The sequence below is a fragment of the Mytilus galloprovincialis genome, chromosome 7, assembly GCF_965363235.1.
Source record: "Mytilus galloprovincialis chromosome 7, xbMytGall1.hap1.1, whole genome shotgun sequence".
Lineage (NCBI taxonomy): Eukaryota > Metazoa > Mollusca > Bivalvia > Mytilida > Mytilidae > Mytilus > Mytilus galloprovincialis.
Genome location: NC_134844.1, coordinates 52,189,285 through 52,261,373, shown reverse-complemented (window position 1 = coordinate 52,261,373; position 72,089 = coordinate 52,189,285). Strand labels below are relative to the sequence as shown.

Sequence of the window (72,089 nt, the reverse complement as noted above, 5' to 3'; positions counted from 1 at the left end):
TAGCACCAGGGAGGCGGCGTTACAATATTGCTACTATGTTGTTTTTGTTCAATTTTTCAAAATGAGCTAGAAATATAACCATTGTTCATTAGTTATCAGCTTGCAAGTTAATAATTTAACCGCATCTGTATTTATGCGTTCTATAAGCATGTAATGTTAATGAAAGGTTAAGAATGTCACAATTGAGAGGGGAAACGAGAGGATGTCCATAGAAATACCATTTCGTTGACCGATTCGACAAAAAGCAAATCAACATTATAAACTGTAATGTTCAGGAGTATATCAGTTGTTTTCCATGATTTTGCTCGGTTGATGTAGTTAAAAGTAAAATCACAAAAATACTGAACTCCAATGAAAATTCAAAACGGAAAGTCCCTAATCATGCTTATCAAATCGCAAAATCAGAAGATCAAACACAAAAATCAAGCGTTTGATTTTGTCAAGATCTAGGAACTTCCTACTTTTTGATATTATCTTAATAGTTTGGTATCTTTGTTGATAATGTTTGACATACATTTTCTATATCTATGTCACCAAATAAGGACAAACCTAAAAAATTGTAATTTTACGATTGCACGTTCTTGTCTGTGCATCTATACTTATATATAATTAATTATGTATATATTGGTCCATCTTTGGAGATGATTATTATAATTTGGTTAATTTAATAAACACAATATGCAGATTCAGTATAAATTTGATAATCGGTTAAAATTAAACCAAGGAAATATAACTCGTTATCAGAAAAGATTTAAAAAAAGCAAGTTAGTGTTTTGTCAGTTGTTTATCACACCTGTTTCTGTGGGCTTGACAAGTTTAATGTAGGTGCATAATTAAGGATTTTGTGCATCTTATATACGTGTTTGAACTTAAATCAAAGCATCAACACATTGTACTTTGAGATATTTGTACACTTAAAGACACATCTTCACAATACAGTTGATTGTGGTAGGTGCAAATACACATGGATCTTTATTGTGCATAAGCATTAACTCAAGTGATACAATTCCACAAATAGATACAAAAAAATCTATCGTTATAAATCATTATTTACCTCTCTGTCCCCGTCTATAGTTTTTGATGAAACAATCCTAAAAATTGGAAATAGTTTCATCGAAAAGAGAATGTTCAGTACACCATTTTTATGTAACGGTTTCAGTTGACTTTTTTGTCTTGAAAACGTTAAAGCAAAAGTTTTTGATACATCCTTATGCTTCAGATTCTATTATTTTCTGTGTATTTAGGCTACAGGCTACAGGCTGTGAAATTACCTTAAAAAACTCTAAACAACGTTAACCGACCAGACACAAGATTTAGACTGTCAAAAGGCATAAGATTACATTAAGGGATGATTACAGCAAGTCGATACATGAGGCTTTGACAATATAACTCTCTGTATAGGATCGGTATGATACTATATGTATGTGGATAAATGTATTGGGTTAAGAGCTAAATTGACAGCGCGTCATTTAAAAAAAAACAAAAAAGAGTCTATAGGTGAACATGAAATTGACAAAAAAGCCTGTTTTAAATAAATCAATGTCATAAACACGGAAGTGACACCAATCAAAAGCTGAGTTTACAATCGAGGTTAATGTATTTATCAGATATATTGGCGTCATTGTGGTTGGCACTATGCATGACAATATTAAAATATATTTTTTTCCGTTCGTAAATTCATTAACGACTACTTGGCTTGCTAATATTTATTAGAATTTAATTTAACGAATATGTCATGCAATAACACATCATTATTTTAACCAGCCGCTTAACATTGAAAGAGGTCCTAAACGCACGATTGACATACAGCAAAACCAAAGGTTTGGATGCAATAACAACGAGTAAACATGATGTATTGTTACTACCCAAAATCGTTTTATTTTTAGTTGATTGCTTAACTGACAGTTTAATCATAATACGATATTCAAACACGAAAAAGTTCCAAACAATCTGTGGAGCCAACGATTTGAGAACACTATGTATAGCATGTCGTTTTAAAATGAAATTAAACTAAAGAAAGAGAATTATTCAAAGTAGAATTTACTTTAAAATGACTTTTCATTAGATTTTGTTTAATCATGTTTGATAATGTACTCAGATATTTGATTATTCCATGAAAAACTACATATTTCAGGTCGATTCTAATCATGCTAATGCAAGTCTCTATGAGTAACGGGGTACCGTGAAAAGGTACACATATACCATGTTATGTTCCATTTTATAATGCCCTCAACTGAACATATAGCTATAGCTTACTTATCTTATTTCTCAAAATAAAAACTAGAATCCCCCTCCCCCCGAAAAAAACAACTATAACCATGAGAACATTTAAATAAAAGAAATATCATGAAAAATTGAATTGACAGAGTATTTCTAAATATAGCATCTGCGATTGATATTTATAATCAACATGTCTTCCCGATGCTATAGCATTTTGTTTTATCATCATGGTATATAAATAAATAAATCTTCGATATTATTGCTTAATAACTGATTGTCTTGATCTCTATGCCTATTTGCTTCTGAAATTAATCATGAATAGTTCATTAGTCCAACCCTTCCAGACTCATTAACATTGAGTCAAGAAATAAAATTCAGAATTCTTCTGATTAATCACATAACTAAAACGGTAAATCAAATATAAGGTTTTAATATTTCTAAATTGATCAAAATACGAATCAAGACACTACCGTACGGTTAAGACAAGTTTGATGTTAAATGCCTAAATGTTAGCATTTGCCGGTTGAATAAACTCCAAAGGCGTTGATACTTTGTAAGAAAGACAAAAAGAATCATCCGACATACACAACTTATTATTGATAATTAATTTGGACTGTTGACGTCAATGGAATATTGGTTTTTAAAGCTCTATGACTTAATATTTCTTTGGTCTTCCAACTCCTATTCCAAGCTTTATCATACAAATTAGAAGCATGAGTTTATATTGTGTGACAAGCAAATATCAACATATCTGAAAGCGACCTTTAAAATAACTTTGCGAAATGTGTTTTTTTATGTCTTGGAAAAGGTTCTGCTCTATATGAGTACAAAACCAAAACAAATATAAAAAAGAACACCAAGCAGAAAAATGCAGATTAAAGAACACAAAACCCCAGCAGAAACATATGTACATCGAAGGGATAGACAGTTTTTGCACGCCTGAGGCAGCAGACTTGTTGATCATTTCAAATATTTCTGCATATTTGAGATACTTTTCACAACATTTTCGGGTTTAAGAAATTGCAGCTGCTATAAACACTTTATGAAACGTCAACAGTGTTTGATCAGAAAGTGGTTGAACTATGTTTATGTTACGGATCGTTTCGTCCATTTTCTAAAATAGTTCATGTTATTTAGTGATTTTTAAATTTATTGGTCTTATATGTTTCGTAATATTATTTTGGCATGGCTCGATACATTTTCTGATTGTGCTATGGTCATTTTTGTCTTGTATTTATGTGGTCTTTCATTTCTGCTGACGTATTACCAATGGTATTTCAACTGATCGGGCGGAGAGTACGTTTTAATTTGCATGAGGACGGTTTATTTGAAGATGTGTGTGATACGGATGATTGCCGTTATAATTATTACTGATTTTTAATCACCTATCAGTGTCATCAAAGGAATTTACAAAAGAATGACTGGACACTTCATTAATGAGTTTATCCTAAAACACCTTTCTATAGATGCACTGGTTTATTATGAGCGAACCGGTTAAACTCCGCCAAGTCAAGTGAAATAAATCGAGTAATATTTTGTCTATATGCTATTTTGTTTTTCTTTGTTTGTGGTTTCGTTTGTTTTTATAGTGATAAGATTAAAACACAATGTTGCAGTGACTTTGGTATCCAATTTTTTATTTACGTTTATACCTATTATGTCTGTCTGTTTTGTTCACGCATCGTTGTAAATATAATAGAATTTTATGCGACTGTGATCCAGGGGGAGATTTGGCTACTTATAAAACAAATCTGCCATTTTCTACACAAGGAAATGTGTGTATGAAATCAGGAATACGACAGTCGTTTAACGTTCGGTAATTTGGTGTCGTTGAGCTTTTGACTTTGACATCAACTAAGAGACTTTTCGATTTGAATTTTCCTTGGGATTCGGTACTATTTTGTAATTTTACGTTTGTCTTTACGATCTTGTGTGGATTGACTTTCAACTTATTGCCTTTGAATGGTAACTTTTCTGCTAGTTGTTAATCAATATATTTGTACCGTATAAGCTAATCTTTTTTTTATTTTTTTTTTTTTAATTTTAATTTTTCTATTGAAATCTGTACATTTGTAAGTAATGAAAACATCGAATACCGGTACCTTATCCCAGCCTCGTTAATGTTAGCAATAGATCATGTAAATATATATGTGTCAGTATTTGTTAGTTCATTTAACAAAACATTATATCAGCTTTAGTTACTATAATATAATACCACATTTGTCATTTGCATTTAAAAAATATCATAATAAATGTTCAAAGAAAAGGATCAAAAATAAATGTATGATAATATTAGAATAATTATTTTAACAAACATCCAGATATTCTAAGTTTTAATATTTTTTTAAGAATGGAAATATTGAGGGAAAATAAGTGAAATTAACAAAACTTTAAAAAATTAAAAAAATTAAAAAATTAATACATATAAAAAGAAAATGAAAATTAATATAATGTTCTGATGAATATTTTTGATGTTTGTACACAAATTACACATTCTATCATGTTTTTTCACATATGAATTATAATAGGACTTAAATTACAATCGAACAAATGAGTAAAATGAATCCGCAATTTGTTGAAACTCTCAAGTTTATTGTTTCTTACTGCTATACACTTCTCTAAATTATAAAGATCTTTTAGTATTTTCTTCACCGCATGAATTGATTAAACTTTCTGGAAATATCTTGTATTAGCTTATCTCTGCGTTTCGAAACATTTAAACATTTTATGAACAACAAATCATTTATATTTCATGTCAACATAGCATGAACCTGACATAGAAAGTAACACTTTACTATGGAGGGTAATGGTTATTAAATTCATAAAACGAAAGAAAGTAAACAATTAAAAGGTTAATGGTCGTAACTATCATAGTTAAGTGAAAATTAGTAGTTGAGATAAAGGCACTTTGAAATATGCTAGATTTTGCAAGATCAATTTTAGCAGGAAGTATGTATCGTTGATTCTCAAACTCTAAAAATATCCTGAAAATATGATTAATTAAAAAGATGAATGTCATACATTCCTATCATATTAAGCAAACATGAAGCCAATGAAGGATTTTTCCGAAAAGTTATTAAATTACAAAATAAAATATGACGAAATGTCGAAAAAGAAGAGCAGAAAAATTGAGCAAGCAATCATTAGGTTATATGAAACGTTTCAATAACAGATATTTTGTTCGTTCGATTTATATGCTAAATGTATAGCGATAAAGCTGTTCAACTAAGGTGTTGGCGTTTATTAATCAAAACGCAAACGTAATGTGTCTGTAATTTAAATGAATACACTCTAAATGGATGAATACATTAACAGATTAATGAATAATAAAAGAATGAATGAAAAATATGATGCATAAATGAATAAAGAAACAAACGTTTTATGTTCATATACAGTCATGTAAGTCCCAAATAGTTATTTCACCTACGTGTAGTTTTCCGAAGAGATTATACTTTGGTGGTGACTCATTATTGATTACTTAAAATATCTAAATATAATTGCAGTTACAAAAAATAAAGAATTATTGTTATATCTTTACTAAAGTAATAAAACAATGAGAATGTTATTTGATCATGTTATTACTTAAAATGTTTTGTATATACTTCAAATGCTTTCAAAACAGTAACTGATATTTCGGAAGTTTATTCAAACATTTTGTGGTCTTACATATTCGTGTATTTAAGTAAAAATCATTAACTGATTTCTGAATAATTCAACAAACAAATTCTTTACACATTAAAGTGGTTCTTATATGCCAGCTTTAGCTGGCACTTATGGTAGAAGCATCGTTTTGGAATAAAGAACGATAACTCTCTCTCTACACGACCCATCTAAAAAGTTTCGTCACTCCAGTTAAATCTCGTACGATTATTTTTTTTTAATTGCTGCCGAATCTAACGTTTCAACGCAAACTTGAAAAAACGAAACAGATTGAAGTAATTTCTATGTTAAATACGATATGAACTATATTTGTTTACAAAAACAATGCGGCATGCGGAGTAAATAAGGAACAGCTAGTGATAATGATGTTGGTTATACTGTTGAATGTGATCACGGTTATTCATGTAGCATACAGACTAATTCAAAACATGTTCCTTGGAAGTATGTGGGCTACATCCTTTAAAATTCAAGCTGCAGTAGTCGCCTGTATATTTTATGCGCCAGTTTAAACGGTAAACATGGTAAATCATTGAACCTGATCAAAACATTTTCCTTCTACCGAGTACTTTATCACTATATCAGGTTCACATTTCAAAATATTTAGGAATACACAAGCATCCCTTTCCTAAAAAATAATATTTGAAGCATGGAATAATTCCAAGTTATTCGAAATATTTGAAGAAATAAAACAAAACATCTATTTATATTCCAGCTTTAAATATTTGAAATTAAACATGTAATGATGTATGGACTTTGGGTACTGACCTCATTACAGAATCAATTACACTTCAAACCCATTTTTCTATGACTCTACAGGTACTCAAAATTAAATTGGTGTAACAATATTGTAAACAAGGATAGTCTACAAAATAAGCATAGAATGGGCTCTTGCCTGGTTCATAAAAAAAGTTGGTGAAACAAATGTCAATATAGGTGCAATTTGGGTACTCTCATGTAAGCAACTTCACAACTACAAATTTATTTTCAAGTACAAACCTAAAGGCTTTACCATGCACAGCCTGATACGACCACAGATGTATATTTAGCATATAAAAATGAAAAGTTGAAATCAAACATATTTTAATTTTGGACCCTTCAAACTTCAATACGGGTTAATTTGATAACAGGTATCAGGTGAACCCAAACATTTCTATTCAGCAGCAGTCTCTAACATCACATCCCCTTAATTTTATATGATAGTCCTACAAAAATATTGAAAATGTGTACATTTAATTTTTTTCTAGCTTCTCTCATGTGAAAGCGGTACCTTTTTGGTCACTATTTATGTGTTGCGTCTAAATAAGAATTGTAACTCTTTATAGTGACTGAACAGGTTAAACAAATACTACTGAAGAAACATAAAAAGAAGAGAACGTGGAACAGCACCAGCCATGCCAGTATATGAATAAAAACTCAGATCAGAATTGCATTGACGGTATGTTAGTTATATGTCCTTGTGAATATATAGTGAGAAAAGTTATCAATAATTCTGCAGATAATGCAATTTTATCAAGTCTTTTGTACATTTTCTTTGAAAATTTTCACACAATCAGTGAAACATTCAAAAAGGCTAAACGAATTTTTTATTACTGAAAGTTTCAAACAATAACAAGTGTTTTATTTACCAAATAACTCATGTGTTTCTGTGAGAAAAAAAATCATGTGCAATTTTGGGAATTATAGAGAAAGAAGATCCTTTTTGCGGCGCACTGGCTCATGTCAATTGTGAATATACTTACCAAAAATATCTTCTTTACCATGATACTGACGTCAACATTATAAAGGAGTACACATCATAGGAAAAATGCACAAATTACAGACAACATAATTAAACCACCCTATTTTGTGCGCATCTCCTGCCATATCAGTATTTGTTGCATCTATATATACTAGATGAGTAATAATTAATGTACATATGGTACATTTTTGAAGAAAAACCGAACATTTTGTATTAAAAAAAACACCCCTAAAAATGTTGTACCATAACCCCTAAATCAATTCTAATCTTCCTTTTGTGTATTGAACCTTCTAGTACAATTTCAAAGAGATCCATTTACTTATACTAAAATTATTGTCTGGAAACAAAATGTGTTTTCTTGAATACAACTACGACATGATTAAGCATAATTTACTCGAAAGCAAATTTTTGACATGCTTATATTTCCATTTCCATTCTTTACTTTATTTTGCTGTTGTATAAAAACTTGAAAAGTAAGCTTACAAAAAATATATATGCAAGAAATGACATAAATCTGACTCTGAATTAGTACATGAAATTGATGTAAAACCCACACACTGACGATGATCAGGAATACGAATGTGTTTAGTATTTAGTCAAAATTTAACACTAATATTAAGGTTAATCATAATAAATTGGCAAATACGGCCGTATTTTCACCAAAAAAAAAAACTGCTGTGTACAGACTTACCAGTGAGGTTCAGGAAGTTTTAAATGTTTTTAGATATATAAAAGACTAAAAGTTAAATTTAGTTTGCATATCTGAAAGATAAAATCGTTTTTGGTGAAGATCTGGACTCAAAATATTTTTTTTTGTCCTCTAGATCTGCTTGAACAGATATATTTTTTTTCATCAATTTGGGAGAAATCTATAAAAAAGAAAAATACCATACCCCCTCCTGCTTTTGAATGCTCGTTCACTAAACATTTTCCATCTGAACTTATTTTTTATTTTAGACAAAAACTATATGTTAATGTTGACTAGGACGTTCGTCCTGAACATACATGAAATATTTGGCACTGGACGTTAAGCAACCAACAACCAATCAATACATTTTCCTTGTATAAAGCTGTCATTTAAGGTAGCGCCTTCCTCATATTATACAAATATGTTAATATTTGTAGTAATAATGATATATTTACTTATTTGTTGGACAGGAACAGATAAAATAGACCGAAGATACCAAACGATGCCGTATATAACATGTTTTAAGCGACAATTTTAAATTGGATGTTTAACTATAATAACGATCGTATTTGAACAGTTACTTTAAACATTTAAATCAATTTTGTGTTTATATAATTGATGTCAAAAATGCTTAAATTGAAACGTGTAAACAAGTACAAGAGTACAAACCATATTTTTTTTATCAGGTGTAGCATTTCCTGAAAAAGTATACGATTTACGCCCTTAGTTATGGTAATAAGAACATAAACGTACCATACTATATTGAATTAACGAGACGAAATGAAACAACAATTTGAATGTTATTAATTAAGATATCAGTAAATGGACTTTGGCGAAGGTTTAGACAAAAGTTTAAAATACTAATCTTTTGTTTCAAGTTAAAGTCAAAGCGGAAATTTGAAAACATATTTGTTAAAGGCAGTCATTTTGGGCCAAATGTGTCAAAACAATATCAAAAACATTGCTGATGTATTATAAATGTCATTTTAATTGTCAAAGTTTACCACTGACAACTTATATACACATCAACACAGAATCATGAAGCACGCAGAAAATACGTGAGCTGGTAAAAAATTATGGTCAAACCATCGAGATTTCATAAATATGAGTGTAAATAGGAGGTACTGATTAAATATCAATTTACAATAATGAGTAAAATTAGTTAAGAAGCAGTCGTATACGGGAAAGTCCCCATAAGAAACACAAGTCTTAGAGTATCAGTTGAATGAAGTACTTACTACTCAGTTCACTAATTTACTATGTTCTTCTGATGCAATGGGTCTTAGTGGACGAGTGGTCCAAGTGGTTCATCTACGGAAGTGCTAGTCGTCTGTCAACATTGAAGGTACCTGTTCCCCTATAATGTCAATTGACCAGTTCACTTCAATAGTCACAAAAAAGGACTGCCAAATATAGTCAATAGTTACTAAAGTTGCTTTAAACACCAAAATCAGCCAATCAATCTTTTGATTCATTTGAATGTATAGTGTGGGTTTTTTTTCTATAATAAAAGCGATGTGAGATACACCTTAATGAAACATGTACAGCACACATATTGACATATGAACAGGAAATGTTTTGTTTCATTTAGATATACTTCAATGAGACAGAACACCTAAAAACATATAATGTTTGTTTCATTTTTTGCCTGTAATGATTTCCAAATATTCAATATTGATTTCGAGATTAAAATGGGATTTCAGCTTGATCAAAAGTCATCCACAAAAAGTCTGCACAGTCTTTCTGCAATATCATTAATATATATTATAAAAAGTAATGGTCGAAGGACTGACCCTTGAAGAGCTACAGCTGAAATGCTGCAAAGCCTTTAAAACTATGAAGTATTTCAGCTGGAGTTCATCAAGGGTCAGTCCTTTGGCAGTTACTTTTTATGCCCCACCTACGATAGTAGAGGGGCATTATGTTTTCTGGTCTGTGCCTCCGTTCGTGCGTCCGTTCGTCTGTGCGTCCGTTCATCAGTGCGTCCGTTCGTCCGTTCGTCCGTGCGTCCGTGCGTCCGTTCAGGTTAAAGTTTTTGGTCAAGGTGGTTTTTGATGAAGTTGAAGTCACATCAACTTGAAACTTAGCACACATGTTCCCTATAATATGATCTTTCTAATTTTAATTTCAAATTAAAGTTGTGACCCCAATTTAACGGTCCACTGAACATGGAAAATTATAGTGCGAGTGGGGCATTCGTGTACTATGGACACATTCTTGTTATAATATATATTAATGATATTGCAGAAAGACTTATTTCTCTGTGCTAACTTTTTGCGGATGACACGTCGTTCAGTTGTGCGGATCGTGATGCATTCCAGATAGAAATTGTGATAAACCATGATCTTGAAAAGCTAAACGAATGGTCACAAAAATGGTAATGCCTTTTAGTCCAGACAAAACAGAAATTAAGTTATTTTCTAACGATAAAAACATACCTATTACAAACATTCATAAACATTAAGAGGGTTACATTTAGCAATGATTCTAAATGGAATGCCCACGTTTATAATATTGTCTTAAGGGGGCTCGCGGGTCTAAATCTATTTTTTTATTTAATATAAGATTTCTTTTTCTATAAAATTTAATAAACTTTGTCTTATACTTAATAGAAAAATGAAATTAAAAAAATGGGGTCACCGTGCATTCTGCCTTCGAAAGAAGCATACATTTTTGTTAATGTCCTTTTCTTCTGTTGAACTAATAGGAGAAATAGCGGTAATATCGAAATAAAAAAAAAAAAAACTAAATTACAGAAATCGCTTAAATTTAACAATTATTTAGTTTGTGTACTTCTAATTCGAAAACAACAATAACAAATATAAGTCACCGATGAGTTAAAAAAGATATTTCATCAAAGGGAGATAATTGGGAGATTTTTCAATGATATCCACATTTTAAAAGTCAGCTGGGGCCAACACGAATTGATTTTTTGGGATGATTTTTGTGCCATGTGATAAAGTAACAACTACTTAAGGTACTTAATAAAATTCGTAATGAAAAATAAATGTTTATTTTTTTTCCTGAAATTCTTATACCCGCGAGCCTTCTTAAACACATCTAAACATATAAATATGCTAAGGAAGTTGAAATATAAACTGAGCAGAAACAAATTAGAAAAGCTCTATTTAGTTTTTATAAGACCTGTATTTGAGTATGTCAGTGAAGTTTGAGATGATATTGGTGTATGTACCGAATCAGTATGAATTTGGAATTCGAAAACTGAATATTATTTTAAACCAACTTCGATGTTTTGCATCATCCTTAACTATGATCTACATGGGGTCAATATTATTTCTTACCCTTCTTGCCACTGGGGTGTTAATCGTGAAGATTCCTATTATTTCTTTTTTTAAATTAATATTATATTCAAACATACGAAATGAAATGTTTGAAAGTCTGCGCTGGCTTTCAAATGATTATAAAATTAATATCGAACTACTAACCTCGGGTCGTTGTCTTCTTTCTCTAGAGCAAAACCAAACCATTTTCAAAAATGTCTTCCAGTTTATTAAAAGTTCGGAACGATTTCAGATTGTCGTGAAAGTAAACCATGATCGCACACACATCAACATTTTAGTAAAAATCTATCATTTTTATTATTTTTTTTTTCGTTTGTTTATCTTGTATTTAAATTTTTATTTTTCTGTCTTCTAAATATTCATTTTTTTATATATAAATTTGTTTTTTTTTCTGTATTATTATTTTATTTCTTTCTTCTTTCATTTCTCTGTCTTTTGACATAAATCCATATAATATATAGATATAGATATACCATTATATACATTCATGCTCATAAATATATTTTGTATTATATTGCTTGAAAATGTTAAATGAAGAAGACTTCACAAGTGTTTGACTTGTGTCTTCTCCAATTTGTAATTGATCAAATAAAATATGTTTAAGTTAATCAAAACTGATGACGTTTTGTATATAGTATTTATATTAAAACAACACGTTTGATAGATATAATCGAACTTGATTGTTTTAGTCGTATGCATTAAGTGCTGTACCGAATAGAATTATACTTGAAAAAGAAGAAACATACAATTTACAATAGACATTGATATTTATATTAATCAGATTTCGGAGGTAATGTATCAAATAGAATTATAAATGAACTTGGCTATTCCTAAATAAAAAATATTTCACTAACAAAAGATATGTGTCTAATAAGCCAATCTTACGGCTGGGTGCTGATTGTTTTAATGTATAATTTTTATTATGTCATTGTATAATGCTCAATCAGTATGTGACACAATAATAAAATGATATTATTATATAAAATGTCAAATATAAAAACATCAGATTTAAGAGTTGAAAGATTCATCATTGACGTTTTGTCATGAAGATGTAGCATTTTGAATGTGTAAAAATAAAATCATGTGCTAATAGAATTAGCAATTTGATAAATATGCATACCTTTAAAAACTTTATTCATTTATTAAAATGTCAGATCTAATAAAATATAATTGAAAAATGACACTCTGAACATTACTTGGTTTTTAGATTGCAGGAAGGAGTTGTGTGAGAGGATTAACAAATATGGAATGATTTAAAATCTTTAACAGTGAAAAATGTTCAATTCCTTTATTTTTAGGAAGCATTTTCAGTCTCTAAAATGCTATCATATACTTACACAAACGTCTGTCTATGGCCAATATGTTACATTAGCAATATTATAATTAACAGTTGAGGCGATCTTCACACTTTTCTGCAACAAACTACATGTATACTGTGTTTTCTAAAACAGTATTTATTAATTCGATTGAGGTAAAAAAAGTGTGTAATAAACATAAAGAACTATATATTCAAAACTGATCTAGATTTTCGTGTTTGCTGACGTCTATAGTTGATGTACAATTGACCTGCAATTAAAACTTGCTTTCCTTTTAGCTCACCTGACTTGAAAGAGCAAGTGAGCTTTTCTCATCATTTGGCGTCCATCGTTTGTCGTCTGTTAATTTTAACAAAAATCTTCTCCTCTGAAAATACTGGGCCAAATTTAACCAGACTTGGCCACAATCATCACTAGGGTATCTAGGTTAAAAACATGGCCAACAAGGCTACAAATAGAGCATATGGGTAAAATGCAGTTTTTGTCTTAAATCTCTAACACTAAAGCCTTTAAAACAAATCTGACATGGAGTCAAAATGTTCACCAGGTTAAGATCTAGCCGCCATGAAATTTTCAGACAAATCTAATAACCCGTTGTTAGGTTGCTGTTCTTGAATTGGTGATTTTTAGGAAATTTTGCATTTTTTGGTTATTATATAGTTATCAAAGGTACCAGGATTATAATTAGTACGCCAGACGCGCATTTCGTCTTCATAAGACTCATCAGTGACGCTCATACCAAAATATTTATAAAGCCAAACAAGTATAAAGTTGAAGAGCATTGAGGATCCAAAATTTCAAAAAGGTGTACCAATTACGGCTAAGGTAATCTATGACTGGGATAAGAAAATCATTAGTTTTTCGAAAAATTCAAAGTTTTGTAACAGGAAAATTATTAAAATGACCACATTATTGATATTAATGTCAACACAGAAATATTATCTTTGATCTTATTATAGATAGAGATAAACTGTAATAGCTATAGTCAATTTTTAACAATTTTTCGTAAATTTTTGTAATCTTTTACAAAAGTCTTTTTCTCTGAAACTACTGAGACAAATTTGAACAAACTTGACCATAATCATCATTATGGTATCTAGCGTTAAAAAATGTGTCCCGATGACCCCGGTTTACAACCAACATAGCAGACATGGCTAAAAATGGAACATAGGAGTAAAATGCAGTGTTTTGTCAATATCTCTGAAACTAAGGCATTTACAGCAAATCTTACAGGGGGCAAAGATGTTCATCAGATTTTTCAGACGAGTCAGACAACCTGTTGTTGAGTTGCTGCCACTCAGTCAGTAATTTTACGGAAATTTGCATTTTCTTTGTTATTATCTCAGATATCATTATAGTATCTAATAATATCTTATATCTAATTAGGTTTTGAATCTTATACATCTAAAAATCAAATAATCAATAAGAAAGTCACATTTACAATATATTGCTTTAATTTTAATATATGGTCTTTATTTTGTTTATACTCCAAAAAAGTAACAAATGAAATGAAAGAGGTTGTCAGGCTAAAGTTCGAGTATTGGAATGAGTGTTGAGATCCCACAAACATGTTTAACCCCGCCGCAATTTTGCGCCTGTCCCAAGTCAGGTGCCGCTGGCCCTTCTTTGAGTTGTATGTCATTTAATTTTAGTTCATATATATGTTTTGGAGTTTGTTTAGTGTGACGTCCATTTTCACTGAACTAGTACACAATTTTACTTTTCGCCAGCTGGGGATTTTCTCGCTGCGATGAAGACCCATTGTTGACCTTTGGCTGTTGTCTGCTCTTTGGTCGGGCTGTTGTCTCTTTGATACATTTCTCATTTCCATTTTTTTTCCCGTCCCACAGAAAGACAAATGAGTATGCCATTTAGTAGAATATAACTAATCGGTCATTTTTGATTAAAAAGATACGACGACGTGTTTGTTATGCTCTCTAAGTGTAACAGACACCAGAAACAACTCCTATATGAATTGTATTAGTCAAAAGGGGAAAACATGATGTAGTCACTAATTTGTCCCACTGAATTAGAAAATCAAAATGTTTTATGAATCTATAAAGTTACATTTCTTTCATTAAGACTTCAAATTTCTCGATTGTCATTTATATCTAGATAAAAACAAAAACCTAAACTAACAAATCTATTGTGTACCAACTGTTGTAGACGCAGTTATCTTTCTGTAGAAGTCATTGGCATTATTGTTTCTATTGAAATAATTAAAATGGTAATTTTATGTTATATATTTCATTTTATATATTATGTTTATGACCTCAGGGTAACAGTATAACTAACATATCGTATTAAAGCCGTAAAGGTGCTATCAGATTCGTTGTTCAAAAAATTACTTTTAAAGAGTCAAAGAACTGTACTATTTTGGGAAAGTAATTGTCCAGACAAAATAATACCTCCGCTTTGCTTATTTACCGGGTTTCGAAATTGCATGCATTACAATTCATTTAATTCATTTTCAAGAATAAACCTTTTGATTTGTAATTCCTAAAGTAAATGAATATTCATAAACAATTTGAAGAAGTACGTTACGCATATAACAACCATTCAGACAATTTATTTCAAATGGTTTTTGTGCACATTGAGGATGACTTAACCGCTACAAAAAAAAAGTTAAATCAAAAATTGATTATCAGACTTAAAATTGAATAATCTCTTATGAAAATGAAAAGATGACGACTGGTGTTAAATAGATTTAGCATTGAACGAACTTGTATCTAAGTTATCAGACAGTTATTTTAAATCGTGCTATTTTGTGAATGAATTGTTGCTTTATTTCAAACTGAATTATATGTGTAGTAGGTGGCTAACCGACTCTATTAGGTGTTTGCCTTTAGTTATAGATATTTTGAATATAACAGATTTAACAGAAATAAAAAAAGACATTATTCAATCAATTTGTCTATTTTTGTATACAGTTTAATAGTAAGAATGTTGAAATGGACTGTAATTTGGAAGACTTCTCATCAATTATTTCAGATTTCTCTGTATTTTTTAGGCGATCTTGGACAAGGTCTGGTTATTCTTCTGGGTTACCTGAGATCATCCGAGATCGTCCCGATGTTTAAATTAGTGGGTTTCGTGTTGCTCATTCTGCAGTTTTCTAGGTAGTGTTTTATGGTTTTATGAACTTGTTTGTTTTATCGTCGCTTTATTTTGTTGCCCTGACGTAGGCAGTTTGTCTTCGAGGTATAGTTTTGAATGGCGATATTTTGGAGACAAAAATTTTCATTTACCTATTTAAACGAGGAACTTGTCAATCTTATTAAAATTGTTATTTTACATCTCAAATATTCAGCAAAATTTCTCAGAAGTTTAACGACTGTCTCTACACTTCGGCCGAAACAAAGCACAAAAAAATTCTAAAAATTAATGAATTATCGAAAAAGACACCTTCTTTATCGCCATATAATTTTCAAAGCGTAACAGCTGTTTAAAAGCATTTGATTCAATAGTATTTGAATTAATATTAAGACTTAAAAAAAAGACTTTTTTTTAAATAATATAAAGATATTAATGATATAACAATCCAATAAAACTTTTTATTTCCATTTCAATTTGAAAAGACAAATGCAATTGTTGAAGGATTTCATTGTAGAACATATATCAAAACTTGTGACACATAGTTTCTCCCTATCCTGTTTCAATTCACTTAAATTTCCAGACAGTCAAAGACAAAGCTTTGAAATCTGATTTTGAAAGTAGAAATTGGAATCAGTAGGAGTAATTTATTGTTGCTATATACTGACAATTTGCAGATTTTTCAGAAAGACTGCAAAGTTGATTGTCTTTGAAATCATAGGTTCTTTTATACCAATCATTTGAGAGATATCGATGTTATGTCTTAAATGAATATAAAAGACAATCTAAAATCTTATATACGCTTAAGGTGTATATGTAGGCATTTTTTTTTATTGTCAACAGTTAACATGTTTTGAAGGACAAACAGCGTATTAGAAAGTGTTTCAGCTGATCCTTTATTTTAACCAATTTTGATATAACTCTGTGACAAAATACGTGAGGCACATAACACATATAATTAAATTAATTTCCATTACAAAATTTAAACAAATTGACAATAGTATTCAATGTCAGATTTAGCAGTATGAAATGTCACTGATCTGGCACTAAAAAGGATCATAAAACAATTATTAATCCGTATCATTAACAGATATTTCACTCACATATGCAATAATTCAGAAAAAGATTATTATGTAAAAAAATTATATATATCAAGGGATGATTCATAAGTCAAACAGATACCAAAAAACATCATTGCAAAACAAAGAATGGTAAGAAAAACAACTGACTACAAAAACCACTACATCCAACATGTCCAAACTTAGTACAGGAAAGAATATTTTTGAATGATGGCATTGTTTATACAGTATCTATGAATTTTATCTCCCCTTCAACATGCTGGACTTCGATTCGACTAGGACATTCATAGTTTATACTGCGGTCGACAGCTGTTCTCTATCATTGACTGTATTATCTGGTTCACAATGATTGTACAAGGAACTCACCAGACTGATTGAGGTATCTGAATCGTATGCTGAGCTCAAATCAGAACGCCATCGTCTTTGACAAATATGTCACCAGGGAATAAATGGTGACTTAAAGGATTTTAAAACAAAAGTTTGACTGAATGGCTGCTTGTTACTGATACAGTGTTATGCTCCTGACCACTTGATAAATGAATACTCTGAAAAACAATAACAAGCTAATTGTCTGACCCGGTCGGGTGTATGGGACTCGGGTTCAGAATATCTGGTTAAAATAAACACTTGAGTCATAAGGACACGCGATGAATAATTCAATAATTCAGCATGAAATACTTTTATTTTGGATGAAATTTGTTTTGCGTAATGTTCAATCTGATTCAACATAATTATATCTACGACATTAATACAGCATTAAACGGACAAGAATAAATAGCAAATAACTATAAACCTGAATGGTATTACTTGCCTTGAAAAACTACTGAAAGGGTAAATGTGAATTGATAATCTTATTATAAGATTAAGAACACAACAACCCGACCAAAGAGTAGAAAAGGCAATCAGTGGATCTTCTACACAGCGATAAAATTCAACCCCCAGAGGCGTGTTTCAGCTGGCCCTAAAACAAAAATGTGTACTAGTTAATTGATAATGGACGTCATACTAAACTTCGAAAAATATAAATGAACTAAAATTTTAAATCATACAAGACCAACAAAGGCCAGAGACTCCTGACTTAATACAAGGACAAAAATGTGGCGAGGTTAAATATGTTTTGTGAGATCTCAAATTCTCGTATACTTATATCCAATGTAGTCAAAACAAGCATACAGCAATACGCCTAGTAAAAAAAAATAACATAGATTTACTAGCAGTTAAGAAATGCCATTTTCGGACCTCAATTCAACCCTTCCTTAAGGGTGTATTATCATACATCATAAAATATATGAAAAGAACAGAACCCGTATCATGCCAAAAACTAGTTTCAGTATAAATGTGTATATTTCCGATGCAAAGACCCTATATTTCGTATGACATTACAACAGTTTTGCCTCAACTGTAATGAGAGATGCATTTTTTGAATTGGAAGAAACAGACGAATTTGTTTGATTGTACACATAGAACAAAGTATGGTTGCATTTGGGTAAATTTACCAATAGATTTTAGAGAGTAACAAATGTATATTATTTTTAAGTACAAATTACGTTAAAGGCGTCAAATAGTAACAAACTAAAAGGAATCACGTAATCAAATGCAATAAATTCATATGTACACAAACCTAAACTATAATAAACATTTATTTGAGTCTTAAATGAATTAATTTTAAATTAATAAATTTCTTTATTTACCAGTTGTTTTCGATATTTTTTACCTATCATGTTTGTTTATTTTGTTCACACATTGGTGTCAATATAACGTAATTCTATGCGACTACCATAAAGGTGAGGTTAAGCTAGCTATAAAACCAGGTTTGATCTACATTTTTCTACAGAAAGAAATGCCTATACCAAGCCAGTTATATAATTGTGTTTGACATTTATTTTACCCATTTTTAAGTTACTCTACAATTTGAATCTCCGTTTGAATTTTATTTTTATTTTACTTTGGCTAATTATAGATAAATATTTTGTTGTTCTCAGATGCATTATATGTCAAATATGCCGCAGTTAAAAGATACAGATGACACATGGTTTTTCACTTTCAATTTTATTTAATTTCCAGACAATAACAAAGCTTTTGAAAGTAGGAAATGGAATCAGTAGGGCTTATGATCATTAATATACTGCCACCTTTTTTCAGAGACTGCAATGTTGTTAGTAATTAAATTCATGGGTTCTTTAATGTCAATGATTAGGAAAACATCGATACTATTTATAAAAAAATTAAAGGCAATTTTAAATAATTAATAGATAAGTTTAGACAAATCTTTCCTGGCGATCAAAAAATTCGTTACAGTCACTTTACATTGGTATATTTTGGTATGCTTCTGTGAAAAAATTGCAAATTTAGTACGATCCTGTAGATCGCAGTAAGGTCGTATCAAGGTCGTAATGAGGTCTTCGAGATCGCGATGAACATGTTTAAAACAATCTTGGTGCGGTTGTGGCGAAATCAGGTCGTAGTAGAAGCGTAGTGAGAGCGTACTAAGATCGCAGTAAGATCGCAAAGGTCGCTGTACCATCGTAACGAAAGCGTAGCGAAAGGGTGAATCTATTCGGAGAGACTACGCTACGATTTCCAAGCGACGTTATTACGACCTCACTACGACCATCACGTTCTCACCACGACCCTACTACGCTTCCATTACGACTATACCACGCTGTTTACGACCATAGTACAATTCTAGCACGCACTTGCCGTCCTCTTCACGCTCTTTTTACGACCTGACTACGTTCATACTACGATCATCATTCTCAATGTCTTTTTTACAAAAAATATATAAAAAAACTCCCTAAATTTTGTTAGTCTGTATGTAATTATCCATTTTCTCTAACGGCTCAACCATGCTTCTCGTTTTTATATAGATTAGACCGTTGGTTTTCCCGTTTAGATGGTTTTAAACTAGTAATTATATGGGCCCTTTATAGCTTGCTCTTTGATGTGAGCCAAAGGTTCTGTGTTGAAGGCCGTAACTGGCCTGTAATGGTTTACTCTTATAAATTGTTACTTGGATGGAGAGTTGTCTAATTGGCAATCATACCACATCTTCCTATATCTATTGACACATCTGTGTCATCTCTCCTATCTATCACTAATATATCGTCATTTGAGCTTAATGGACTAGCAATAGGTTGTTATTTAGGTTGAATTGATCAGGATTGTTTAGGTTTAGCTAGCTATAAAACCAGGTTCAATCCACCATTTTCTACATTTGAAAATGCCTGTACCAAGTCAGGAATATGACAGTTCTTGTCCATTCGTTTTTGATGCGTTTTGTTATTTGATTTTGCCTTGTGATTATGGACTTTCCGAATTGATTTTCCTCTGAGTTCAGTATTTTTGTGATTTTACTTTTTACTTTGCTGCCTCTGCTATGAATCAACCTCTAGCACCACGCCCTCGTGTTCTAGTAGAATTTGGTGGCATGACTATATTGTTTCCGAGAAATCTACGTATTAATCAGAAATGAAGAAATTGAACTACGCGGTGAGAACGTGGTATAATCGTAACGGGATCGTTATGTAAACGTAATGAGGACGTCGTAGCATCGTGAAATCAACGAACATTTACATTTTCATGCCGCTCATACCGCGACCTAACCACGGTCTGAATTTATTTTAGATCGAGGTGAGCGTGGTGCGATCGTCGTCTAGTGGGACTGGGACTTAACATAGATGTTTACGTCAAATTCTTATATACACAAGAACCAACATAACAAACAAGGCTGACAGAAACAGCAGCATGAAATGCCTATGACCTTCCACTAATATGATGATAAAAAGGTTCATTAAGACGAATCGTAAGCTGTTATTTAAGGCATACATATAATGAACCACATTATGAGTATTACGTTCAAAAGCGGGAAGATACGTACATCAAACTCGCTAGGTAGCCGAATTGCATGTATCTTGACAAAAAAACGACAAACAAAGAAAAGACAAACAACAGTTTAACCCTTTATACAAAACTAAAGACTGATCACCACGTCATCATTAGGGTAATTAATATCAGGTGTGCTTGAAGGTTAGGCAGTAAATATTTGATTTGTGGTACCCTATAAAATTCCGATTAAAAAAGAAATGCTATAGACATGATAGAGATCATGTACAGTATAAATACCATTGTTTAAAGGAAATAACTACAAAAAAAGTAACACAATGATTGAAACCAATTTTGTTTAGCACGACATCTGAGTATACTTCAACCTTCGTGCTCACATTTTGCTCAGCTCTCTGCCGTGGTCAGAAACGTTTCAAAAGAGGGACGAAAGATACCAAAAGGGACAGTCAAACTCGTAAATCTAAAACAAGCTGACAACGCCATGGCTCAAAATGAAAAAGACAAACAAAAAACAGCACACATGACACAACATAGAAAACTAAAGAATAAACAATACGAATCCCAAAAAGAACTAGGGGTGATCTCAGGTGCTTCGGAAGGGTAAGCAGATCCTTCGCCACATGTGGCACCCGTCGTGTTGCTGATGTGATAACAAATCCGGTAAATAGTCTAAGTCGGTAGGTCACATTCATGAAAGGGAGTGGGATTGTAGTTACGACGTAAGGAACATATCCGATATCATTTATGAAACGGTTATTCCATAACGGTCAACCAACTCGTGATGGCGTCCGTAAAATTTACGATGGGATGATTTCAACTTCACCATTTGGAACTCTTGGTTTAATAGCTTCCTTGTGAGCAGCAACCCTCTATCAAGAAAATCATAATAAGAAATGCAAGCACGGGAATATCGTTTCAATTGAGAGATATATACCCCGTATGCAGGTGCTGCTGGAATGTTGCTACTTAGAAATGGAAAGTTCACAATTGGAAAGCTGAAATCATCTCTTTTGTCGTAAAGTTTTGTTTTCAACCGACCCTCATTGTCAATTTCTAGATGTAAGTCAAGATATGAGGCCGACTTAATTGTATCTGTGGTATCCTTTATCTCTAGCTTGATGGGATAGATGCGTTCCACATAGTCACCAAATTTTGAATTATTTAGTGAAAACACATCTTACCCTTCCGGAGCACCTGAGATCACCCCTAGTTTTTGATGGGGTTCGTGTTGTTTATTCTTTAGTTTTCTATGTTGTGTCATGTGTACTATAGTTTTTCTGTTTGTCTTTTTCATTTTTAGCCATGGCGTTGTCAGTTTGTTTTAGATTTATGAGTTTGACTGTCCCTTTTGTATCTTTCGTCCCTCTTCTATATAGCGGAAAGTAGAGTTAATGGATATTGCTAACTTCATATCTTTCTTCCTAAGAAGTTCCTGCATGAAGTGAGCCTCATGATAATAAAGAAACAAGTCGGCAAGTAGAGGGGCACAGATTGTTCCCATTAGAATGCCGACAGTCTGTTGAAAAGCACGTCCTCCGAACGTAACAGTTATGTTGTCAATCAAGAAATCAAGCATCTTGATAATATCAGTTTCAGAGAATTTTTTGTTTGAATCAGAGTGGTCCTTTAAAAAATAGGATTTATTCCTCCCTAAGACAAGATAATTGTATCTGCGTTGGCCATTCTTTTATATAAAGCAAATCAATACCAACTCTTTCAATTTGTCTCTTAGTTTGGAATGTGGAATACTAGTGTAAAGAGTAGAAAAGACACTTAACAGGGACATCGTCGCCAATTGCCATGATATATTGTCGCTTACTATTGTTGGTATGAAACACAGAAACTTCTGAAAACAAGCTTAAGTTTTATCTTATTTGATATGATGTGTCTGTGTTATTATGAGAAGTTAGGAGCATTACTCTATCTAATTTACCGCATGGCAATTTAATATTCATTGTTTAAAAATAAATTCTTCGAAATTGTCGAGTTATTTTGGCCTGCATATTTCAAATAAAAAATACTCTGATAAAATCTCCTTCTTCACACACATACTGTCCCCTGTTGTTATTGATAATCTATATCGATCTTATAGTAATATGTCGAGTGTTTTGGTCTTGAGATTAAGAAGAAAAGGGTATGTGAAAAAAATCATATATGTTCAAATGTGCAGAATATGACATGTTCATGAAGTCATAACAAATATTATTATTCTGCATTTATCTTGATAGATTACATAGATTTCCGCGTGGAAGCAACAGCAATGCCGTAGAAAATAGAAATAGAGCTATAATGTGTCTGACCATAAGTATTTGTTACCTTCAAATATTTCACGTTTATATCATAAGTATCGTATCACTTTCACTAAAAGATAAAGATCATACAATTAAGAAAAAAAAAACGGTTATTAAACCTCCAGTTAAACAATTGCTTGTCAATGGGTAGAATATATTTGCAATCCACCTTCCATGCAAACATCTGGAAATTTATTGTCAATTCACCTGATATAATAGAATAATCTTTAGATAATAGCTTTGAAGAATAATGCTTTTATTGATGTTAGAACTGGATCTGACAAGAAGTACTACTAATTGATATACCTAAAGTCGTGCAGTACACTTAATGAAGTTATTAATCACTAGTTAGATTTGAGTGCAACAATGATGAGTTTTTAGTACAAAAGTTCTTATAACGTTACGATAGTCTTTCCTCAACAGTCACAATGGATGCAAGATTTTAATTTTTTTTCATTTTCGTGTTGGAACAAATGAGAGGAATTTAATTAATTATAAGCATAGAACAAAACCAATAATCCTGCATTTGGGTAAATTTACCAATAGTTTTGAAAGAGTATCAAATTTATATTCATTTTAAGAGGCTCAGCATATTTTCGTTAAAATGTCATGCAACAATAGACAATAAGGAATGACGTAATGAAATAAATAAGTTTCATGTATACACGAACATTAACTAAAATCTGTAATCATCATTTATTTTAGTCTTCATTAATATTAATTGTAAATCCTTTATATATTATTAATAATACTTAGTTAATTGAAGCGTTAAATGTCAAAATTCATACTTGCATTCACACAGATTAACCCAATGATGTAACATTAAACATTTACCATGAGGATATTTTATGAACAGTAACTGATTTGAAAGGTAATCAGTTTTTCGACCATTTATGTTTAATAATTTAAAACCAGAGAAGAAATTCAGCACAACATATTCATAGTCTCTATTGTTTCTTTGCTTTTCCAAGTCAGCAATCCAATGAAAATATATGAATAACATTTTTAATATTTCAACATAAGGTTTTCGCCCATTAGCAGTAAATATCATATGCTAAGTGGCTTTCATTTTAAAACAAAGTACTGTCAATTCAGCTTTTGATTTAATAGCTTGATTGTTTAACGTTGAGTGCCGCTTTTATTATCTTGGAATCTAGAATGTTGCTGTGGTCACGTGCATTTAAAAATTTCCACATATAATATCATTTGAGTATAAGTATATATGTTTTTATATATACATTAATAAGGCTATTGTTTTGGTCCATTGCGTGTGAAAATTAGTATTGATACCCATCTGTAAAAAAACATCCTTCCGTATTCTATCATATATGAGTATTCATATTCTAAAATTTAGTCTATCGTGATTATTTTCTTAAGACCTTCATTCAAGGTCAAAAACGTCGAAGTCTCATGATTTGCAATTTATATAAAAATTATCTAACTATTATTTTAGTTTTTTTTCGTAAGAAGTATGTACGTTCAATGTATAATCTATTGATTAGCAATATGTTATTAATTAGCTATTATAACAAATGTCTGTGAAGTATTGTCTGACGTTTGAAAAATCATGAATTACCTTTTGTCGATTAACAATTGAAATTTTAATTACGTACTTATGTGTGAAACTTAAAAAAAGAAAATATTAATCGGTAAAATATTGAAATATGTAGTTGACATTAAGACACATAAGCTAAAAACTGAACTATGGTTTTACATGTATCAATGTGAAACTATGGAAGAGATTTTAAAAATGAACTAAACGGCCGATGAGAAAGGATAATATGACTTGTAATTTTCCTTCATGACATTCTTTATGGGGAAAGGAAAACGTGCGTAGACATTTGAAGAAAATAACAGGGTGATATAAGAACGGATATAGTGCAGATAAATGCAGATAAAATATTCTGAGTCTGTATGAATAATATAGTAGTTAACAACCCGTATCTATGTATGCTGTTTTCATCAAGTTAAATGCAACGTTCCCTTATCATAAACTAAAATGAACCATTCGTAATGTTTTATTATTCTTTTAAGGTGGTGGTTTACTCGAATATCTATTTTCAACTACATCACAATTGATATTATTGTGCACGACAATATACACAATTATCTTAACCTTAGAAAACACATTTTCTTTTCCTATTTATATCTTAAGTAATAACATAAATTTTACAAGTTTTAATTCAACAGATGCGCATTTCGACAATAAATATGTCTACATTGTTACTAAATTATATGTTCATTAAAATGCTATAAGCAAATTGACGGGTTCATCTATTGAAACAGGACTTGCCTACTTTTTCAGAACACTTATGTTGTACCCTGGGTTTTTTATTTTTGTGGCACTAATTTTTGTAAAGTATCTTAAATTGTTATGTGTCTGTTTATAATAGTGTGTTTATTTTTTACTCTATCTTAGTAATTAAATGCCACTTTGATATGTTCTTCTTTGTATTCACACACTCTCTAGCAAACCAAATTAGATATAGAAAGTTTTGAAACAAATAGTTATTTCAGAAACTGTATTTCAGCCTTCAACAGCCACTAAAAGTACATACGCACTTTTTTATAAATACATATAAATAATTTAGTGTTATTTAAACACGGGTATTTGTTTATCTTATTAAATTATCTGTATGCATGTTACTGGAGGCATTTTTTGCGGTGTAGTGGTAAATAATTTAGTACTTTAATAGGATACAATACTCGTCTGAATCTGTTAGTCTAACATCTGGTGAATTGAGCTTAGAATTATACTGTCATCGAAATCTCTAATGATAAGGTTTAAGGATATATTTCATTCCTTCATGCTTAACGAATTAGGACAAAGATAAAATTTACCGCGATCTTTATGTTTCAAAAACGAATATAATGTTCTGTTCGTTTGAGAGAAAATGATACAGCCTTTTCTGTTGAGTAACAATAGCTTTAAATATCATGTACGTACTTAATTGTAAACCAAAAATAAAATCTAAGTTATCTGCTAAATATTAAATTATGCAGTTCATATTCTAAGCAGAAAATCGAAAACTATGATTTTACATGTAAAGATGTGAAAACATGGACGAACAAATGACAAATGAACTAAGTAGTCAAAGTAAATTGATAAACGTCGAAGTTCCATTTCGTTTTATTTGAAATCGGGATACGAAAACGTACCAAGACATTGAAATAAAAGTTAGAAGGTGGTCAAAGAAAGGATATAGTAAAGATAAATGCAGCATAGACTATTCTGTTTATACATGAATAATAAAGCAACAATCCACAAACCTGATTGTCATTTGTTGATGTGGTTTATAAGTGTTTCTCGTTTCTCATTATTACATAGATACATGTAAGACAGTTAGTTTTCCAGTTTCAATGGTCTATCAATATTCATTCGGGGGCCCTTTATAGCCTGCTGTTTAATGTGAGCCAACGCTCCGTGTTCAAGGCCTTAATTTGACCTATAATGGTTTACTCTTACAAATTGTGACTTGGAATGAGAGTTATTTAATTGGCACTTAACCACATCTTCTTATATCTAATTATTAACATTTATTAACACTTATGACGTGTTCTTCTTGTTTCATGCTCGGAATGACAATTTCCATCGTCATAAAATACAATAAACTAGTCTTCAATTTGAACGCGTACATCGGGAACATGTTTAATCATATATTTCCGTAGAGGTATTTTTTTAAGAAGGATAAACACATGACTCATCTTTAATATTGTATATCAGCAATGATCATTTGGTAAAATATTGAAACTACTGTTTTTCATATCCGGTACTTTGTCCAAAAACAAAAGTAAATTTACTTGCTTTATTTGAACATGTTATTGTTTATTGGCTTTGTCAGAATCGTTAATGTGGTTTTCTACATTTTCTTTATATTCTCCCGAAGGTCTTCTGCTAACTACATAAAAATATTCCACTCTTCACGGTTTTCTCGATCAATTTTTTTTTTCTTTTCTGGGTTTAATTTTGATTTTATTTGAATATTTGCCTTGTAGCACATACTAAGCAAGAACCAAAATACTTGATTATAAAATGCCGTAATATTATTTTTTATCAATTTAATACCAATGTGTTGGTGCGTCTTTTGAAGCAGGAATTGCTTACTACTCCCAAGCACTTGGGTTATATTGCTGTGGTTCGTAGAACTCGATCGAAGTGCTTTTTAATTATTTTTTTGTTTGTTTTCCTTTTTTCATGGTGGCCGTCGACTTGTAGTATATGATTGTCACTTTGGTATGTTCTCTACTGATTTCACATATACTCTTCCAATATAATTTCAATGTATTACATTCTAAACCAACTATGTTATTACAGAAAATCTATTGCATGCTTTTGAAATCCTATGGCATACACGCTCTATTCAATTTGTGTATAAAAATAACTTAATGTTATTATTTAAACATAAATATCTTTGTTAAGGCATTTCTGCTGTGCACCTAAGTAATTTAGTACTCGAAAAGGACATCATTCTCGTCTGAATCTGTTAGTCTACCATCTGGTGAATTGATCGTAAAATGATACTGTCATCTAGATCTCCCAGGATGAGGTTTAATGTGATATTTCATGCCAACATGCTCAGAGAATGAGGCCATAGATCAAATTAACTGTTATATTTATGATTATCAATAGTTATTTATTTATTGATTTTTTTATTCATTGATTACATCTATGAGTATATTAGTAGATATTTTATTACAACTGATCTCGTATATAAACAAGAATGTGTCCAAAGTACAATCTGCACTATCATTTTCAATGTTCAGTGGACCGTGGAAATGGGGTGAAAACTTTAAAGTGGCATTAGAATAAGAAAAATCATATCATAGGGAATATTTGTTCTAAGTTTCAAGTTGATTGGACTTCAATTTCATCAAAAACTACCTCGACCAAAAACTTTAACCTGAAGCGAGACAGACGGACGGACAAACGAACGGACGCACAGACCAGAAAACATAATGCCCATAAATGAGGATAAAAATATATTTCTCATTTGTGTAGATTATGAGCGGAAATTCTACCTGCTTTTGTTGTTATACATTGTTTTTTTTAAAGATTTGTACAAAAGTCTACTTCGTTTATTTTGAATCACCAGTACCATAATTCAAATAGTTACTCTGGTAATAAAATGCCTATGATATACTTTTCTTGCATTTTACGTTGATAAATTTAGAAATTGTAATGAAAAAAATGTAAAGTTTTAATCTGCCTCAAGCAAATCAGCCTTCCAGTCAATCCGCTTTCGATCGTTTTTTTTTGCAGGGTTCGTCTTGTTTTAGTCTTCTATCGAGTAATTGTATACTATTGATTACACTGTATATTGTCCAAGCAACTCATGCTTTTCATTGTCCATTTGGAAGCTTCTGTCTTTTTTGTGTACCAGGAATATTGGAAGTTACATACTCTTTGCATTGATTCAAATAAGGATACTGTTTTTGTCTGCTTGTTATTATCGTTATAATGGAACTGTGTGTAACTGTCATACAAGTGAGAGGTTTAGCTAGCTATACAACCAGGTTTAATCCACACTTTTCTACAAGAGAGAATACATGTACCACGTCAGGAATATGACAGTTGTTATCCATTTGTTTTATGTACTTGAGATTTATATTTTGCCATTTGATTACGGACTTTCCATTTTTGTTATTTTACTTTTTCATAGTTTCACTTACCCAACTATGAAAACAATGCTAACTGAATAAAAGGAGACATTTCAAAAGAGAGAAAAAGTTTTAATAACTCATGAGATATCATGGTGTACAACAATAACACTTTGATTCTTTATCTTTTCATATACCAAAAGGTATCAGAATTTAAAGAAAAAGTAACCGAATCTTTAACTAATGTAAAAGATAGGTCATAATATTTTCAACAATAGTAAAAATTTTACAACGTTGCAAAATACCTTTTTAAAACAAATGACATTTCTGTCTTACAAGACAGTAAAACGCGGTCAATAAAAGCTGAATGGTCTCGGAATATAAGATTGCAAATCAATCTGAATTTAAAATGATAAAAGAAAGTTTAATTTAACAATGAAAAGGGAATGTTTCAGTCTACATAAAAAATCACACTTGGAAGAAGTTAAGTGAATGTACACAATGTTTGAAAATGTACAAGGTTACCAATCGTTCACTACAACTATGCCTTTAACTCGCATTACAATGTGTTTAAAGACCTCGTGACAAAAAGGCAATATTGAATGGCACCTAGTGAAGCTGGAACTGCTCATCTTTTTGTAGCAATATTTATCAAAGGTACCAGGAGGCTTATAATGAAATACGCCAGACGCGCGTTTCGTCTACAAAAAACTAATCAGTGTCGCTCAGATCAAACAAGTATGAAGTTGAAGAGCATTGAGGACCCAAAATTCCAAAATGTTGTGCCAAGTACGGCTAAGGTAATCTATGCCTGGGTTAAGAAAGTCCTTGGTATTCCAAAAACTCATACTTTTGTTTACAGGAAATTTATAGAAAAAAATGACCATATAAATGCACTGAGATCACCTTTGATTTTTTTGTGAAGTGTTTTTGTTTTTGCTTATAATCTTTGTTTTCCTTTGTCATGTTTTGTGAACTATTGTTGCTCTTTTCGTTTGTCTCTTTTCGACTCCTGCTATTTCGCATGATATTTTGAAATTTTATGTGAAAATATTAAAACAGTACCAAGGTTGTGTTGCGTATAATAATGAAAGATAATAAAATGTTGTATAATGCCAGTAAAATAAAGTTTATTTCTATAAAAAAAATCAGTAGATTTTCAGATATTTGCTTCTACATTGTAACACGAATAATAAAATGTAAAAAAAGTTGCACTTGTTGTCTGTCATGCAACGTTAGTATATCACAAATGTTCTATTCCATGTACAGTGGGTATAATAAAAGATCAAAGTATAGCCAAACAGGAAGTGAATGTCTGGTAGAGTTGAAAATGGCTGACATTATACAACTCAGCATAATAAATTTCTATAAATAGATATAAAATCAGTACAAAATTCATTCAGAAAGTGATTTCTGGAGACCTCTTATGCACTCCGAATTTTAGTTTGCAGTGTATCATAATATTCACGTTAATAAGATTTTAAATTATATAAATGCCTGAAATGTGTATTCGAAGTCTTTCACACTGCGTGGCACTTTAAAAAATAATTATAACTGGATATCAAATTATTAAAAGTCATTGACTGTGTAATAACGAATGAAAAATTAAAATGGTAATGACAAACCGGGTATCATGTCTTATAAAAGTCTTGGTTAATTGCAATTTGTACGAAAACATTGGAAATAGTTGATCATCTTGAAAGAGATAAGGTCTATTTTTGTATGGAAATGTATATTTCTAACGATCTATGTCATAGAAGACATTTGGTATTTAAGACTTTTGGTATGGTTTACAATTGTTAAGGATGTTCGATGCTCTTGTTTTAAACTTTTTGTCAGATATTCCCCATTCTCTGGTTTTGATTTTGTGCCATGAAAGATTCTACACGCTAAACACTAATTATTTTTACATAAAGACTAAATAGATCATTTGCAAAAATCTTATCAATTTTACCAAATATGTAAAATAACCCCCAGTTGTAATTAACTTTTACTGTACAGAATATTCATTTATTATTTTGATGGAATGTAAAATAAATTTTGATTACTTAGCTCATATCGAAACTTTCAATGTTTCAAATATATAAATTATGTTCATAAAACAATTTAAGAAAGAACAAAAACCCGACAGAACAAAAATTCGACTTGTATAAAATATACAAAGTTATGGTCTTTTAGATGTTGTTTTCTTAATTACCAATTTACTTTTATCAAATAAATAAATTAATTGATTAATAAATTTAGCATTAAAGATATCATTACAAGCAATTTTAAAGATCATATAAACAGTATTGGTTTAACTAAATTGTTTTAATTCAGCCAAATTATTCAGGTTTATATATACATGTGTATAAATATCACCCAAAAAAAACATTTAACGAAGTAAAATCACTCTAACATGAGAATTAGATAGAGAAACGCAGGATTTCTTTTAGGAACTAAAATGATGTATCACAAAAATGTAAAATCACTCTAACATGAGAATTAGATAGAGAAACGCAGAATTTCTTTTAGGAACTAAAATGATGTATCACAAAAATGTAAAATCACTCTAACATGAGAATAAGATAGAGAAACGCAGGATTTCTTTTAGGAACTAAAATGATGTACCACAAAAATGTAAAATCACTCTAACATGAGAATAAGATAGAGAAAAGCAGGATTTTAAAAGAACTAAAATGGTGTATCACAACTGTTTCTAACACAGATATCAACCACAATTTTATAATATAGAAATATAAAGTAGACAAAATTTGTTTAATATCTTTTGTGGTCATAGTCACAATATACTCTTTGAGTATGTGAACGTGCAAGGCTTTCATTCTAACGTCCAGCTTTCGACATCATATTTCTCAAATTTGCAAAGGAACCGCCGACGGATAGTGCTGGTCTAAATCTGTTTTGTCGACTTGATTTCAGGTGATTTAAGATCATATCAATGTTTTCGTGGCCAGCAATTCCTAAAATATAAAACAAAAAGATGTCACAAAAATGATAATTTGGTTTGAAATTATATTACTGCGTTTCCTTTTTTTTCACAATTTTAGTTAACAGGTAACCATATTTTAGTGTTTTAATGTATTTGTTTTTAGATAGAGTAACTCTTTTCACTTATGTAGTAACACAAATAATTAATAAAACCAAATCCATTTCTTTCTGTATGTACCTTTGTATTTATTATCATGATTATGTTATTATATTTCCTTGACATATGTACCTTTGTATTATAGTGTAATGTCTATGATCTTCTGTGAACATTTGTATCTACAGCGGTTTATCAGAAAGAAGTATATATATAATGAACAAACATTAAAAACTGGAGAGTGTCGAAATTTTAATAAAAATATTAATAGATGTGTCTGAATATATTTTGGTTATGTGGATATAAAAAAGAAGATATGGTATGATTCCCACTAAAACAACTCTCCACAAGTGACAAAATGACACAGAAATTAACAACTAAAGGTCATCGTACGGCCTTCAACGATGAGCAAAGCCCATACCGCATAGTCAGCTACAAAAGTCCCAGAAATGACAAATGTAAAACAATTCAAACGAGAAAACTAACAGTTTAATTGTTCCTCGACATATGTGTCTTCCACATTAATAGAAATATAAAGAGGACGAAATTTGTTTAATATCTTTGGTTTGAAGTCTTATAGTTATATTACTTTTATCAATATCACGAGCTGATGATAATGGTGTGGTATCTCTTTCATAAATTCATATGTTGATGAAAAAATGTACGCATCTTGATTTTGCTGTTTTATATCAATTTTTGTAATGTATGTCTTTCTATTATGTAATTTTTATATTACAATGTACTGTTGATCCCATTAATCTTATCAGAAATTAAAATTTAATGAATCTGTAATTTCATATTATTAAATATCCTTTAACATGAAGCAAAATGATTGTTCTCTTAAATTTAATGTAGATTTATTACCTTTGTATGCGCAATACAATTATGAAATATGGTAAACGAGTAGAATTTCATAATTTTCCCGATAATTCGGATAAACGTTACGTTCGAACATTAAATGGTAGACCAGACCTTTCAGTATGCATATACATGTCCAAAACAGTAATTATTTGTAATATCATGAAAAAGGCTATACGATTATTCAAATGATTGAAAAAGTATTTTACTAGGTAGAAATAGGATCACAAATACTTTTCCCTACCCAACAGTAAAACCAATGATTAAGAGTTAAGTCCGTTCAACTGTTAGGGTTGTATGTATATACGCAACCACTTAGTGTCGGAAATGAAACGTGACATGCGGTGTCTAATGTTAAGAGCATGCAACGCATACATCCCCAAAAAGAAATGATGCAATAACTCATTGAGGGATCAACCGTTAGCAAAATTTGGGTTTCTATCCACAAAACACTATTCTTTTTAGTGAGTCTGCTTTTCATTCTGGTCAACCCACTTTACAAAAAAATCTGACTATTGACTTTTTTGTATAGATGCACCTTACATATCTGTCACACTAAGTTCAGCAAACAATCAGTTAATGAAAGTGTTGAGGGGGGGGGGATAAAAAAAATCATTACAATTAGTATGTATTATCATCCAAATAACGTCATGCAATGAATGTTCATCCCATTAAGAGAAGCTTTCCTTCTAGGAAACCTAGGTCAATTGTTGGGTCGCAACAACGTAAAGACACCTGGATTTTGAATAAATATCTTTGAACTACAAGACCCTTCTAGTTTCACATTTTTGAACGTATGCACTCTTTTAGACACCCACCACATTCTAAATTAGTGACCATTTCTACCTATTTTGATAAAAATACCCGCACTTGAAAAATTGATTGTTATCTATAGAGTATTTAAAATGTTTATTGGACATCTTTAACAGCAATTCGTTCGAACCTGATCTATTTTTGTTACATTATCAAGTTTTTAAACATGTCAAATCTGTCCAAACATAGTAATGGAATATAGTTGGCGTAGAAAACAGCTGTTTACATTGCTTAATATTTCAAAAACGTCTACTGGTTACGGAAATGTCAGTTTATGTTGAAACAGACATAAGTTAAAATTCTCGTTATTGAATAGAAAATTTGTTAAAGGGGAGTGTGTTGTTCTATTCTTAAAACAAGACAAAGAGGGTTCAATTTTCCAATAATGTGCCATTCGTGGAGAGAATACTAGACATATGATTTACTGGTTCTTGTCGTAGACTTATCAATCAATCAATTATTACTCTTCTGATCCTCACAATATACCAATTTATATCTCGAATTCTTTATTACATATATATATTACTAGTAAGACATTACGCTTCTTACAATATATCAATATATGAATCGAACTCTTATTCATATACATAGGAAACATTTCTCTTGGATAGATGATAAGTTAAACAATACGTACTTAATGAATTTATAGCTGCCAGCTATGTCAGTTTCATACTGAGTGCTTAGCTTGCAAAATGACCCACAATAAAACAACTGTTGTATGTTATATTCTGAAACGGTAATTTGTTGCCAGATGTTTTCTATAGTTCTCGGCCTAACTTAATGGAACACATTTGTCAGTCAAATACGAAAAGAAATTAAATATGCGCGTACTCTAACGCTGAATTGAATAGTTTGCAGACTAGCTATATCGACCTCTAATCAAGATCATTAATTATCTATGGCACTTTTAAACATGTTATGATAACTTACCTAGTCGTTTTATTCTGTGTCTTCGGACTTCTGGGCGGACCTGTGATATATACGGTACTATATTCTCTGAAAATAAATAAAAAAACAAACATTAAAACATTATAATCTATTGTTGCAATATAAACTATGAATTAATGGGCCCTTTAGATCAACTAACAAAGAACATTTTTTTTTCAATTTCTGTCCATGAGCGGTACCATAATTATGTTAAAACTGGTCGAAGGAGTCATACTTACCACTTACAAACGTTGTCTATCGTATCTACAATATCAAACATGTAATCCTTCTGAACTAAAGCTGATCGTAAATTTGTCAATGTTCAGTATTTGAACATCATTTTACTTTTCTTTACTTATAAATAGATTTTTTAGATGCCTAGTAAATGCCTAGTAGATTGGAAATGCATTGTTTTACATGAAATTCAATCTTGCTACTTAGAAGCTTACACAAAGGCTGAACCTGCTGTCCAATCATGTTGATAGTATCAATCAAATGTCTTAAATTGAGCACAGTCACGTTAAATTATAATTATATTACGTATATAAGTACACAAGTACAGTAAGATTCGCCTGTATTCACATTATTTGGAACACAGTTCATGCTGCCTATATATAGAGACTCAATATGTGTGTGGGTTTTTTTCTTTCATTTTTTCAAATGGAGGTTCATTTTGAAAACACAAAATTCAATATAATCAGGATCATAGATCTAAGGAATTTTCTTTTCGCAGTTTTGAAATTTTATTATAAAAACTCTCATAAACAATATCCTTCACTTGACTGCACTTAAACATAAAGAACATTTCGATGACCAATTTACATTCAAACATACCGGCTTATAGACCAATCAAATCTTTGGTCAGATAATGTTAAAAGTTATACTGTGGATTCATTTATTTTCGTGGGTACCAATTTTCGTGTATTAAGAAAAACTTGCATATTCGTGGATATTTAATTTCGTGGTTTTGCTAAAGTCTTCATACAAACCTATAGAAAAATTATCATTCGTTAAATATTTAATTTCGTGGTTTTAATGTGCCCAAGAAATCCACGAAAATTGGTATCCAACGAATAATAATGAATCCACAGTATTCGAATTGTTCTCTTTTGAAACTAGGCTGGATGCCATCAAGTGATCACTGCTAGGAAACATTTGGCCAGAATTGTGAATACATGAACACAGAAGCCTTGTTACATTTGCTGAGTAACCAAAGCACCAAATTGGTAACTACCCACAACAGATGACAAATTATAATCATTTTAAAATATCTATTTTCAGTAAACAAGACATTCCCTTATGCTAATGTATTTATATTTGTCAAAATGTTTTGCCATTGTGCTTAAATGACTTGACAGCAATTCCTCGGTCAATTAAGATAATGATGTTATGATCTGTTATGTCATGAATAAATCTAATGTTGCTTCATTGATAGTCATATAAATAATAGATGAAGCTAACATAGAAGGGATGAACGCATGCTCTATGAATTTTGCCTGTTCTAATGAGAATTATATAAATATATACATTGACTATCCTAGAACGTATTTACAATATTGAATTAATTTTATTTTATTAAAGAAGACACGTTTCAAAACTATTAACTTGATATTAGCTTATGCTTATTTGGCAAATTAAATTCTTATATAAGATAATCGGCACAGCCTTATTTACGAACTTTTCCGGTGAAAATGGTCTGTTTAGATGCATTGTAATGGGTATAAATAATAACTTTCTTTAAAACGCAATAAGGTCAGTCCACATGTAATATTACGGTTAGCTGAATATTAGTAATCTTGAATACATGTACATGTACACCATCTGCAAGTACTTCGATTGATCTTACGATTCATGATAAAACACCCTAATAAAATTGAGAAAGGAAATGGGAAATGCGTCAAGTAAGCAAGTAAGCATGTGCCAACATTTCATTGCCGGTGTGTTTAAATAGGTGACAATTTCTTCCACAACTAAAACAATCTACAGTAGTGATTTCACATAAAATTCTAATGGTGGTAAACAAGTCTTGTCATTTAATAGCTAGCATTGTCTATAAAATTGTCGAAGTGAGTGGATCAATAGCTTACAAGAGATGAGTTTATTAGCCACTTAAGTCCAGAGTTGCGTAATTTTTATTGCTGAATTTGTGAGTTATTTTTTACAGTGTAGTATATTTTAGCTTGGAACACAGCTTAATGCTAGATTTATTTTTTAAATCACTGCAACCTTATGTTATTGTTTGAAAATCGGACTATTAAATGAATAATCTTGAACAACTATAAGACAGTGTAGCTGCAACAAAATAGAAGTTCCTTCAAAGTATAAGTATCAAGTTGAATAGATATTTTGTAATAGTATTTCCATCGAACACTTATTACAAAATTTGTTCCCTACGAACTCTAAAGTACAGAATACGTGTTCTAACAGGAAAGGATATTACCTGCACCTGTTCTAAGTCGGAAATCTGATGTACAGTATCCTATCCATCTTCCTATATCTATTATGACATTGCCTAAAGTGTCTAGGGGAACTTCTGTCAGGAGGAACAAATATACGTTGATATTTTTATTCTGTTAGGACACCAGCAGAGGCATGTTCGACTTCTGTCCTGGTTTTTAATTTTTTCAGTCTCTAATTTTCTGTTCATGCGTATTTTTGTCTAGGTCGGTTTTCAATATTGTCATATCTTGCCACCCAGTCTGTCGATAACGACATCTGAACAAACCTCATCGTTTTGGAATATTTGGAACGTGAAATAGTCTAACATGTCTAAATAGTCATATTAAGTAGCATCTTGAAAAGGTACATGACAAATTCCTGAGAGTGCCTATATCTGTGAGATGAGCATTTCTGGAAACAAAATGTCATAAGCAGACTGGTAATTATGTAATCCCTCCGTAAACAAACATGTTTTCGTTTAAAAGATTCGTGTAAAGACATGTTCCTATATCATAATTAGATATTATATGCAATGAAAAGAATCACATTCGATCGATTTTGATTGACAGTTTTAAGTAGGTTGGGCGTAATTAACAAGGATTCCTGCAAGTCTTTCTGTAATTGTGAGATTACTATAGTATATGATGTCGTAGGTTGTCGTAGGTTGTGACAAATAGAAAATAAACAAACCAATTTGTCTACAGTTTGCAAGAGATACTTGTTAATCGGACAAAATGTGACAATTATGTTGCATTAAGGTCAAGTTCAAGTATAAGAAGTTAGCCTTGTACATGTTTGTCATAAACGTAAGGGCTTGAAACATGTAAAGCTGTAAATATGAATGTTTACCCCACCCTACTTCCTCAAAATACTTTGGAATTTGTAGAATGCACTTGTATTTTTCAAAAATACTTCATTTTTGTCGTACGAATATTTTTTTTTTAACATAGTAAGACCATTTAAAATGTGCTTCAATGAATTAAAGTATCATATTAAGTTATAGTGTACCTAGTATGTTTAATTTATCAGTCAAGTGTGTGCATATATATAGATTCAGCTACATCAGCTAAAACATTTTGCCCTTGAATTCAGCAAAGTTACTTTTATCTATCCAATGGGTATTTCTTTCTGTTTTTAGTCACCGACTTAACTACTGACAAATAGCTTAATACAAATTGACAAAAATAAGTAGCATTTTATGTTTAACATAGGACGTGCTTACAATACAAAAAGATGTGGGGATTTAATCAGCCTTCTGATTTTTTCACAAGTATTATTCTTCACTCCGTACTTTATCTAGCCATTTTATTTTTCTGTATCTAGACAAGTTTACTTGTTTTGATACAGCCTAGTCCACAAGAGCTATAACGCTGTATACAAATCTGTAATTTTAGTGTTTGAACCCAAAAATGAAAAAAAAACGTGACGTCAATGATTAAATTTTATTGTACGCGTTTGAAAATATTACCCAGAATGCATTGAAATAAGAAACTGCGTATATATATGTATAAGTCAATGCAAATAATGTTCAAAATGTTTACTCATAAAGCATAAGGGAAAAAAATAAATCTTATATTTTTATTCAGACATCATTTGTTAGAAAAACAATAATAGTTTGTATTAATAACCAGTTTTTAATTTAAATATTTATTCTTTTTTTTTTTTTGTATTGATGGGCAAAAGATGCTGTTTGCATATCATCATAATGAAGTAAATTATTTCAATGAATGTTAAAACGATATCTATTTTAAGAGGGCTTCCAATAGAAAGAGCACCGCTCCAATAACTTAGTAAGTTTTGACCTTGCAGTTCAACCATGTCTCCTATCTCGTCAAAATGGCCATTATGAAGAAAATACATTTCAATGTGATCCGAAGAAAATGAAATAAAAATCAACTAGAATATAATAAAAAAGGAGATTTGTTATGATTGCCGATAAATTCCCTATAGACCGCAGGAAACAACTGTTGGTTATTGAACGACCTTTCACAATGAGTATAAAATATAAAGTGTTAAGTATGGTATAAAAGGCCCTGACATAATTAAGGGTATTCACAAGCAAACAAACAAATAAGGCATATAGCAAAACAGCACCCAATGACAACCACTGAATAACAGCCTCCTTACTTGGGTGTTTTTTAGCGGGGTAAAAAAGGGGGGTATGAGACTTAAGTTATGCTTTGGGGTTATATATATATTTGTGAACGCTCAACCCTACCGGTTAATTTTAACAATGAGATCATCACTTTTCACACAGAACTGTAAGCAATATTCAACCCATAAATAATAAACGCTTGAGAAATAAATGCTAGACTATTACAACAGCATTATCATCACTAATACCTTTATCATAATCGTTATAATCAAATAAACAGGTCAGATATTTGAGGTCACCAAAGTTTCAAATAGGTCACTGTCTTAAATATCAGACAATAAAAATGTACTCTATATATAGTTAATAGTAACCTAAATTTAAATCAAGCTTATGATAATCCAACTTCACAGACTTTAAATTTCTAGGTGTAAGTAAACTTAAAGCCGTACGGTGACCTATAGTTGTTAATTTCTGTGTTATTTGGTCTCTTGTGGATAGTTGTCTAATTGGCAATCAAAACATATCTTCTATTCTATAGTAAGGTTTGACACAAACACTGGTGTATGTGTGGTATAGTTTACACCAGGCAAGTTTTAGTATACATATTAGCCTTACATTATGTCTTCAAGCTGCATAGTAGATAAGACTAAACAAAGTATAACTAACATAAGCACATATGTACCAGTGAGTCTCTAGTAAACTTTTAGAAAAAGTTTCTAATCTAATTCTTCACTAGATCATGTAAAGAAAGTTAAGTTTAGTATTCACTTTATAACTGCTAAACAAATAAAAAAAATTGATACTGTTAATAAATTGTATATAAAAGTAAGGAGAAATGGCATGATTGCCAAGTAGAATACTACCCGACATAGTTACAAAGTATTAATAAAGGAGAAGGTACGGTAAGGGTCTATATTGGCCTCAAATTTCAAATTTGCCAAAAATGTCACTTTTCAGATGGTTTTTGTCAAAAATGAAAGTGGCCGCATTCGTGTTCATCCTCAACCTTTATATATGTTATGTATTACATGTATCATCAAATACAGCTTTCATTTCATTATTAAGAATGAACACAAATGCGGCCACTTTCATTTAAGACGGAAACTGCTAAAAATTGTGAAGATTTCAGTAATTTAGCATGACTTAATGATGCTAGCACCTGATATATGTGCGTTGTATTGTCAAAACAGTCCATATTTATGTAGCAGAAGCATTCTTCTTTTCAACAAGTAGCTTTTACATTTTAAACATTTTGTAAAACTACTATATTTTGGAGCCAAAAAGGGGTCTTACTGGACCTGATCTTTTTAAATAAAAATAAGGAAAAATGATACATGGATGATTGCCAATGAGACAACTTGCCACCAGAGTTACAATGACGAAGAATAGGGCAACCTCTGCTTTCTTCCTGGTCGTGTTAAGCTTGCCTTGAAGTCATAAAACTTTTCGAGTCTGTTTTTTGTACTCATACTTCCAAATCAACCAATCAAAATGCTGGATTTTATGTTTCGAGCATGATTTTTGTGCTCCAAGCACTGAGCAAAGTTTTATGACTTATCTTAAATTAATTATTGAATTCAAAGACGGTTGATCAGACTTCTGAAAAGATTTTCATTTGTTATCCCTAGTATTGATATTGCAAATTATGCAAATTTGTCAGTCTGATTAAATAAGAAAGGAATAGAAATATTAAATTCAAGATTATTGTTCAAGTTCTAAACATTAGACGAGAAGGTTCCTGCTATTTGAATTGAATATAAGCTACTTATACCTATAGAAAAAAAAATAACATGTAAGATCAGTAGTATTAAATGAACATGTTTTCTTATTTAGATTTGACAATTCCGGACTGATTTTCGATGATGTTCAAAACTAACAAGTTAATAAAACGAAATCTACATTTAATAGACCACAGAAAATTCAATTTCTTGCACTACGACCAGTTTTATTTATTGGAAATGGGAATTCAGAATGAAAAGGAATTAAATTTGTTTTTTAAAAGCAGTTTTGAATTTAATAAACGACCACAGATGTCGAAAATCACTATTGAAGTGTCACGAAATACGACCAACATAGCAATTGGATGTCTCAATTGCTGAAATCATATGATTAGAACGGCTTCTATAACATATTAGAAATTTCTTACTGACGCAATCCTCTTTTAATGGCCAGTTAAGAACATATTGAACAATAAAGAACTCTACATGCATAGCTTTCTGCGTAATCAAGTTTCAAATCGCCTTGATCATTTACAATTGTAGCAAAATTGTTTTTTATTTCTTTGACAATCACCTTAAATGGTATTGAGTGCATACCCACCCCTTTAAAAATTGGACATTGAATACTTATAGTAGTTCGGAGTTATTGGTTTTTTTTGTAAACCAAACAAATAAATGAATATAAGGGAAGCACAAGTCATACTATTTAACACCAGATAATTGATTTATTGATTGATTGATTGTTGTTTTAACGCTACTTGTGGCTACTTTGTTGCATTCAGTTTATAGTTTTGGAGAAGTCGGGATGCCCGGGAGAACCACTGATAAAAATATAAAAATAAACAATCTTAGCTAATAAAGATTAGAGTCGAACGCACCTGCCAGCCCACATGCGGGATTTGAAGTTTTATTTCTATATGGCCAATTCGATCGCTCAACCACCAATGCCCCTTCCGGATAAATAAAAAACCAGACAAATGTAGAACAAGGTGAAAAGTGTTCTCAAAGTCGAGATGTAGATCAAGAGAACAGATTTCTGTTATGATACACCGTGACAACGGGACTATAAAACGAACTGGAGTATCTTGGTCAAGATACATGCATGAGTTACAACTAATAGAAAATAAAATTAGATAGTGAGTGATTTGGGTGGTCAATATTTTCTTCTATGCACCGATCATGGTAGTCACTGAACAAAACCGATGCCGAGTTAAAACATCAGATAAGAGTAGTATGTACCGTAAACAATTCAAAATAATCAACATATGAAAACGAACCGAATTGTTTTAGTGCATGCATGTGATTACTTGATGTTTATCGAATGGTTTGCACACATCATCCGGGTGTTTTGAAATAATCACGTGGTCAATTTCGGTCCGTATACCGTTAGACAGGTACTCAGATATCTTCAATCTTATTAAATTCTATATCCGTAAGAAGAGCCAACAAAGCTTAATTGTAGGCGTATTTTATGTACTGGTAATAAACTTTATTAATGGAGGAGCAAGCTAAACAAATCCTGACGGTTTTAAAGCGGTATTTGATATCTAATAATTGGATAAATTTATTAGTAGTAGCTATTAAATAGTGTAACATCAATTTACCAATTAATATAGTGTAAAATTTCAATAAAGTATCAAATCTCTAATCAAAATTCTAACAATAGAAAGCTTTGAAAGAAGCGATTGATTTGTGATATATTTTTGGAAAGGTCAATTAGACAAATTAAAAAAAATAAAGTGTAATAACCGTTTGTTTAAGTTATATAATGCCTAGAGTACAGAAGTGCTTTTACAAATGTATATCAAATTTAAACATTTTAAAAAATCAATTGATGATGGTCGAAAATGGTTTATTCAAACGTTTTGATAATCGATTAGATCGCGGAGTCTTGAAATTTTTGTAAAAAAAACTATTGTTCCCACCTCTCAAATACTCAAAAGTTGATATTCGACTATAATACGAGTACCTTTTACACTTATAGTTCGGTCTCTTCTAATGCTTATACATTTTGTAAACTGTAACAGTTAATATCGTGTAGCTCTATGGAACGTGATTATTTTTAAAAGAAGGTACGTATTTTAAATAGGAATAGCAGTGCAGTAACATCCTCCGTCAAAATAAAATAAAATTGCTGGTCAGCGAGACTAAACGCCCTACCCACCAATACTGGGCTGCGTTCAATATCGTAGCTGCTACGTAGCGCTACGTAGATTTTGACTTTTGAACGTGTAGCTATATACTAGTTGTTACATAGATATTGATAGCAGCTACCTAGACGCTACGTAGCTGCTACGATATTGAACTCAACCCTGGTATGGCTAAAAATCTTGACTCATTCAAGACCCAGTTATCAGGATCGTGTTCAATATCGTAGCGGCTATGTAGTTGCTATCAATATCTATCACGTAGCAGCTAGGCTAGCTACAAGTTCAATAGTCATAAATCTACGTAGCCCTGTGTAGCCGCTACGATATTGAACGCAAGCCTGATCAACATAAACCTAGTGCTACGTAGATTTATGACTATTGAACGTGTAGATAGCCTAGTTTCTACATAGATATTTATAGCAGCTACGTAGCTCTACGTAACCAGGTTGCGTTCAATATCGTAGCGGCTACGTAGGGCTACGTAGATTATGACTATTAAATGTAAAGCAATAGACTAGTTGTAACATAGATATTGATAGCAGCTACGTAGCTGCTATGATATTGAACTCAACCCGCTACGTAGCTGCTACGATAATGACTGTGACACGACCCTGTTTGTTTTTAATCTTACTTTTTGATCTGTAAAGCACCGTTGGTTTGTTCATTATTTTAAGAAAATCCTTGTAATTTAGCGTACGCGCACACCTTAGTTTGACCGAATGTTGCAGAATAATCAGAAATGTTGTCGGCCATCAAACGACACATTCAGAAGCAGAAATAAATGCTTTCCTTTTTTCTGACTGATCTGTGATATTTTATATTGACGGTTCAGTATTTTAGAGAAAGCCATATGCAAATAAGTAAAACATACGAAATAAGTTGAATTTTCAAGTCACATGAAGTATAAATCACTTACCTTTAATTTGAGAATTATTAAGATCATTTCCATCTGTGAGACCATTTGAAATATCAGAATAATTGTCTACATAGTACGATCGTATCAGTTCACTTAAATCGCCATCTTGGTCTGTAGGTCGTGCTTCCATGGTTACGAAGCATAGACATGCTATTCCTACGCTCAACAAAGTGTTTACGGTCAGGCTGATGGACACCATTCTGGACACAAATTTACACGCTACAAAAAAAAAAAAAAAAACCGGATGCATTAACAATGTGGTGAAAGTCACAGTAATATTATCGTTGATTAAAACTCAACATAGATGAGATATGAATATATATAATTATGTACATATGCTTTATATTACAAGTCTTGCGAACGGAGAGAGATAAGGAAGATATTTTCAAACCAATGATGATATTGACGATTACAAAGATTGAAAAGTCAGTCTAATGATAGCAATTCACGTGAAAAGGGAACAGCTCTGACAGCATTTTAGTTTTCACAACATACGGGAACCATATATACATATTGCCAATAGGAGATCGAGTTAAGCACTTCTAAGAAATTAGTCTTCAGACACATTCCCCATTTCCTTTCTCAATTTTATTTACATTATATACTATTACTACGTTTCACATGCAAATGAAATCAAATAGTCAAATATTTCAATATTACCTCTTTTATCATCAACATAAAAAAAAATCTGATCCATTCTTTCAATGAGTTCAAACAATATTAACATATATTTTCATATTAAAAAACGAAAACAAACTAAATATTGTTTTCACACAGTACTGCAAATTTTTATGAATAAAGCATTTACGCTGTTTATACATCAGAAAGTGTATTTATACAATGTACAAGTGATATCATAAGTGTTTTCGACTCCGTTATTGTTATGTTTGTATAACGTTGAATAACGCACGAAAAAAATGAAATAAAATGTTCATTAATTCTGACTTAAACATACATTGTACTATGTTAAAAGATACAATATAGTAATTTCTCCTCAATATTTACCTACGACATTATTCATATATTCATATTTATCGTATATCAATATGAAAACTTTAGTGTACTTGATAATATGAATACACGGAGACTTGAGATATACATCTATCTTACAAGGACATCATAATGGATGAAATACAACTGGTAAAACAACGAAACAACTGGTCGCGTTTACCATGAAACACAAGAGCTACCGATGTTTTTTTTTCTCATACAGATGGTAAATGCCTAGCCAGGAGACACTTGTGGAAAACATTTATTTTACACTAGAATAAGCCTACGTAGACATATAATTCTGAACACCTTTTTGTCATTTGATTATAAACTATCGAACCAGATTGCACTTTTCAACACCCTTGCTCGTGGTATAAGGTTAATATTCAAAACGGGTTTCATAATCCTATGAAACCGACCTGATTTCTACGGGGCTAGATTTCGCGCGTATACGAAACAAATGTTGACAATAGAAAAAAGTATGCTCTAGCTTTGTTTATCTTAATTAAATAACAAGTTTTCAGTGGCATTTTTAAACAAGGTTTAGAAAATATGTGTGACTTCAATGGTCAATAAGCATCCCGATTTAAAGAAAAGGTTTATAATCCTAACTGCTTTTTTTTAAACTCACGTCTAGGTTATGCCTATTGTCTTATAGATAAAAAGATCCATTTTAACTTCTATTTCCATAAACACAAACTAGATCGTACGAAATATTTCCTCCTAGAAATCGTTTTACATAAAATAATACCAGAAAGCTTGTCCACATCAGCCTATAGAAACATCAGCCTATCGAACCGTCATCGTACAGAACCGACCGGATCTATTTCGAACACGCTTTGAGTAACATGCATGTCAAAATGACGTACAGTTAATATTACAAACAAAGAATTTATATAAATATGTGTCAGTGCCCTTTATATAATTACAGTTGTGATATAAATACGTTATCAATTTATATATATATATTTAAACTTATAGTGTTAAGTAGTATTATGTAGAACAAAGGACGAATGACCCATTAGCGTGACCCGTTCTAAATCCTTTTTCTTTTGGTAGCTCATAACAATTTTAATTAGCGTCTTCTAACTTATTCACTACAGTAATATGAATGGGAGGCTAAAAGACCTCGAGTATCTTTTATTTGATCTACACATCCATAATCATGAACAGTTTTGCTTCAAGTTTTTGCTTTTATTTCTAATTTCCTTACCTCAACTCTCAATACGACTCCAGATAAACATACAAAAGTGAAAATACATTCGGCATAGTTTATTTTCCATCCGAGATAACATAAAACTTTGACGATCTACTAATACACAAAACCGGTGTCTTTATAATTCATCTAAACAGGGGAATTTCACTGACGTGAAATTAATGTGAATTGATAATCACGTAAGTCTCACATGAAATTAACGTGGACATCACATGATTTTGTTATATTTGAAATTCGCGTGAATTCTCAAAATAAAAGATTTATTAAATAACATCGAAATTTTCAAATTATTAAAAAATAAATATACTAGTTTGTATACAGTTAAGTTTACGTGAAATTCATATAAAAAATTTCATGTGAGAATATGTGAATCTAAATTCACGGGAAAATCACATGACAACGTTCTCGTGATATAAGCTTGTTTGAAGTGATCTTGACACACAGTAAACTTCAGTAACCACATTAGAAATTTGAAATGTTATTACAATGTAAACTGTCACTAAGGACCCGTATGAAAGCTGATTTGTTCTCGATAATATGTTACTGTTCAATTGTTTACTCCCAGTCTTTATATTAAACTGTATATATCTGCGGTACAATGTATGTGCTTTATGTAACCATATGGTTTTGGTAGAAGCTTTGGTTAAAATTGATTTCGTATGAACCAAATTTAAACGAAGATGCATCTAAAACCAATTATTACATTGACAATTTTCAATGGGATAAAATTTATACAAATAACGCCAATTACGATCGAAACCTCAATACGCTGTCATAGCAATTAAGTTAATATAAACTACATTTCAAAACAATTATTTCAGCGAATATGACTTAACTTAGTTTCTGAAGCGTTTTAAAATTGATTAAAATGAAAGTGAAACTAATATGTTCGATCGTCTGCTTTATGAAATTTATGATATTATTTAGAAAATAAATGGTTTTAAAATAAAGACATTACGATAAAAATTATCTTTAATATTTAGGTTACCATCTTCGACGAAATTTCTTTAAGTAGATAACATGGTAGTATGAGTTCACATTTCTACACAAAATGATACAAACAGTCCTTGTTTTTTGTTTGCAAAATAGTCAAGTCTACCAGATCAAACTACATGCATTTTATATATTTCAAATAGAATTAATCAAGATTAAGTCGGTCATGAAAATGAATATGTTTTATTTGTCATCTTGCATACTAGGGTTGCGTTCAATATCGTAGCGGCTACATAGGGCTACGTAGATTTATGACTATTGAACGAGAAGCTAGCCTAGCTGCTATCAATATCTATGTAGCAGCTAGGCTAGCTACACGTTCAATAGTTAAAAATCTACGTAGCCCTATGTAGCTGCTACCATGCAGCCCTGTTGACCGTTAAAAGCACTTTTAGCTGATTTGTACCTATTAGTGTTTCTCAAACAATTAAGCTCTTGTGGTTAGTTTTAAATGGAGCTTTATCTTATTGTTGATGCTCATCTTGTGGTTAATTTTGAATCAAGTTTTAGTATTATTGTTTCTCATCTTGTGGTTAATTTTGAATGGAGTTTTATCCTATTGCTGATGCTCACCTTGCTGTTAATTTTGAATATAGTTTTATGTTATTGTTCTTTCTCATCTTGTGGTTTGTTTTAAATGGGGTCTTATCGTGTTGTGGTTTCTCGTAATATTAAAAAGATGAATTGGCATAAAACCTTCATAAAAAAGATTTATTGTCACACGAAGTATAGTCGAGTATCTATTAACATGCACAAACCATCTATGTCATGCCAAATACATATTTTCTATAAAATGTAACAGTCTTCAATGAAGACAGGAAAACGCACCCAAAATGAAGGTGAAGTTTAAATATTATTATTTGCTTTAAAAAATGCCAGTTCAAGACATTAAATAATAACCTATAATTGTTTACTTTTATACACTGTGAACTGAATGGAGAGTTGTCTCATTGACATTCATACCTTATTGGCATGCATACCATATCTTCTAATTATATAACAAATACGAATTTGAAAAATTTCAATTTATCTTTAATTGATTGACTGCTTAACGTCTAATGTCAATTATTTCATCCATGTTAAGCACAATCACAAATTAACAAAATAAACAATAGGTATGTATATAGGTCATGTAATAAAGGCGGTTCTGGATGAAGGTCCAAAAAAACTGGTCTGCAAATTGAAAATGAGTGTATATTGGATAGGGACAAAAAACATGCCTTGCAACTGGCTACCAACAGACCTATCAAAGACTTGTATCATGGGTTTCGTAACGTGCACAGAGCGTGGTACTATGTCTACATAGATATCGTCCCCAATTTGACAGGACGAGGCTGTGTAAAAGTATATCCCGAAAAACCAAACGGACGCCCCTCTATTGCAAGGGTTTTACGGAAAAAGACCATATTTCATATATCTTTTCCTCAACGGACGCCCCTCTATTACAAGGGTTTTACGGAAAAAGACCATATTTCATATATCTATATCTCAACGGACTCCCCTCTATTACAAGGGTTTTACGGAAAAAGACCATATTTCATATATCTATTCCTCAGTCAGCCTTAGGTGCAAATTAAAGCAGAATCACCAATTCGCCGTTTCAGAATCTAATGCATTCTAGGTAATATTTTCAAAAGCGTACACCAAAGCGTCGTGATTGGTTAAAAATGTCAGAAACAATGGAAATTCAACCAATGACGTGACGTTATTTTCATTTTGGGGTAAGAACAATGTAATTACCCATGATTCCTTAGATTCTGAAACGGCCAATTATATGATAAATACAAAAAGTGATGAACTTAAAAATTTAAAACGTATTTGCTTTCATAGCTATGGAATTTGCATTGCATGCTTGATTGTATATGTCTTATGTCCAGATGCAAATATTCCATGCATATTTTTCTTGCAACAGATCACGTGGGAATAGCTATTGCAAGAATTATTTAACGTTTAGACAGCATAACATTAGTCCTTAAAGACGTATTAGAATCAGAGTTCCCTTTTCGACTTAATTAGCTCCGTATTAAAACATCCTGAAAGCCCGACTACAAAAACATATTACCCCTCTATCTATTACTAGGTTTATCGACTTGCTAGGAGAAGTCGAGCCCAGTAACCAAATGTCTATACCCTCAGACAACCCTTAGTTTAAGTTCCATGCCTATAATGGTCCTTTGAAGTGGCATTATTTAAAGAAAAAAACATTTAGGGGAAAAGTGATAAAATAAAAAGGTCAACGATTCTATGAAGCCTCGAAGTACATGACAGTAATCATAAGACAAAACTTAATCAAGATTCTGAATTGTAACCCGATAGTCTCCTGTCAAATAGAAATCAACAATAACAATTGTATTGCCACTCTTGAAACAATTCAGAGCAGTTACTACTAAATGAAAATTTAACTGCATATAGTTTTCCCTTGTTATTCGTAGTACATTGTGGAAATCGCCAATTACTCCCTGGTAATACCATAGACGAATAACAATCTATCCGTCTGGGATGATACACACAGACCGATCCATAAGATATTAAACTGCAATAATAAGTAAAGGAAGAAAACAAATATATCAAGTTCAGATAAACAAAAAAATATATATATATATTGTACGTCAATGTAAAAACAAAGGCATTACAATGCGTCAAGGATATTTGTTGTCTACATATTTAACGTTTTCAGCTTACATGTACAATGTATATGTCATAATTTTTTTATGAATATAGAAAAACAGTGACTTAAGATATTAGACATGTATCAATACTGATGTATGATGTCAAGATCTAAACCGGTCCGAAACTATCTTTTCTTCTGAAATAAATCGTAAATTTAACAAACAAACCTTTATGAATTTCCGTGGATATCAGCATAAAATACTTAGTGTCAATGATTTTAATTTCATTTAAAGAACTTATAATCATTATCATTATTTGTTGTTAGTTACCGTCAGTGAATGATCACATTACATGTATGTTTCATTCGAATCTGTACTTTCTATTGGCTGAATGCATTCGCGAGGCTTTCCAATATCGAATAGTATTTTTCAATAAAAATCAACATGCATGACGTTCTCATGACAACTACATGTACATAACAAGGCATAGGGAAAAACACACAAAACAATTGTAACAACTCATTTCCATGGTTTTAGCATACACAGTTATTGGTCATACAAATTGTTCTTCCGTCACGCTTTAAGACGTGTCACGGTACTTTTCTATCCCAAATTCATGTATTTGGTTTTGATGTTATATTGGTTATTCTCATCGGATTTTGTCTAATGCTTAGTCCGTTGCTGTGTGTGTTACATTTTAATGTTGTGTCGTTGTTTTCCTCTAATGTTTAATGCGTTTCCCTCAGTTTTAGTTTGTTACCCCGATTTTGTTTTTTGTCCATAGATTTATGAGTTTTGAACAGCGGTATACTACTGTTGCCTTTATTTACATCCCAATAAAATAATGCAATTGTCAAAATCAACTAATAAGAGCTTTTGTTCCGACTCTGAGCCGAAAAACTCTTGCTACAACTTATAATTGCCGCGTAGAATGTGCATATGCTGCACATTCAAATCTTTAAGTTTCTGAATTAATAGCGTCTAAACCAAAATATGTTTCTAACAAAAAGCCATTTACTCTTTTTAAAAAGATTCCTATTGCATTTAAAACAGCAAATTAAAGTTTATTTAATTCTATGGGATTTGAGGTGTCCTAAATGCAGTCTATTAAACTCTCAACTCAGGTCAGTCATTTCCTTACAGTATCCTGGATTTATCAGTGGAATTAGGTATGACCTAAATGCATAGCAAACGACTGTTTCTTAATCTACTAATTAATGAAACCGTAAGTAGTGGAAGAGAATATAAAGGTCAGGGACAGCTCATTTCAGACGTCCTTGACCACCATATGAGATATTAAAGAAAACTAGATATCAGAATAATTTGACTTTAAAAGGACAGCAAAGGACACAACAGCGTTGATTTTCAAAAATTGAACACTTATTTTAACGTATTGATATTCATTTTGATTTATTTATCAATTCTTTGGCAAGAATAATAGTATTAGTGATGCAATTTATCGAGGAACGATTAGATGAGTGCTATAAATGGGATAGTTTCAACAAAGTCTGTGGCAAATAAAGTCGTTATTTCAAGTCATTAAAGTAGCACTAGTTGCTGTTTTGCTTGTAATGACATTTCAAGTGGTAGTTCAAATAAAAAAAAAAGTTAACGGAATAAAAAAGGACAATGACAACTCCATAACGAAAAGAAACCAAGAAGATGTAACAACAATCTGAAGAACACTTAAAGAAAAGTGAAGATTGAGCAACATAAATATTCGCCCATAATCTGCTTGAAATCAGATTCTCCAGTGATGTGACTATGTCCTGTTCCACTTTTGTATGACACCCGCCATGTTGTTCATATCATAAAAATGCGATTTTATCTCGCTATCGTCCAGTGATAGTCGTAAATGAGAACAGGGAGGACAGGGTTGTGGCTACAAAAAAAGGAACTTATTTATGTTATCTCTGACACAGATTAACGATTAACCTTATCATGATAAACTTTTTGTTTGGCTGACTTTGATTTTTATAAAGAAGAACTCTTTAATTTGTTCAGTGCCATCCTTGTAACGTGTCAAAGGGATACTGCAATCATTACCATTCAAATTTATCTTGCTGAAATCACTAATCGTTTCCTGGTTTTAAATTGTGCTAGTAGAACCATTTAAGAATAACAAATACACGTAACTTCAAGATATATTCTAAAACTTCACGGTCAGTCCAAATTATACACTTTCAAAAGAAATGGGTTTTAACAGGGTTCTACAATGCGAAAAACCTTCAACATTTACGACAGTCATTTCTAGTTCAATTCATTTATACATCTTGAACAAGAGTCCTCAAACAGCAGTCATTAATTGACCTAGTATTCAAAAACCAAAATGGATATTCATATGCATCGTGTGCAATGAGCTCTTGTACAAAGACTACCCCCGTGCATCAACATTAATTTAGCGTCTGAAGTCAGTTCAGACGAATCAATCGTATTTCTATTCTGCTATTGTAAAACCATACATTATTAAATGAAGCATGGTTATTCGTTCCTATAGGTAATACCTGTCAATGCACTTTAGATCAACGAAAGAAACTATAGATTACCTTATTATTAAGAATCGTTAATTATATATTGTTTTGTAATTATTGCCGGTCGAACGAAGAGCAATAACTGTAAATATCAAAGTTTATTCGATGTTTAAGACGCAAACCGAAACAATCAATTCGATATAATTATCACTCGGGTAAATTAAGTAGGTAATCGGTTTCATACTGGCTTTAAATAAAGATATCAGTTTCTTATCAATCCGCATGGGAGTTGGTGGAAATGTTTCTTCAACGAATATGTTCCAATGTGTTCCAAACCTTATCTCAACCAACACTCATATACATTGTACATGTTCTGGAGCACCTCTGGTTGTTGACTGGTTTTGTGTTGTGTTTTATACTGTTATTTGTATGTTGGTCCTTTTTTCGTTTTTAGCCATGGTCAGTTGATTTTCGACTTATGGAATTGAATATCCTTTTGGTTTTGTTTGTCTCTCTTTTTTTTATTAACGGTCGAATAATTTTTTCTTCAAACATATTGCAAGATTTGTTTTTATGGTCCGATTGTGCAAACAAATTAAGTTGTTTTGGTATCGAACTTATTCTGGTCTAAGAAATAGTGCGACATGTTGTAATTGCAATAAGTCACTGATAAATTTACATAGGTAAAATTATTCAATTCAGAGACGTAGTCTTGGTTTTATACTTGTAATATAAAAATATGAAGATGTGGTACGAATGTCAATGAGACAACTCTTCATATACAAGAGACCAAAAACGACGTAAACGTTAGAAGTGTACTATAGGTCACTGCACGCCATTCAACAATGTAAAATTCTACCTCATAGCAAGCTTAAAAAGGTCCTGATTGATACAAAGTCATATAAAACATTTTTAACGAGAAAACTAACGGCCTGATTTATGAACAAAACAATAAATGAAAGATAAATATGATATACAGTAACACACAACGACCCACGACAATTCAACCACCGAATTACAACTAGGCAACTGAATTCCGGTAGATACATTCAGTATGCATGGTTAATATAAAAATAAGAAGATCTGATATGATTGCCAATGAGACAACTATCCACAAGTGTTTTAACGTATTGTTAGCAAGTAAAGAGAACATTTTTACGGAAGCCCAAATTCCCTCAGCCAGCGGATTACTTTTTTTTTTTTTTTTTTTTTTATAATGCCTTAATTTATCGCTTGCCAGATAATAGGTGGTGAACGAGGTAAAAGTTTATGCTGTAAAGCCGGGGAATAAGATGTCTTCAAAAAAAAAAAATGTAAACCTAATGGGAAATTTTCTAACTTATCTTTCCCTCAGAAATGATCAATTCTACATATTAGAGAAGTTCTTTTTTAAGACTTTATACAGAAATGAAAATATCTCCCAAAAAAAATGCTAACTTACAGTCACAAGACTTAAAGTAAATGGAAACAACACTATATAAATATCATGCTTTCGAAGACGCTTTTCTGTACAAGGTGATGTCGAAAATGCACTGGCAGAACTTTGTTTAGAATTCTAGAAGTGTTTAAGGATATATTTCTTAATAAGGATTTGAAATGTCAACTGCGTTCGAAGCAAATGTTCGGTTGATCTTTTAATGAACTCATTAGCTTCCTTATGATTCAAGTTTTTAAATTAATATCAGTATAGTGTTGTCATTAAAATTAATGAAAATGTAAAAGTTGTGATTTTTAGAATGCGGGAGAAAATAATAGAATTACAGAATATGTATATTTCTGAATATTACTTGATAATGTTAAACATCCAACACTGATTATATATAATTTGATTTATTTTTTTAATTCTTACGATTGGGTTTCAATTGGTTTTAAATATGTTTATAATTTTGATAAATGTTCTTTCCAGAAACTTACGTCTGAAGATATATTCTTGTCAAAGACGAAGATGTGCAAATCTGCTGGTTACTTTTTTTAAAGAGCTAAAAATAATAAAAGATAAAATTTTCCAATCAAAAACGCAAATATCAGTAGTAAAAAAATGTCAGTTTAAATAATAAAAATCATAATTATTTTCTTACCTTCTTCTTTGTTTGAATAAATATCGCTCTTTCATGTTAAATTACAACTGTGTTCATGTCACTATACTAAGCAAGTCAATATTGAAATAGTGGTTCTTACCTGATAATAAAATCGCGTGCTTGCGTTAGCGCTTAAAACATTCAAAAGAGACAGAGTATCTGGTTGGTTCGTATTTTCAAGTCATCGAAACGTTTTTTTTTTTAATCACGATCAAATCGCTGAAGACAGGTGTGGGATGGAACTGTTATTGTCTAATTTATCACCAACGTTCGTTGTTCTTTTATGTAATACAGAAGAAATTAATTTCCTCGACAGAAAGATATTATTTACACTTGTCTTCCTAGAAAATGTTTAACCTCACGTTGGATTTGTATCTTAATAATCATAGCCAATGGAAATTTACATAGAAATATGAAACAATTGATCCTTTTGAAATCAAATTAATGAGACTCGATGTCTTTGTGTCAAATATCGAAATTTGATATAATCCCAAGTTTAATGACTTAAACAAATGGTTTGATGAATTTAAAATTACCAAGTTTGCAACATTTATGAGTAAGAGCAAAGACTGGTAGGCTCGGGGAAATGTGCCCGCTTCGTGTGACATGTTAGGCTTCCATGTAAAAAAAAAAAAACAAACAACAAACGTGCCTGTCTTGTACAAAGCATGGCTCAGTTCTTGTCTTTTTATGCACGTTATCATTTGTAATGTTTGCGACTGGACGTTAAATACCAACGTCATCTTCCGTAGTTCGTATTTTTATATAAAGTAATTATTGCACATTGTTTAAAGCCATACAACGGCCTATAGCTGTTAACTTCTTTGTCGTTTTTGGTCACTGGTCAAGAGTTTTGGTCACTGGTCAAGAGTTTTGTTAAGGGTGAACATGCCACACCTTCTGATTTTTATATAAAATAACAATATATAGGTAAAGTTACGCATATGGTAGTTTGAAATCCTTTGTTGTGCAAATAAAAGGGTAATCGACATACAAGAAAAGTACCAAGTCTTCACCCTCTTTATAATAAACCTCACTCAAACGAAACAAATACACTCGTCATTTTATCATAATAAAACTAGAATATAGATATGAAAAAAAAGATGTGGTATGATTGCCAATGAGACAACTCTCCACAAGAGACCAAAATGACACAGACATTAACAACTGTAGGTCACCTTACGACCTTCAACAATGAATTTTCTTTTATAACTGTTATTGAGACTGTTCAACTCAAACAGAACAAGTTCCTGATACCCTATCATGATGCATGTACATTAACTAGATGTAAATACTGCTTCTTTTTCATTGTAATAACTGAAATTATTTTGATCTAATATATAGTTTGGTTAAAGGTCATGGAATGTTTTCTTAAAGACTGATGACATAAGATCACAAACTAACTACAATTGCAGTCGTTTCTGAAAAGTATAACATTTGTCTGGTTTTCCAAATATTGAAAAAGATTTTAATTAAATGTTATTTATTAACTTTAAAGTAAAATTTAAATCAAAATTTTAAGTTAAGGTTACATTAGGGACTAAAGAAAACTGACTTTATAAGAGATGCGTCAGTTGAATTGGGGATAAAAAAGAATATGTGGACACAAGGAGAATGAACTGACGACATGTCATTGATTGATAGAGATGTTGGTACTTATTGCAGGTTTGGCTGTAATTGAGGTGGCCGTAATAGTTGACGAGTTGTTGGCCTTTATTCCAGGTTTGGCTGTAATTGAGGTGGCCGTAATAGTTGACGAGTTGTTGGCCTTTATTGCAGGTTTGGCTGTAATTGAGGTGGCCGTAATAGTTGACGAATTGTTGGCCTTTATTGCAGGTTTGGCTGTAATTGAGGTGGCCATAATAGTTGACGAGTTGTTGGCCTTTATTGCAGGTTTGGCTGTAATTGAGGTGGCCGTAATAGTTGACGAGTTGTTGGCCTTTATTGCAGGTTTGGCTGTAATTGAGGTGGCCGTAATAGTTGACGAGTTGTTGGCCTTTATTGCAGGTTTGGCTGTAATTGAGGTGGCCGTAATAGTTGACGAGTTGTTGGCCTTTATTGCAGGTTTGGCTGTAATTGAGGTGGCCGTTATAGTTGACGAGTTGTTGGCCTTTATTGCAGGTTTGGCTGTAATTGAGGTGGCCGTAATAGTTGACGAGTTGTTGGCCTTTATTGCAGGTTTGGCTGTAATTGAGGTGGCCGTAATAGTTGACGAGTTGTTGGCCTTTATTGCAGGTTTGGCTGTAATTGAGGTGGCTATATTTGATGACAATTGAAACTTAAGTCAATACTCGAATGTACATGAATCAAAGTACTCGTATTACATTTGCACGTTGATCTTTTTACCGATTTCACGAAAACGGTGAATAACGAACCTTTGTCACAGCTGCACGTGATATAAAACTGGCAAAACACGTTGCAAGAAAACAACCCTTTACCACCTTCATGAGTATTTGATACACATATGAGGATGTTAGCCCGATTGGGTTTATCGACTTCACACCAAGGTATTATAATGGTTAAAAGGCTAAGTTTCAAACAATTAGGAGGGATCTTTCAGCAATTGACGTTGTTTTATGGGAAAATATGATAAATGCTTGATATCTAAATACAGTTATTGACATATCAGTATTAGCTAGACTTTATGTTTATTTCTAAATAAGAGTATACTTTCTGCATATACTATCCTTTTGTTAAATACCTATCTCTTTGTATGACTATAAGAATAAGGAGATGTGGTACATGTATGATTGTAAATGAGACAACAAGATTTTAGAACCAATTATAGAACAAGGGTATAAACAACTGTATCTGAAGCATTATTATAAAGTAGAACTAATCCATCAAATAAAACTTAAAAAGGGGGTTCATTGTATACAATAGTTGCATATACTTTCTATAACCGTCATTGGCACTCACACCACATCTTCCTATATCTATAAACAATAATTTTTACTCACAGAGTATTGTTCATAATTTTGTGCGTGTTTCACAATTATGTTATTAGTAAAAGCCACAAAGACTTACTTAAAAGAGAGACGAAAGATACCATAGGGACAGTCAAACTGATAAATCGAAAATAAACTGACAACGCCATTGCTAAAAATGAAAAAGACAAACAGACGAACAATAGTACACATGACATAACATAGAACACTAAAGATTAAGCAACAGGAACCACACCAAAAACTGGGGAAACGTCTTCTCTTGAAAGAACTGAATTCATATAAATCTTATGACAAAAAAAAATAAACGTAGTATTTACATTTAGTCTAATGGAACACGATTTTGGGAATGAAAATAGCGAAACATCAAATGTTTATTTTATATTCATGTGAAGATATCCCACACTATTTTGAAAAATAAGTACAATGAATTCACAAAATGAATGTAGGAGGGCGACCTTTGTGAATACCCCCCAGGAAATGTTTCACACCAAAAACACGAATACATAATAAATCAGTTAGGTTCTCCAATATTATGTTTTTATAAATATATATTTAGATTGACAATTCATTCAACAGTTGTATAGCAAAAGTTAAGTACAAGTTACTCTCTGGAATAACCTTCAAATTCATCTGATCATGATATAAATTAAAAAAAAAAATATATATATATATATATATATATATATACAACTCGTCTAAACATCAACCCAACAATGTTAGATCTGTAAATTTGCTTTCGCAAATTTTTGGTTCTTCCCTCGCCGGGATTCGAACCCATGCTACTGTGATATCGTGACACCAAATCGCCTGCACTGCAGCCGTCCCGCTAGACCACACGACCACCTGGGCTCTCAAAAAAAAGAGCTTTCGCTGGCCGTGTGTTACCTTTCCTCGTCAGTTTTAATCTAGCGGCGTACTACAGTACATGATATATAAGGCATGAAGATGTTATTGTTATATATGGCCAGCTGAAGGACGCCTCCGGGTGCGGGAATGTCTCGCTACATTGAAGACCTGTTGGTGACCTTCTGCTGTTGTTTTTTCTATGGTCGGGTTGTTGTCTCTTTCACACATTCCCCATTTCCATTCTCAATTTTATATATATATATAGAAAAAAGATATACTCCGCCTTTGCATTAAATGTTTCTACACGAGTCGACGTTGCTTTTTAATTATACTTTTGTCAAAAAAGAGATGAACGGATAAGATAGAAATAATCATACGTTGTTTTTCGTTTATTAAGCTAATATAACTTTTTACAATTACATTGTATGTATGTTTCATTATGATACGTTATTTTGATTGGCTAACAGCAATCTTGCGTCCTTCTGAAATTAACATTCCGTATTTACACATAAAGTGCACAGGAAAATTTAAGAAGAAAAACAGAAATCGTGTTTACATGATCCCAGCTAAAAAATGTAATTATAACTATTGAATGCTTCTTTTTGTGATTTCTTAGGGTTTTAAAAGCGTTGACCGTGCGCACATTATTAGAATGATCTTCGGTCAATTCTTTTACACCCAAATGGATTTATAAAATGAAGCATTCAATTCTTAAATGCTCCCTCATCTGTAGCTTGAAACGGACATGACTGATGGTGGTTTTAATTTCTGTGATACATCTTGACCCCCGTACTTAAAGGTGTTTTAATGGTATCGTGACCATTATACCGTTTCGGGGCGGTTAATTACAAATGTAATACACCGTCATTGATGAAATATAAATCTGAATTAAAAATCCGATATAAATATACGACGCTATGTAGGATGTATGGTTTAAAAGGGTAATGCTAATTTCGTCATTCATACATGTTATTGCTTTAAATGTTATTATTATTTCTCAGTCACGAGTTTTTCACGGTGTTTTTTGTTTCTAGCGTTCTACGTTGAAAGAATTCAATTTTGACAATAGCAAGTACAAGCTATCTTTTATACAATTGTTAGATTCGGTTAAACCCCGTTAAGATTTGCAGTTCTGATAAACTTATTAGTATATCCATGGAAGTAAGGTCAATATTATACGTCCATGGTATAGCTGAAACAAGATAGTAGCCGAATAAGGGTTCAAGAGGTTTCTTTTGAAACTATTTTTGTTTGTTTTAGTGTTATTTTGTCTCAAGTCATACATGCAGGAAGTCGACGTAGATAACTTTCATATAAAAGATTAATTCGACCAAATTTTTATTCGCGCATTTCTAAATTTCATAAAGGTTGTCTGTTTCCATTACTTTCTTTGTTGTGAAGATAAACAAATTACCGTCGTGTATTGGTATAGTGCATCTGACTACTAACACAAGGGTTCCTGATTCGATTACCGTTCCGAGGAGACAATTTCAGGGAATAAATTTCGGCTCTCCCTTGACATCATTTGCGAGTATGGTCTTGAGGAAACAAGGATAGTCCGTCAAAAGAGGAAGATAAAAATGGCTGACCCGTGTTAAGAGGGAGCCATATTTCTTGCACGTTAAAGACGTAACTCGCACCCGCAACGTGGAAAGGGATTAATATAAGTTGCAATAACTTGTTTCCCAATCCACTATAAATAAATATGTTTAAACTACACAAAAGACCATATTGACAAACAACTGTTTATTTAAGACGAAGAAGTACTCTTAATAGAAAAACTGCATGATATTGTGTATCTAATTATTATCATTATGATAGACTGCTTACATTTAATAGCAAATATTATATGTAAGACAACAGAACACATACAAATCACTCATAACAATTGGAAACACTGTAGAATATGGGCGGACTCTGAATAATTTAAGATTTTTCACTTTTACAGGTCAAATGACAAATGAGTCTAGCGACTGTAATTGATATTCATAAGCTACTTTTAAATTACCACTTGTTCAGGGATTTTTTCGTTAATTTTTAACAGCACCGGTCCATTCATTGAAAAAATGGCCGTCAACCCATTCCCCTTTTAAAAAAAAGAATGGTCGGAACCACATTCAGCCAACAATGAAATCTATATTAAAAAAAAAGTTATCCCTTTTCAGCCTATGTTATTTTGTACCTATGTAATTGATATCTGTCATGTGATGAGAATGGGTTTATTTGATAAATGATAAATGATTTCCTTTGTAGACCGGAAATGAAACAAAACCTAACGTGATAAATATCATACAACTTCTCAGAAGTCAATCACAAGTCACGTGTCTCAATGAAGTCATCCCTGTTTTATGATGTTACAATAATGGCTACAAATATGATGTTTTATGATGTAATGGCTACACATATGATGGAGGTATTTGAAGATATTATATACATTCTGGTCATTCTAGAATTCAAAATTGCCAAGTACATGTTTGCGTAAACTTAATTACTTAAATTTAAAATATTAGACTTTCGTGTTCATTTAGTGCGTTCAGATCACGTCCTAGTTGCAGCAGGGGCGGTATTGTTTCGCTTTGTTGTTTGGGTTGATTTTCATCTCTTTTGCCTTATTTTTCTCTTAATTGTTATTTGTTTTAAATTAATCTGATGTCTTCAAATCATTTATCAAAAGATAAATAAATTTGAAAATTCCTTAGTTAATTTAATATTGATGTTTTATAAATTAAAAAAAAAAAACTATATTCATAAAATAAATAAATCAAAATAATGGTATGATCGGGTTTGCCATTCTGTACATGATGTATGCCGTTTCCTTCAAGCGCATGCATACAGAGGGCGGTGTTATTTTTTTTTTAAAGAAACTTTATGTGCAGTTTGTCCATAGATATAATAATGATAAAAATTCGAAACATACATGTAACTAGAAATTTATGCGCATCTGGTGCAGGAAAATTGGTACCGTTAATGTTATTACCAGCAGAAAATTCTTTTGTAAACGTTTTGCAATAGGTGATTTGAAAAAAAGGAGTAGGGGCATTAAGGCCTGATTTTGGCCCAAAAAAATAAAGTGTTTGATAACTATTTCAAATTATCACATAATGTTTAGAAATGCATAGGGTCAATAAATATAAATGAATAATTTAATTTTGGATGTAACGCGTCTTCTGATTGGCTGACGTTATTTTGTTATCAGCCCATAGACATAATTTAGTCATGTGACCGTGACGTCATCAGCGTTTTTTCATGGTTTTCTACGGTTTAAAATGGAATTTAGAATTAAATTATAAGGAATGACTGTAATATTTTTTCTGTCTATTCGAAATACATACAACATAAAAAATGTGGTGCACACTGAATAACGCGCGTAGCGGGTTATTTAACAGTGTGCACCACATTTTTTATGTTATTTCGTGCACCAAATTTTGTATGTTATTTCTTCATAGACAGAAAAAATATTACAGTCATTCCTTAAATAACATAAAGATTTTCATCTTATGACGTCACAATTACGTCATAGTATGTACTGTTTTCACAAAAATGATGAAAAATACCAAATTTATGCAGTTTCCTATCTTTATTTCTGTTGTGGAAACATCGTGCGCAGCCAAGAAACAACAAAATAATCACACCAAATATAAAGTTGTTTCTTGGGTGCGCACATACTTTTTCAATCTAAAATATACTTGATGAAAAACAAGGAAAATCACGAAATTGTACATAATATGCATATTAAGTCATGATTTGTTGCCATGGTAACTTGTTCAATGTCAAATTTGTTTTGTTTCTATGAATACTTTGTACCTTAGTCAAGTTTTCAGTAATTTAAGAATATGAATGATAATTTGGAGTAATTTATGGGCCAAATAAGGGCCTTATTGCCCCTACTCCTTTGTCAGGGGCGGATGCAGGAATTTTCGAAAGGGGGTGCTAACCCAGGGAACCCAGGGCAAAGGGGGGGGGGGTGCAAAACATATGTCCCGATACAAATGCATTGATCGGCAAAAATAAAGGGGGGGTGCGCACCCCCGAACCCCCCCCCCCCCCCCTGGATCCGCCACTGTTTGTCGTAACTAGTGTCTTTCAACACCAAATTATAACCAGTAAGTAATAACAAGTCCTCCAAAAAGCATACTTAAAGGTGGGTATTTTTTTCAATTTTGTATATAAAAGTATAATCTAAACTACTTTGAAATAAGTTTATTTTCAGCACTTAATTTTTAAATCGTATGACGTTCCATGGGTCTTATCATAACCACCCGGGTATTGTAATATTTTTATTCCAATGAGATGCAATGCCACACATGGATAAATTGTCTTCTCAAATCAAATATGTACATGTTTAACTAGTAATATTACTTTCTCCTAATTTCTATTCATATTTCAGAATCTATTTTAAGATAAAATTTAACTAGAGTAGGAAAAAGTGATATAAAATCAACACCTCCGTACTTTACAGGTTAAATTAGCACATTTTAAAAATCTAAAAGAAAAATAAATAATTATGTACTCAAAATTTCATTTGAAAAATTATCTTTTTGAGTAGGGAGCTATACGCATAAATTGATAATTTACCATAAATATAGACCAATAAGTGACAGCTACAATTCCACCCATATATTTGTTTAAGAACACAAAGAAATGTAATGACACACTGAACAATTCTGAGTAAGGGAATATGGGCAAACAATGTGTGTGACGTAGACAGTGACACATTTTAAAATAACATTCATAAAAAGGATTTTTTTTATACTTCAGATAATGTTTATTCTTCTTTGTCTTAAGAATTATTTCGAGCTTAATATGAATAATCTAATAAATATTTTGCAGTGTAATGTTTCTTTTGAGACATGTTAAATGATTGCTTGTAAGTTCCTTAACGTCCAGGGGCAAATAGTTCATGCATGTTCAGGACGCCATGCATAAAGTAGGTTGGAAAAATAAATAATGATACTAATAAAATCGGTCGAATTCGTTACATAAATATCTTAAGTAATCAGTGAACTATAAATTACATTTACCCAGCTTAATTTGACATACAGAGATATAGGATGAGCTTCAATTAGATTCAATCATTTCTTTTTCATTATACGTATAAAAAATAATAAATTTTAGAATAATGCGAGATACACATAGGGGAATTAAAATAAGGAAAACAATGAAAAAAGAGATAAACATTGAAATCAAACGTACTTCCATTGACTGAAACTGATTCTTCGAATGTAAAAAGCTTAAGGATTCGATAGTCGACATCTTAACGTAACAAATAAAGCCTAACGCGTCAAAAAGGCAACACCAAGTTTATAGACAACACCAGTTTTATAAACAAATGCTTTTTTTGACATTCAAATTATGTACTGTATGGTTGACAAATATACCATTAATAAGTATATTCATTAAAAATTTTAATGGATTACCATTTGAATCTAAGACAGTGCCACCAAGCACATTACATTGCAATATTGTGACTTGTTGACCAAGTCCAATGTAGTAAATGTTTATAGAGTTACAGCTGATTTTATTTAGTGTGTATCTAAAGGTAATATATCTTTGGTTAGCTTGCTTGCTAGCTGAACCATGAAGTCATTATTATGTAAGGTTTTTTAAAGTAGCCTAGTCCTACAGACATATAGATTGGTTATCTATCGGAATAGTCTATTCTTAAAGGAGAGTAGTTGACCTAACCTTAAAATGACGTCAAGGGTCAGCTAGCAAGCAAGCTAACCAAATATATTACCTTTAGGTACACACTCAATGAAATCGCTGTAACAGGCTTGGCCACTGTCCTATCCTAGTACATGTATATATGATTCTTTATTGGGTTTTATGTTTGTATATGTGTTCAATTGGCTTTACGATACTAGTAGTTAAACATTATAGCACTACTGTAACTTCTTAATAGAGAGGAAAGTCGCTTGTTTGTTTCTCAATATACTTCGGCCTAATTAATGATATTTATTATAAATTGTATAAAACAGCAGAAGCTAACCCATTAATAAGATCATGAACATCAAATGACTTTGCCTTCTACATCCTATGGAAAATCTATATTTAGAGCATACAATTTTGATTGGATTCAAACGTTTAGTTTTTTTTTAACAGAATAATGTCAATATTAAGATATCTATTTCACCTGTAGCATGCAAGGGTGGCATGGACTTCAATCCACGAAAGTGTGATATACAAATGTGTTAAACATTGACTAATATACATTTACAATTAATATGTGCTCTGCATGCGCACTTACAATAAACGCTTTCCTTTATTAAAAGATATATGCAAAAACTGTTTATAAGACGAATCTTACCTAACGGATTGGACATGTTTGGTATATGATAATACATAATTTTATATGTAATGTTTTTCTCGAATAGTTATTCCGATAAATTAGAAGATAATTTATCTAGTATGATCTTTGCAAAATTAATCGGAAGCTTACTTATACGCATTATATAATGCACGTTTAAGTACACGTTATAATTTGTGATTAGCTTCAATGTTTCTTTTTGTGGAAAATTAGAAAAAATCAATTTGAACTCTATTTCCTCAAGTAATTTCGTTTGAGCGATAAGGCCGTTCTTTTCGTTTAACGCCGTTAAATAAACCAGGCGAACGGAATAACAAAAAGTAGCATCAAATTGGCAAAGAAATATTTTGCCGCCTTTTTCTAAATTTGATCAATAATAAAAAGCGTCATTCAAAGTTTTTTAGCAGTCACCAATAAAGCACAGTGGATTTAAATTTTTACTAAAAGCTATTCAGAATCACGACAGACTCTACTTGTTGATCTAGTTCATGAATAACCCATTTCCCTTAACGAATAGTAAAACTTAGATCAGATTTAATTTTTAAGTGAATAGCATTAATCTTACTCGGTAATTTATAAGAACTTGCTCGAATCGCCGAACAAGAACACAAAAAAACAAAAAACAAAGCGTTGAAATGAAATGATATATGCCAATATTCTAACCTTAAAGTTGTTTTTATTTTTGTTGTTCTCTTAACGAATCATTCAATAGAACATTCATGTTTATACAATAAAGAGTACAAAAAACTATAAAAAGAACTGGAAATTACATACCTGTGTTCCGAAGAAGTAAAACAAAATTCATGTCATTAGCAATGTATGCTTTTAATTCACTCGATAGCTTTTACATGCACACGTACACCGTAAAATATCTTCGAAACACCTCCAATCGGATTGAATTACTAATACACTGTACAACACTCACCGTACGAATACGTGTAGATGTTTACAACCTTGTTCTTTTGTCTTTGTTGGATAGCTGTTTCATTTGCAATCATATAATTCTATATTTTTATACTCGTTTATGTCTCTCTCAATTAACAGGCTTGCTAGCAAACATCCAGTCAAAAATATAGCTAGGTAACTGACCTTATTTAGAATTGTTCCATTTAAGGAATAACACACACAAAAGGACAATTATACAAGGAATGTCATCGAATTACCACTGGAAGTATACTATAATGATATGCGTTTAAACACATAATAGAAATTATTATCGCTATTTTGTACGGAAGCGCATTAGCGCCTCACATTTTTTTCCCTATCTTTGCGTTATAACGCAAACCTTTGCGTTATAACGCAAATATCTTGATTTCAATTATTCATTAAGTTTTGTATATATGTCCGTCTGTCATTCATTTCGGATGTGAATTACTAGTAGATAAAAAAAGAAACATACATACAAGGCCAAATCATTATAATAAATATGCATAGGAATAATGGAATACTTGAAGTGCAATTATACATAAATTATGACTGATTTGTGCATCAGAAAAGTATATAATTTAACAAGAAAATAGATAAAGTTTAGTAAATAGTCATATTCAAATTGAAAGATCAAAAATAATGTCATACAATTGCGAAACCTCCAAGTCAAATAGACAAAATGATCTTTCTGCTTTTAAAATAAATTATTAATAAGGAAACATTTTTTTTTAAATCTCAGAAAATGATCAAGATTCTTTGATAGAAAGTCATTGAATTTTCATTTCAATATAATGAAGTATTTTTAAGATGCTTGGGTAGCAATTTGAATAGAGAGAACATTATTTTATTAATAAAACATTTTCATTCTATACATTTATTGCCAACGGGTAGCTTGTTTGAATCTAACCTACTTTACACAAATCTCAAACGAGAGCTTACTTTGGAAGTATATTTATATTCGGTTATAGCTATATTAGCAGGGTTGATTTTTTTCTTTTCAACATGGATATCGTTTGGGGGGGGGGGGGCCTTTATAGTTTGTTGTTCAGTGTGAGCCAATGCTCCGTGTTGAAGACCATACTTCGGCCTATGATGGTTTACTTTTACGAATAGTGACTTAGATGGAGAGTTTTCTTATTGGCACTCATACCACATGTTCTTATATTATTCTGCTCATTATTAGTCAATAATCTAATTATTCAAGCATTTTACTTTGCAATGACTACAAAGGTGATAAATTTTAATATATACAGCCTCATCCATTAATAACTACTGTTTCCTTTGAATCTTAAATAAGAAATAAGATGAAACAAATGTTTGCGTTATACAAATCTTTGCGTTTAACGCAAATGTTTGCATTATTTTGCAAATGTTTGCGTTTAACGCAAAAGATTGCGTTGTAACGCAAAGGTTTGCGTTATATCGCAAATGTTTGCGTTTTAACGCAAAGGTTTGCGTTATTACGCAACCTTTGCATTGTAACGCAAACATAGGAAGAAAATTAAAAAAAAAAATGTGTGGCGCTAATACGCTTCCGTAATTTTGTGCATTTTTCCTTTGATCTTTTTTTTGTGATAATTTTCATATCATGCTACTCGCTTGAGATGGAAAATTATCGTTAGAAACTAAAGGAACCACGTGGAGTTGTTGATGAAATTGACAAAAATTGACAACATCGTCCTAAGTAAAATAGCGATAAACAGATTATCATTGGTCATCTCAACTCGATTGCTTTTCTCGCTTTCGCCGTTACCGGCTCAAGCGAGAAAATGAATCTCGTTGAGATAACCAACGATAAGTATTGAAGAATTACAACCAGACATGTGTTACTCCATTTATTTAAGAATTGAATGCTTCTTTTAGGAAATTCAATTGGGTTTAAATTCGTTGACCGAAGTATATTTTGTATGAAGCACGGAGGCGCTTCATTCTAAAAATGTGCGCACAGTCAACGATTTTACAAACCTAAAAAGTTACTAAAAGAAGCATTCAATACTTATAATGTAATTGTTTGGCTGGGATCATTAAAACACGATTTTTATCAAGTTTTTCTTTCATTTACCTGTTCACTTGATTGTGCAAGCTCGTGTCATCATGAATGTAACATTTCGTTCTGAAATAAAAGTCAATCTTAGAATGACCCGCTATTGCTGTTGGCCAATCAAAATAACGTATTATATGAAACATACATGTAATGAATTATTTAAGAATGGAGAGAGACACCAGAAATCAGAGTAAAGAAATATTCATATTATAGCCCTACTTTATTGGAGATATTTTACCGTGAAAATTCAAATCTTTCCAAATGTTTTTTTTCAGTCTAAACCACAAGATGCAAGATATTTTTATAGAATATATTCGTAGAATTAATATTATTATGCAGATGGGTATATCAATATCATTTCGTGCACAAGATAACACTGTGAATGGAAATGGGGAATGTGTCAAAGAGACAAAAACCATACCAAAGAGCAGAAAACATCCTAAGGCAAACAAGGGGTCTTCAACACAGCGAGATAATCCCTCAACCGGAGTCGTGCTCTAACTGGCCCCAAAACAATAAAAAAAAAAAAAAAGATGCATTGAGACGTAATCAATTTCTCCTGGTTATTGATTACAAGATCGTTCAACATTTCATGAAGCAGAAGCAGTTGGATAATTTGTTTTTAGTGTTGCGAAACATACCATGGCCATCTTGTCTCTTTCTGTCATGTTCTATACCTTGTTTATGTACATGTATTAATATGTAAAATAAAATCCAACAAAATTATAACGCATAAATACATTTGACAAAGCAGTATACAATGTTTGAGCACAGTTTAAAAATATCTGATGTATATAGACATTAAGTTGATTAACAAAATAAGACAACAATGTGTCGTCTGTTTCTTTGTGGACTAGTTTCCATCCTTAACAAATGAACTCGTTCTTCCACGCTTGGTTAAAAAGCAATTTACGAATTATGTTGAAACTCTTTATCAAAACGTCAAGTTAACAAGTTTCAGTACATGTATGATTGAAAATGGACATGGGGAATATGTTGAAAAGACCAAAGAGTCAGAACATTTCTTTAGCTTCGGACAGTCGAAATGCATTGTACAAATAAACTTCACATAAATAAATATATATATATAAGCTTACTTACTATAAAGTTAAAAACAGCAAAATTGGAAGAAAAAGATAATACTGTTCCACAGCTCTTGTGAGAAATAGAAGAATAAAGAGCAATCTTTTTTATATAAGCCTGTCAAACAGACGTGTAAACAAAGTCTTTTGGTTTCAAGGTAGAGTATCACCTGACAGTCTAGCCTATTATTAATTATTTTTCATAGATATATCTATAATTTCTTTACTAGTATTCATCAAATGAATTTTCTTGCGGAAAATTGATCTAGTTGAAATTATCCAGAAACTAGCAACGAAAGACTCGCTCCCTTTCGCCCCCTACAGAAACTAATACTAAATAAACTAAAATAATTTAAAATACAAAAAAAATAAAATTATAAGTTAACAAACACACCGTAACCTAAAAAAACAAGGAAACAAAACAAATTAACTCTTAAAAGTCTGCTAGATTTGTAGATAAACCCGCTGCATGTGTTTTCACCTGTCCTAAGTCAGGACTCTGATGTTCAGTAGTTGTCGTTTGTTGATGTGGCTTATACGTGTTTCTTGTTTCTTTTTTTATTATATAGATTAGACTTTAGTTTTCCCGTCTGAATGGTTTTACACTATTCATTTATTTGGGCCCTTTATAACTTGCTGTTCGGTCAGTGAACCAGGGCTTCGAGTTGAAGACCGTACTTTGACCTATAATGGTTTACTTTTACAAATAGTGACTAAAATGGAGAAAATAATGTCTCATTGACACTCATACCAAATCTTCTTCTATCTATATTATATGTAATCCGAACACTCACCTCTTACACAGATTTGGATATCCTGTAGCATGCAAACTTACTATTTTTAAACGGTCATTTTTGCGGTAAAGGGTTTGTTTATTGCTGAAGACCGTACGGTGACTTATATCATTTGGACTCTGGTGTATAGTTTTCTCATTTGCAACCATACCACATCTTCCAATATTTATATCGACAGTAGATAAACTCATCATTGATTCCTGGATAAAGATTAAATATGCTAGACGGGCGGTTCGTCTACAAAAGACTTGTCAGTGATTTTCGAATCAGACAAGTTAAAAAGACGTGAAACACGAAGTTAAAGAGCATTGATGATCCATACCCGAATGGTTGTACCAAATACAGCTAATGTAGTCTATTCTTAGGCTAAAAAACTCCTTAGTATTTCGAAAGTTTAAAGTTTTTTAAAACAGTTAATTTATGGTTATGACCATATCAATGATAATTCAAGTGCTGACTACTGGGCTAGTGATACCTTCAGAGAAAGAAAAAAACATCAACCCCGCCTTTCATTAAAGAAATAATAAATCAAGCTTACTTACTAGATAGTCCTTAAAGGAAACAAAAGGTACTACTCCAACTGCCTCAGGAAAAGTAAGGACAGATTGAAATAGGTCTCTCGTTTTTATAATGGTTGTATCATGTTTATAATCACGTCAAGGATTACGTAGATGTGTAAACTATATAGATAGACCAACGCCGTAGAACGGAGTTATTTAAAAGCATCACATTACAGTCTCGCTGGTGATTAATTGTGTTTTATTTCTTAGACTTGTTTAATGGGTTTTCTATTAATCAGAGGTCACAAGGAATAATGAACTCAGTTGATGAATAAACGAACTCAGAGAAATTCAAAACGAAAAGTAAATAATAATATGCCGAAATCAAACGCTCAACACATCAAACGAACGGATAACAACTGTCACTTTCCTGACTTGGTTCATGCATTTTCTTATTTAGAAAATTATGGTTTAAACCTGGTTTTAAAGCTGGCCAAACCTCTCACTTGTATGAAAGTTGTACAAAAATCCATTATATTATATAACAAACTAAACAGGCATAATAGGTAAAAGTTTCCAAACTAATTGTCAGTTTAATTTCTTCACTCCCTTTCACAAATTTATATATAACAATATTAATATATTTCATGGTTAAAAGCTTCGAATATTATGAAAATTATTGACTAAAATTTACCAGTGACTTTTGAGAGTAGAATATTTTTCATATTGCAGCCTCATAAAACTGTTTAAAAAAAAAGGCAGAAGGTATTAAATGGACACCCTGCAATTATCAGTCGAAATCATGGCAATAACCGAAAACGCAATCATCTTTACAAACCACAACATTAAAAACAGAAAACAAAGCAACACGAACCCAAATAACCGACTATTGTTAATATCCGATGCTTCGGAATAATAAGATGACAATAGACGCAACGTTAGATATTGCTACTAAGCGTTGTCACATGTAACAATAGTTATCAAAGGTACCAGGATAATAATTTAGTACGCCAAACGCGCGTTTCGTCTACATAAGACTCATCAGTGACGCTTATATCAAAATATTTATAAAGCCAAACAAAATGTTCACTCAACTCTTCGAAATTTTGCAGGGGAGAACCGAAGGAAAACTGTTAATATTGTCCATGTTTATTACTTTTTAAAGAACCTACATACAAGCAACAGAAAACTTAGAGAGACATTGAGACGATATCATCAGATGAATTACCAGAAGAATGTGAATGTTTATTAGGTTCTCTCTGTAATTATATTTATTAATGAAAATCTTTCGTATATTGCTCTCTTCTATCAAGGATTTGTATAGTCAAACTAGCTATACAAATCCTTGCTTCTATTAATTTTTAATTGCGGTCTCATGAAATATAAACCTGTGATTTTTCGTGTTCTCTGTTTCGTGTTTAAAGTGTTAACATAACGATTAGATCTGTCTAAATATTAACGAAACAAAAGATTATCACTAATGAATTAACACATTTCCTATTGTAAGTATGTACTACTATTTCACTGAATCAGCAGAATAATCTGATTCAGTGCTAAAATTGGGGAGGGAGATACTTTAATGATATTGGCTTTACTCATTGTTATTAATTACTATTTAACGTTGTCTTTAGTGGAAAGTTGTCTCATTGGCAATCCTACTACATTTTCTTATTTCTATTTAAAGCATCTGCAGAGTTTTTGGGGATTTGGATTGGTCTAAACATTGAACGCTCAAAAACAAGCAAAGCATTCGAAATCTAATGATGCATAAATAAATTTGCATACCTGAGGATCAAAAGGCAATTATTAATTATTTTTTTAGATTTCAGTCCCACTCGCCCAAATGTTGGCTTCTGGTAATTTCTCAAATCGGTTACATATAATAAAAAAAAATGTGAATATAGGTGAAACGTCATTGAAGACTTAATTCTTTGGCTTCGTGCTTAATGTGTTAACATTTGTTTTTTTTTTCTGAATTATATTGAAACTTAACATAATAACCTATCAATTAACAAATCTACTGTCGTGATCAGAGATCAAGCTGAATCAGCAGAAAAAATTGTTATGTCGGCGCAGGACTTAAACATAAATTTAACACTTGATAGAATCGGATGTACATTTCTTTATTTACCCGATCAAAACGTTAAAAAGTAAAAGATGAAAAAAAGAGGGACGAAAGATACCAAAGGGACAGTCAAACTCATAAATCTAAAACAAACTGACAACGCCATTGCTAAAAATGAAAAAGACAAACAAACAACAGCACAATTGTGAGGATGCAATAATACAAAAACATGTGAGAAACTTTGAAATCAAAAGGGGCATCAAATATAAAGAATAGCAAAAAAGCAGGAAATTTTGTTTTGTGTAATTTCTTGAATGAATCCGGAACAACATATACCAAGAGGCAATCAGGTTCTCTAAGTCTTCTTGGTCCAATTTGTTTTGAATATAACAT

General features: G+C 31.6%; 1 protein-coding gene across 6 annotated transcripts; it reads right to left on the bottom strand.

Annotated features, from left to right (window-relative positions):
- Positions 1–29,941: 29,941 nt before the first annotated feature.
- LOC143083247 (uncharacterized) lies at positions 29,942–65,297 on the bottom strand. Of its 6 annotated transcripts, none has more exons than XM_076259503.1 (4): positions 65,210–65,297; positions 43,827–44,045; positions 34,512–34,577; positions 29,942–31,788 (listed from the first exon to the last, which is right to left on the bottom strand). In XM_076259503.1, the coding sequence occupies exons 1-4, from the start codon at positions 65,280–65,282 to the stop codon at positions 31,652–31,654; spliced, it is 495 nt and encodes a 164-aa protein (XP_076115618.1). In that variant the 5' UTR covers positions 65,283–65,297; the 3' UTR covers positions 29,942–31,651. The 6 variants fall into 6 exon arrangements, with proteins under 6 accessions (XP_076115618.1, XP_076115620.1, XP_076115619.1 ...); XM_076259505.1 differs by lacking the exon at positions 65,210–65,297 and adding an exon at positions 54,284–54,443; XM_076259504.1 differs by lacking the exon at positions 65,210–65,297 and adding an exon at positions 54,184–54,338.
- Positions 65,298–72,089: the final 6,792 nt, after the last annotated feature.

Bases quoted from the DNA above. Each gene is read 5' to 3' on its own strand.
- LOC143083247 (XM_076259502.1), bottom strand. From the start codon at position 49,947: ATGATAATGATTATAAGTTCTTTAAATGAAATTAAAATCATTGACACT. The intron at 44,046-49,862 runs GTTTGTTTGTTA...TTTTTTTTGTAG, and splicing joins ATCCACGGAAATTCATAAAG to CGTGTAAATTTGTGTCCAGA. The intron at 34,578-43,826 runs GTAAGTGATTTA...ATTTATTTTCAG, and splicing joins TAATAATTCTCAAATTAAAG to AGAATATAGTACCGTATATA.